Source organism: Lampetra fluviatilis, chromosome 4, assembly GCF_964198595.1.
Source record: "Lampetra fluviatilis chromosome 4, kcLamFluv1.1, whole genome shotgun sequence".
Taxonomy (NCBI): Eukaryota; Metazoa; Chordata; class Hyperoartia; order Petromyzontiformes; family Petromyzontidae; genus Lampetra; species Lampetra fluviatilis.
In genome coordinates, this window is record NC_136278.1 from 6,354,102 (window position 1) to 6,426,190 (window position 72,089).

Below are 72,089 nucleotides of genomic sequence, written 5' to 3' on the forward strand. Positions count from 1 at the left end.
TTAATTAATCAAATCACGACGTTTCGCTCGCAACACAAGCGGTCGTCATCAGTTTGCGATTGAAACGTCGTGATTAGTTTTATTTTATTTTATTTCTAACTACGCAACTTTACCGAAAGAACCAAAGAGTAGCAATACGCTGGTATTTTAACTTGACATTTGTTCAGTAGTTTATACTAGTGGAAGAGCCAATTGTTGTTTTTATTCATGTGCTATGGCGAATACTACAACATCACTGCAGTGCTTCGTTTATATCAACACACACAACCTATAGCAACCGCCAGTTTGTCTTTCACAGGCACCTGGAGGGTCACATGCAGACGTCAACGCAAGAAGAATAGCGCCTTCTGTGAGAACACAGAGCCAATCAAAGCCACTGCACAGCACGTATCTGCATGCGCCTCTCTTTTCGTTTAATAAACAATTACTGCACACGCAGAATGTACCTTCAACAGCTATGCGCTCAGAATATTGCTTATTTGTGGATAATCCCGCAGAAGCCACGGCGGCAAGAAATGAAAGCATAAACCTTCCCACGACATCCTTCAAGCACCCGCTGTCTTACCATACTCTTTCGACTGCGATCTTTTTAGCTGCGTGTGAATGAGTTAATGTGTTGCTCCTACCTGTTGAGTGATTCTTCAATGCTGGGAGATGTAAACTAAATGATCTGTATGCTTTTTCGATTTAAAGCTTTCGTGACTGCAGGGATTCATCTTCTTGGTTCGTTCGGTAAAGTCACGTAGAAGGGAAATAATAAAATAATAAAAATTAAACACAATATAATAATTCTCTCTTTGTGAGAATTATTATTTTATTAAACATAATAAAATAATTCTCACAAAGAGAGAATTATTTTATTGTGTTTCATTTTTATTATTTTATTATTTCCCTTCTACGTGACTTTACCGAAAGAACCAAGAAGATGATCTGTATGCTGTTGTCTTTCTCGCGGTTGTTGTTCTGCTGCTGTGTTGCTCTCCGATGTGCTCTCTGGTTGTAACCGCGTATCGTTGGGCACGATGCCCGACGTTTCGCGCCACCCACTGGGAACTCCTCGGGAACTCGAAGAAGTTCCGAGCACGTGTAGCGAAACGTCGAACCTCATGACCCGAAGAAGCATTGGAGAGATTTGAGTTGAGGACCTCGTTTAAACTCAGCAGGTACTCGCCTGTTATTTGCCAAGTAATGTGACAGCGACGTTGTGAACCCCCCGAACAACGCAACAGCCTCTTGCTAATGACACAGCCTCTTGCCTGTGTAATGCGGGCGAAAGCGACCTTCCGGATGTGACGTCACGAGGAGGCGGAGCCAGGTGACGTGGGTGAAAGGTAGGGGGTCCTTAAGCGGGTAAACCGGAAGGAGAAGGCAGTCGGGGTGTGAATGGAAAGGTGTGGGGCCACGCGGGCGTACGAGCCGAGGGGGCACCGTCAGAAGCGGGAGCCAACCCTGGGAACAGTAGGGAGCTACTGGGAGGTGTAAAGCTGCAGATAGAGATAGGCAGTAAGGCTGTGTGTGAGGAGCAGCGGGGTGGCTGCCGGGAGTCGCAGGAGCGACGAGAAGGCGAGACAGCACGAGGCCGTCAGAGCTGCAGCAGGAACAGCCAAGGGAGCTGTGTGAGAGTACAGCAGCAGAGCTGCTGTGGGGCTGCAAGAGCGACAAGAACAGCAGCAGGGCTGCTGATGTGGACTGGAGTGACATCGGAACCAGCACAGAGAGAATAAGAGAGACAGCCGTGTGGGGACGCAGTACGGACCGAATAAAGGACACTGAGCCAGATATCGTGGTCAAGTCTTTTATTACACTGGGGTCAGAAGTGAAACGGCATGTCTAAGCAAGTAAGGAAGAAAATTCCCCCGGCGCCAGCATCGGCTTCTTCGTCCGACGACGACGAATTCCCTCCGACCACGGATTTTGCTGGGGTGGTGGAGGAGAGCCCTGCTGAGGCGAGCACGGGGACGGGCGTGGAAGATGTCGGCGCGATGGCGGGTCCGTCAACAACATCGGACGCTGAGCAAAGATGGCAACAGGTGGCAGAACAACTGGAGACACTCAAGGACGTCCTGGCGCATCTGTGTCACCTCGTTACGCCAAGGACGACGATGGAACGAGAAGGTGCTCCACGGGCCGCCACGTTGCCTGCCCTGCCGCCGCCATTGGCCACGCGGCAAGAAGACGCCATCTTGCGCGCTCCGCGGCGCCAAACCGCCATCTTGGCCACGCCGCGGGCCGACGCCATTTTGAATTTACCTCCACAACAACCATCATTGGAAGATGGCGTGAAGAGGAGTCGGAGTCGCCACCTTACTACGGTTAAGGAATTCTCTATCGGGGGCGATTGGAGCGCTTTCGCCTGCCGATTTTTGGCGGCGGTTCGTTCAGCAAGATGGACCGATGCGGAGGCCTTGGAAGTGTTGCCGACTCTACTGGACGACGAATCTGTGCGATTTTTCCGTTCCATAACGGCCGATAAGAAGAAGACGTTATGTGGAGTTTTTGAGGAAATGGCCGACGCCTATGAGCCACCTGACGACGCGCATCGGCGATTCGCTCAACGACAACGAGCACCCGAAGAATCGCCCGTGGCGTTCAGGGGTGCGGTGTTGGAGCTGGCCATGGCGGCATATCCTGACACGCCACAGGATCTGCTCGAGCCCCTCATATTGGGAAAAATGCTGGAGCTGTCTCGGGATCTGGGGATCCCCATGCCTGTGTGTGGGCATGAGAAGCTCACGTCCCGGGCGGCAGCAAAGTGTCTGGACGCGCAGTTTAATCTCCGTCGCTGGAAGCAAGTGGCGGCATGGACGGGTGGGCCCGTCAAGGAAGGAGGCGCGATGGGGTGGGACCCCACAAAGGCGATCTATGTGCCGGACGAGCGGGGTCCACAGGAGCTGACGGCTGCCTCCTCTCCATGGCCGGGACGCGGAAGGCCGGGGCCGCGCGCTACGCCATCGGGACGGGGCCGCCGGGACGCAGGACCTGCGCTTCGGCGCAACGAGGCCGATTGCTTCCGCTGCGGCCGTAGGGGCCATTACGCCAGAGATTGCTGGGCCCGCTTCCCGGGTCCGCCGCAGCAGGAGCCCACAACACCGGACAAGCCGACCAAGGAACCTCCGAAACAGGCATGTCGGCACGCACCAGACACTCGGCAAGGCTTTACACCTCACCCACCACCTGTGTTGCGCGATCCTATTGTTGTTGTTAAAGAAAGGCCATCGACGGGGCCTTGTCATTCAGTTACGCAGTGGCGCAAATTGGCACGGAGAGTTGTCGCGGCCGCTACGGGTTCGTCCACTGTACCGGGGTCCATACAAGGTGTGGACGTGCGCATTTTGGTCGACTCGGGAGCGTCTGCGACTATTATATCGGATGTCATTTTCCATCTGTTGGGCATTCCGCCGGGGGCTGTGCGTCCGGTTTATGGGTCTTGCGTCGCTGCAAACGGGGGTAGTATGGGGATTGTGGGCCAGGTGGATGCTAAGATATCTATAGGGGATGTGTCGGCTTCGGGGGTTGTGTTAATATCGAGATCTTTGGCGGTTCCTTGCTTACTAGGCACGGATTTTTTGGCTAAGATGCCCATTTTGATTAAAATCAATGAGAATTGTATTGAATTGCCGGGGGGCCGTCGAATCTCGTTTCTGCCGTCGCCCTGGGGGCGACCTGCTTCGGCCGTACAGGTGCAGGCGCTGTCCGTCGCATCTGTGGACATCCCACCTGGTTCACAGATGCTTATACCCTTGCGGTATCGGAAGCCCCTGCCCGATCGGCTAGGAGCATTAGGGGTCTTGTTGTCACCATCCGCCACGATAACAACGGGATTGGCGTTAGTTGGGGCACAGACCATCGTCCGGCCGGATCAATTACCGGTTTTACAGGTGCTTAATGCGGGGGTGGAAAACATCCGTGTTCCGGCCGGTACGGTTGTGGCACATGCCACTACGACCTTTGCGACGCACGATTGTCCGCATCGCCGAGGAGTGGTCGCTGGTGTTTCCGAGCCAAGGAGTTCGGACAATCGTTGGATCGCTACCTTATGTGACGAAAATTCTTCCCTGTCCGTGGGGCAACGTGATGCGCTGCGTAAATTGTTGCTGACGTATTCGGATGTATTCAGCTCCGACGATTTGGATTTGGGACGCACATCCTTGCTTTCCCATCACATTGAGACGGGCGACGCTGCCCCTATTCGGTTAAATTCGCATCGGATGAGTCCAGCGGAGCGAGAACACGTTCGGGGGGCGGTGGAAGACATGTTGGCTGCGGACATTATATCGCCATCTAACAGCCCATGGGGCGCTCCTGTGGTCTTGGTTAAGAAAAAGGATGGCAACTTGAGATTTTGTGTCGATTTCCGGAAATTGAATAAGATATCGGTGGCAGATGCGTACCCCCTGCCGCGTATGGACGACTCCCTTGACGCATTGTCGGGGGCTAAGTTCTTTTCCACACTGGACCTCTCTTCGGGATTTTGGCAGCTTCCCCTTGACGAGTCCTCACGGGAGAAAACCGCATTCCGTACGCCGCAGGGGTTATTTCAATTCAACTGCCTCCCGATGGGATTGAATGCGGCCCCTGCTACGTTTCAAAGATTGATGGAGCTCGTTTTGACGGGGTTGCAGTGGGAGACATGTCTTATATATTTGGACGATATTATTGTGTTCAGCCGCACATTTGAGGAACATTTAACGCGGCTGGAGACAGTGTTCACGAGGATGCGCTCTGCCAATTTGAAATTCAAACCAAAGAAATGCCACCTACTGCAACGGTCCGTCCGTTATTTGGGGCACATTGTGAGTGCCGAGGGGGTGTCCACGGATCCGGAAAAGACGGCGTGTGTCCGGGATTGGCCGACTCCGGCCTCTGTGGGGGATGTTCGACGGTTTTTGGGATTTGCCTCGTATTACCGAAGATTTGTGCCGGGGTTTGCGACGATTGCGAGGCCCTTGCATCTCCTTACGGGTAAAGGACGGAAATTTGTTTGGGGAGAGCCGGAAGAGGCGGCCTTTCGAAGTCTGCGCGATCTATTGGCTACGGCCCCGACATTGGATTATCCCGATTTTGATCGCCCTTTCATTCTAGATACGGACGCGAGTGACACAGGTATTGGGGCGGTATTATCACAGTCTAAAGGGGGCGTGGAGCGCGTCGTGGCGTATGGTAGCCGAGTCTTGTCGCCTGCGGAAACACGCTACTGTGTCACTCGTAGAGAACTTTTGGCGGTTGTTTTTTTCCTACGGCAATTTCGACCGTACCTTTACGGTCGTTCTTTTATTGTGCGTACGGATCATGCGGCCTTGCAATATGCACTTAAAATGGACCAGCCATCGGGACAGTGGGCACGTTGGTTGGACACGCTGCAGGAGTTTTCCTTCCAAATTCAACATCGGAAGGGAGTGCGCCATGCGAACGCTGACGCACTTTCCAGATTACCAGGGCGCGCCCCTTGTAAATGTGCGTCGGGGACGCATAGGTGTTCGCCGATTCTCAACCCCTCTCAGCCGCTCACGTTGGCCGTCGGGAAGTTGGATACTCCGATGGAACCGGGACCGACTGATGGGGTTTTGAATCTGCCGCGGTCTGTCTGGATTCGGAAACAGATGATGGACGAGTCGTTGTTGTCCATGCGGAAGCGGTCTATGAGGGACAAGGGGAGTCCGAGTTCGGCTGTGGGGCCGCGAACCGCTCTCCGAGATGGTCTGCTTATGTGGCAAGAAAGGTTCCAGGAAAGCTGGCGTGTGGTGGTACCAACGTCCTTGCGATTTGAGTTGATTAGAACTCTCCATTGTGACACACTATTGCATTTAGGGGTGCAGAAGACCTTGTTGACGTTACAACGTCATTATTTTTGGCACGGCATGGCGACAGATGTCGTAGGGCACGTGCGCGCGTGCCCTGAATGCGCCCGGCGTAAGCCGCCTAAACATCCTTACGTGCCGCCTCTCCAGTCGATTCAGGTGTCTCGAGTCAATGAATTGGTGGCTCTGGACATATTGGGACCCTTCCCACCATCGGCGAGGGGAAATAAATATTTGCTGGTAGGGGTCGAGTATCTCTCCCGTTGGCCGATGGCCTGGCCGTTGCCCGATCAGTCGGCCGCGGCCATCACCGACGCCTTTTTGTTTGGGTACATTATGGACAAGGGGGCGCCGGAGAGACTCCTCACGGACCAGGGCCGAAATTTCTCTTCTAAATTGTTGGCTGAAGTGTGCGCAGGCCTTGGGACTAAGAAGATACGGACATCTCCATACCATCCGCAGACGGATGGTATGGTTGAGCGGCTGAACAGGACATTGTCTGCCATGCTTTGCCATACTGTGAGTGAGCAGCAATCGGATTGGGATCTGCACATCCCCGGAGTGCTTTCGGCGTACAGGATGACGCCCCATGCGGCTACAGGGTATTCGCCGTTTTACCTTATGTATGGTCGGGAAAACGTGCCTCCGGTGGATGTGCAATTGGGTACTGGGGTGAAGGGACCTCGTAAACCACTCCCTGAATACATTCAGGACACGGTTCGCCGGGTTACGGAGGCGCGGGAAAACGCCCGCGTGGCTACGGCCAAAGCCCAGGCCCGGAACGAGCGGTATGCTCGGCGGTCTGAGGGGGAGTGCCCCTGGAAGGTGGGAGACCTGGCCTGGCTCCATTGCCCGCAGGTGCGGCCGGGGACCTCTCCTAAATTGCACAAACCTTGGCATGGTCCTGTGCGCCTCATTGAGGTTCCCAATCCACAGTCGGCGCGTGTTCAGTTTGGTTCTCGCCGTTGGTTTGTTCATACGTCGCGGTTGAAACCATATGTTGCTCCCCTACGTGATGCGTCATCTCCCAATGTTGCCTTGCCGGGGTCTGTTGCTGCTGACTCTGACTCTTCCCCGCCTGCGTCCATTGATCTTGCTAGAGCGCCTGTCGTACCTGTTCCAGACAGGCCGACCGTGACACCGCGGGGGAGGAGTGGGCCTGCTCGGAGGGCGCCTGCCAAGGCTGCGGGACCTTCAAGTTCGGCGACCCTTCCGACCCCGCTGCAGGCGCATTCGCCGAATATGACCAAGACTGATTCGTCAGGGACACGAGATGTCGGTGGACTTCCAATCGCAGCAGGGGAATTACCCCCTGTCATTTCTCGTGTTCCATCGCGTCCCCGTTCTACAAGTGGGCCGCCGACCGTCCGGGACGGGCCGGCGACCCGCACTCGTTCCAAATCGCTTACGTTTCGTTGATTGTATGTTGTTATTGTTCTTGTTCTTGCCGTCGTATTTATCGCATGCTTTCGTACGTTCGTCGATGTTACTTGTGTGTTGTTCTTGTTGTTATATTGCATGCTTAGTGTCCTTTAAGGGGGAAGGTTGGTTCACCGCATTACGCTTTGGTGTTGTTCAGCCGAGGTCGGCTGGGTTTTTTCTATGGGGGAGGGTGGTGTAATGCGGGCGAAAGCGACCTTCCGGATGTGACGTCACGAGGAGGCGGAGCCAGGTGACGTGGGTGAAAGGTAGGGGGTCCTTAAGCGGGTAAACCGGAAGGAGAAGGCAGTCGGGGTGTGAATGGAAAGGTGTGGGGCCACGCGGGCGTACGAGCCGAGGGGGCACCGTCAGAAGCGGGAGCCAACCCTGGGAACAGTAGGGAGCTACTGGGAGGTGTAAAGCTGCAGATAGAGATAGGCAGTAAGGCTGTGTGTGAGGAGCAGCGGGGTGGCTGCCGGGAGTCGCAGGAGCGACGAGAAGGCGAGACAGCACGAGGCCGTCAGAGCTGCAGCAGGAACAGCCAAGGGAGCTGTGTGAGAGTACAGCAGCGGAGCTGCTGTGGGGCTGCAAGAGCGACAAGAACAGCAGCGGGGCTGCTGATGTGGACTGGAGTGACATCGGAACCAGCACAGAGAGAATAAGAGAGACAGCCGTGTGGGGACGCAGTACGGACCGAATAAAGGACACTGAGCCAGATATCGTGGTCAAGTCTTTTATTACACCTGCAATAAATATCCGGGTTCTCGGAATGATTATTATTATTATTATATAAACTACTGCAAAGGTTATTATCACATGGTAATGAGTGGATGATGCATCGACAAATATATATATAAAGGTGATACGGAAATTATAACTTACATAGCAATTTACAAGGGCTCTGTTATTATGCAATACTTGATATTGCCTCTCACATGTGCATGCAGAGAACAACCTTTGTTATACCACGGTGCAGGTGCAGAGATTAATGACATAGAGGAGATCATTGTGGTGTGTTTTCGCCTGTCCGTCAATAGCCGTACTTTGCTGTATATTCACACAATCCACCTGCGTTCGATGGACAACGAAAAAAAAAACTTCAGGCTGGAAAACCCACCTGTGGAAAGACACACGCAGCCAACCCGAACCATCTTTGACTCCACGAAACAGATGCACCTCCTGTCCCCCGCCCATCATCGCCATCACCTTCTACTCCGCCTACTCCTCCTCCTACTCTGCTCCTACGCACGAATGGGCAGGGTCATGCATGCGTGCGCGCCTCCGGCTGTGGGATAGTCACAGGGTGCACGGCGAGGGCTGCCTGCTGCCGTATTCGTGACAGGGCGAATTAGCGGTCATCAGTCTTCCCCGTGCGGTGTTGCTGCGTGTTACAACCTCTGGACGTCGTGCTCGCGTTGGAAACTTCTCCATTGCAGCAACTTACTGGCGGTGCGTGATTGTGTCTTTTGTCATTTGACATCACACCTAGTTTTATGTGAATGTACTTTTAACAAATACATTTGTTCGGCGTGTATTATTTCAAAGCACGTCGTGGTTTGCAATTGCAAGTGTTCAATTCAGAGTATGTAAGTAATTGCGCATTTTTTCCCAAAACGTCGTTTCATTATACTTTTAAATATTGTTAATGGGATTAGCCCAGTGGGATGCCATATTAAGTGTAGGCATCACACAAATGCTTACCTAAAGTTAGAATGGCTATATTTATTTGAACAATTTTGGTGCGTTATTATAAGTAAAAATATTGTTTGCAAACAAATACACTTTCACTCGTAGTTGCACATAAACATAAGAGCTTAATGTCAGAGCTAATTAAAACGGTTTAATGTATACCGTTTATATTATGCGAATATATGTTTAGAGTGAATTTACTAAATGTATTCATTCATTTTAATGCTATAATTTGCTTATCCAGGAAAGCTTGAGTCTCATGACTGTTATTTCATGAGATTACTTTCAGGCCAATTATACAAATGTGTTCGGCATGTGGTAGAAAACTAGAGTACCTGGAGACAACCCACGCATATCAGAGGATAACAGTTTGCAAATTGATCTCCGATTAGCATGGTTGGCTATCTCGCAACCCAAGCCTATAACACCTGTTAAATTCCAAGGCAGTCGTCCTACCAAGTAAAAAAAAACAAGACACAACCCTGCTTAGCTTTTGACAAATGACATGATCTGGCACATTTAGAGTGATTTGAATTAGCTATACAATACAGGGTGATAATCTCGTTATACATGCGCCACAAATGTAATAGGGGTAAATTCGAGATAAAGTAACATTTTAATTCAGAGCGTCCACATGTCTCTCACCAATCGCTATTTAAGTATGCCGTCTTCTAACACTCACCCCTGTGAGATACGGAGGTCCATGGCTTCAAAAATATTCGGTCACCTGTTGAGTAGGAAGTAAATCGGTCATTAGAAATCAGTAGTCCCCCCGCTCCCTTACATTGCGGTTTGTGCTCCGTATCGAGCTCCTATTCAAATATAATAAAAACATTTAAAATACATCTGGAGGTTATTTTCCAATTAATTACCCTATATATAAAGTGCAGACATTGCATGCATATCGAGCTGTGAATTGTTCCAAATTAACAAGCCTCCGGTATTGCTTCAGCTTAGATGAGTTGTGACGGCTGCCACTGGTGTAGGTTTTCAAGAGCCGACCTTTGCTGGAAGCAATTTGTTGGATTGACCAAGCTCTGGCTCCTGGGATTTGACCTGGTCTGGTCTGGACCAGAGTACAATGGAGCGTCTTGGCAAGCTCACCTCTCTAGGTCCACTGCAAGAGAGTCGCCGCTCACGCAAGTTCGTTCTGCTCATCGTGTTCGTGGCGCTGCTGCTGGACAACATGCTACTCACCGTCGTTGGTACGTGGGGCGATTCATCGTCATAATACGGAATCCCTCTGTGCACCCAGCTACCTGGAGTTTCATTCGTGGCCACAGCTAGCATCAGTGGCGAGTGGACTGGTCCCGAGTGCCCTTCTTCACCGATCTGCACTGACCAGTGCGGTGAAATATGATCAAATAATCCCCATGATCCACAGAGTGGGGAGGCCATCAATCAGCAGTGGATTGATAAAGGGTTATATATGTGTATGTATGCATGAGATATCATTTCAAGACAAGTTTGATCGTTAACAAGAGCATATATATTGTTGGTGCATCTTGTTTGTAGTTATTCTTGATTAATTGGTACAATTATTCAATAATTAATTGGGGCAATTAATCAAGAATAATGTATTATTGGATCCATACGTCTTACAACTTTATTCATTTAGGTTGAGGCACAGCTACATCACACTGAGCAGATGAGCACAACAAGGTGGTATTGAAAAGACGCGTCACTGTTTTAACGTTCCAAGGCCGAGCTCAGAGCTCACCTGCCCCACGTACACTCAGCGAAAACAATGCGAGCTGCATTGAATCGAGGCGGCATCCATAGTGGCCACTGAAAGAGGCTTTGCGTATGAGCGACTTTACTCCGTAAGAAGTCCAGGGCAAGCTATCCTGTTTCAGCACATTGAGATTCAGTTGCATTTAAAGACGAGATCAATCCAAGTTGTATTGTATTCTTAAAAATAATAATACATCATTATTTTTTTTATTAATTTGTATATGGTACAGATGTTAAAAACGATAAAATGCGTAAAGAGTGAGTTTGTGCCAGTCGTGGCTTTAATAACCAGTCGCCAAGACATATTCCTGAGAGCAAGATGAAGTCCAACAAATAAACTCGCACTCAGGCTGAGTGTCTGAGGCTGTCAGACAAACATTTGAAAACATTGTTAATGAGGAGGAAACTATATTCTTAGGTGTTTTCGGTGAAGTTACGTAGGTAAAAAAATTAAAATTAATAAAAGTAAAATAAAATTAAAATAATTTTAATTTTATTTTACTTTTATTATTTTTTTAAAAAATGTACCTACGTGACTTTACCGAAAAACCCAAGAATATGAATCCTTGCAGTCACGAAAGCTTCAAATCTAGGAGGAAACTACTTTAATATGAGGCACGCTGCTAATGCACTCGCAGCAGGGTTCACGCCAACACCACGACACCACTGCACTGATCTCACCATATCCGACGTGAAACAGTGACAGAACAAATTTCGATTTAAAGCTTTCGTGACTGCAGGGATTCATCTTCTTGGTTCTTTCGGTAAAGTCGTTGTGGCAGAAACGTCGTCAGAATTATTTTTTATTTTTATCATTTTATTACTTCCCTTCTACGTGTCTTTACCGAGATAACCAAGAAGAAAAAGTGACAGAACAATAACAGTTCCCCTCCTCCCTGCGCAGTGCCAATTGTCCCCAGCTACCTGTACGCCATCGAGCATCCAGACGAGCCCCCACGGAACGACAGCGGGCAGCAGCTCGCTCCAATCGCCGCTCCGCACGCGGCCACAGCCACGGACGATGGTGGCCCTAGCCAGGCCCAAGTGGGGGGTCAGGAGGGGTCACAGGAGCCCCAGGAACCCAGCCCGGGTTCCCCGACGCCGGACCCCTGCAGCAGGCGACGCTCCCGGCACCACCGCAGCACGGGGTCGAACCCGGGCGGCAGCGCGTTGGCGGCTCTCAACGACTCGTTGTGCGACACGGACGTGGCGGCGCTGCTCAACGAGAACGTGCGAGTCGGGCTACTCTTCGCCGCCAAGGCCACGGTGCAGCTTCTGGCGAATCCGTTCATCGGCCCCCTGACAAACAGGTGATGCACCAACGACAAAGACGCCAAAGATGAATGTCGCTTCGGTCAATGGTGTGTTTTTTTGCTTAAGGTGCAGCCCTGCAATTTCGTGCCCACGCCACTGCTGGTGGAAGGGCCTCCGATTGAGGGAGATCTAGAGAGGCATCCAGACGACTTATCGAAAAGTGTCTTGGAATAGGTGAGAGTATTCCCACCTTACCCCATTATACATGTCCTGATGATCGAATAACTGTGGTGAGCGCTTGTATATCGTTGGGAGGACAGAGATGCGAGGATTTAAGAAACCTGTAACATTGTATTCTTAGGTTTTTTCGGTAAAGTCACTGCATAACAAAGGATGAGCCTTTGTTATGCAGTCTATTCTTAGTCTTAAGCCTCACCTTACCATATTAATAAAAGTATGCGGCCCTTGCCCCACCACTTTCTCCAACCATTATATAAACGGAGTGGTAGCTCCTGCAATTTCTCATTTACTTGATACAGCTGTCGTGGCTGTGACGGTACCACCTGAAGACGGAAGCTTGTGTTGCCTCCGAAACGTCGTGATTTTTTATTTATTTATTTTACTTTTTAATGTTTTTACCTACGTGACTTTACCGAAAAAACCTAAGAATATGAATCATTGCAGTCACGAAAGCTTCAAATCTAGAATCTGTAACATTGTTTCAACTTCTTTCCCGGGAGATCAATTTGGACGCGCAGAATGCATTGTTGTGCTGTGTTTCTACGCTACCACGTCTCCACTCCCTCATATTCACCAACCTGTACTGATCGACATGGGGAAGTATGGCGTGGGATGACCCTCATCCAGTAGTGGATTGACAACACAAGCTGGACATGTGCATGTTGTAGCTGAAGTGCAGTGGTTAACACACTACACTAGGAATCCCGGAACCTGAGTTCGATTCCCGACCATGGCTGACATCTTGCGCGGAACCCGGCCCCACTTTACCACCACGCATTAACCAGCAAGGTGAAGTATGGTCAAACAACACCCATGTCCATCGTGGCGTGGGGAGGCCTTCATCCAGTAAGCGGTTTACAGAGGGCTGCAATAACGTGCCGTTATTAAGCATCACGTTTCACAAAGGGATTGTGGGTCTAGTACCACCTCGTGTTTGTGCAATGCTAAGTGCTCATATTGGAGTTGACCTGAGGAAGGCTAGGAGAAGTTCGGGTTTCAATTGCCATTGGCGTGCCTGGCCAGGATTTGCATCATGGGTAAAGTGAGACCACTATGCCATTGCATGTAGATTTGAAGCTTTCGTGACTGCAAGGATTCATATTCTTAGGTTTTTTTGGTAAAGTCACGTAGGTAAAACATTAAAACCATTATATAAACGGAGTGGTAGCTCCTGCAATCTCTCATTTACTTGATACAACTGTCGTGGCTGTGACGGTTCCACCTGAAGACGGAAGCTTGTGTTGCCTCCGAAACGTCGTGATTTTTTTTTATTTTTTTATTTTTTTATTTTAATGTTTTACCTACGTGACTTTACCGAAAAAACCTAAGAATATGCCATTGCAGTTTCCATTAACTTTTTATTCCATCACAAATCTAAATGCACTCTGGAACACATGCACACGTTTGCCACTCTATATTTATCCCAAATTACATCCAAGGAGGACTTCAAATGCCCTTTTAAACAAACACAGCTTCCTACGATGTGTGTAAATGTGAGCTTATGAATTGCATCCCATTAAAATCTCAGACCATTTGTTTAAAACATTCATTGCAGTATTTATTATTATTTGAGGGATAATGCTGTGGTGTCATGCCTAGCACACTGAACCTGCCATCAAAAATAATGGGAATCTTCAATCACATAAATCCTTCCATCTCTGTCCAGCCAGCAGTAAAAAATGGGTAGGCCAAAGTTAATTGGTCTGCAGGTCACGTGCGGTGGAGTCAAATGTGGATACTCCCGCCTCTCCCAAGATGTCTGTCCAGTCTGGAGACGTGGGCCAACATACTGGCAAGAACAACGCTTCTTAACCTGGGGTGCACGCACACCCCCACGGGGGTGCACACACGCACACCCCCGTGGGGGTGCGAAACACGGCCAGATTTTATTTAGAAGGTAAATCATCGAAACACAAATTAAGCCCGGGCACGTAAGTACAACTACTTTGTTTCATAAAACCCTGGGTATTTATTTATATTATACATGTTTTAACGATTGGGAACCAAAGGGGTGCAAGTCCTGCAGTAAAGGTTTAAAACCACTGCTCTAGTGGGAGGCCCTTCCATCAGCAGTGGTATAAGTAAAGAAATTGCAGGGCTCCACCTTTACCCTCGCTTTTACACTTGCTCACTTTAAATTCAGCGGTGGCTTGCATCTCCAGGTCGGGTTAAACTCCTAACTCAACCTCGGGGTTTCAAGTCTCAGGCCAAGCGTGGGCCGGTGGAGTAATGGCCCCGAGGATGCGATGGCTGTGACTTCATTGCTCGAGAGGTTTCTCCATCAGACTGGCACATGGAGTCCATGCAGCTTCCCAGGAGAGCTTTGCTCTGCCCAGAGCCCAGCGCTGGTGCATTATTAGGTGTTTGTCTTCGCATCCCAATTGTCAATTAATCCACCTGCACGCTTCACTCGAGACTGGATTACACCGGGTCGAGTTTGTGGCTTTGTCGCTGCGTATAAGCGAAATGCAATATGCCAGAAGCATTTTTTGAATTTTACTTTTGATATAAATGAGTCTATTTAGTTATAGTGTTTGATTATGGAAGGGGTGGTCGGTTACTCAATAGCCATTATTAGAGGTCTATTTGTATGCCTATTTAAAATCTGGTTATTGATGTTTATGTGCCGTGATGAAGGACGACTGCCCGAAACGTCACATATTAAAGTAAATATTTTAAGGCTGTGTTATTGACGAATATATATATTTTTTTCCTTTTAAAACTGATTGCTTTTGCAGTGCTAAATATTCTTATTCATTGGACCAAGGTAAATTGTTTACGAGGTTAAATTAGCGTATTTACTGGGTGTGTTATGAACCGTATGATGTCTATGAGCAAACCAAACTATTCAGAGTTGTTGCTTCAATTGTGCACAATATTTAATTTCCCACAAGATTTAACAGTGTTTTTTAAAATGAAATAATGTACTTTTAACCAAATGCTGCAGTTTGGAAACCTGTGTGATTTATAAAAATGTACAACTACAAATTAACAATGTGCATGAACAATGGTATAAATAAACTCATTCACCATCACATGAAATATCATTACTATAATGTATTTTATTTGTTACATCGGGTTCAGACAGTTTCCTGGCTCTTTTACAAAGGGAGATCCATGGTGCATGAGCAAAGTAGCAAAAAAAACATTTATTCATTTAATAAAAGTACTAGTAGCGAGCACCGATATATTCCGGTACGGCTCATGAGAGAGAAGTGTGGGCAACACCATGCACAGCCGCCTTTGTCTCCCGAACGCTGATGTTTACACACCGCACCAGGTACTCATTTAAGGATGAGTCGACCTAGAGGAGGCCAAGGACTGGTTCAGGTATCACTTGCCACTAATGGGAGCCATCAGCAGGATTTGAACCCAGATGCCCAGGTTCAACGGGCATGCCATTAACCACTACACCACCATAGAAGTACAACACAATGGGGTTTTTTTCCACAGCTCTCTGCCACCCACAAAGTAGTGTTTGTTTATTCCACTGTAGTTACTATTTTGTGTCCTGTAAACGTTAATAATGCAATTTTATTTTCCAGGACAAACAGAGTCCAGACTTTTCAGGAGAGTCCCCTCTGAAATGTTTGGCCAATTTCTTATTCGTAATACTTATATCATCATATATAAAAGTGTTAATATGTTTACAAACTGTTGCATTGTGAACAGTTTTTAAGGCATGCAATAAATAATGTTGATCTCTCGTTAATTTTATTGCATACAGAATCATTTCTGTCACAGAGTTGTTTTTTACATAGGTCAAAACACATACTGTAGGACATTGTAAAAACCATAGGTCTCTGCTTACATTCAGTCAGAATTAGCTGCAAGTATTTCAAATGCATATTATGTAGATACTGCATATTGTTTATAAGAGTTTTGCTTGCAAATTGTGTGGGCTTTTTGTTTGCATGGAGGCATGTGTGTGTGATCGTGGTCAATCACCTGGAAAAACCAACAAATCTCACACCTCGACTGTACCCTGCCCTTGCAGGGTCGGATACCACTCGCCTATGTTTGCTGGCTTCATCATCATGTTCCTGTCAACGATCAGTAAGTGACAGCACAAAGGCACACGATTCAAGCACGGAGCTCACGAGAATCCCGCCCCCCCCCCCAAAAAAAAAACCCCCACACCAATGCATTTATAAATAAACAAACAACCAGTTAATTTCCATTTGGACTGCATCCCCCTTTTTGCCCGCAAGCATCGTCGTCGATGGACATCTCGGCTGCTGGGGGGAATCCGCCATCGCCCTTCTATTCAGCGGACCCCTGTCGGCAATTTTCTCTTTTTTTTGTAGCAGAAAAAAAAGCTGTTTCCGCCCGTTGGCGTTTGTCTGCCACGCAGACACAAAGACATCCGACAGCTTGGCTTTAGTTTGCGCAAATTGGCCCCAATTACGGCGCAGATTATGGTTTAATGTGGGGAAAAATGCTGTGAAAATCATCGACCTTGTTTCAATTATAAGCAACTGGCATCCACCCACGTGACCTTCTCAGCGCATGCACAGCGCAACAAACATTCGGTGTGCGCCTCCACTTTTGTAATTAGATTGTGGTTTCAAATGCTCACAAAGCTTACAATTTATTCCAAGTGTGTGTGTGTGTTTTTTTGTGTGTGTGTGCTCGTTTTGTTGTTGTTGTTGCTCTTCGAGTTATTCAGCCTAGCAAGTGGCTATTGCTCCACCGTTGACACAATGAGGCGCATACATCATGGGACGCTCATGGACATGACCATGCTGATGAGGCAGGCTTTCAAGAAATGTGAAAGTTTTAAGTGTGTTTAATTCTGTAGGATCCTCTCACGACCTTCCACACAGGCATCGAGACTGTATATAAATCATAAACGATGATGACATTGTGGTTTATATCATCATACAATAACATTTTGGAATCCTGTGGGATGCTTCCAAACACGCTCTAAACATCAAATGATTGCAGTCCAAATAGAAGCTATCGGATTTTGTTTCTGTACCGTGAACTTCTCTGACCTCAATTAATCTGAAACGCATCGCCCGCAAAGGAAATGAGATCAGTCTTCTGTTTTCATAGAGCTGGATACGCAATCTCAAGTTGGGTCGATCGTGTCTGTGTCGAGGACAGTGGATGATATCGCGCTGAGCACCCGCAAGCCTCTGGCTGTGTGCGTGTTGTTAAATGCGGCCTGACTCAGGAGGTGGGTTGGGTGGCTGAGAGGTTCAATGCGCTTGAGATGGCACCGATGGAAACCTGGACTCGAATCCAGGCAGCCGCTGCCTGGTATTAAACTGGGTTCTCAAGAGGAGGGAATCGATGGGTTCAGTCTGGTCACTAAATGACTGAACATCATTTTAAAAAAAAACCCCTCCACTTGACATTTGGTTCCGTACTGAATTTGGCTAAATTCCATCTCTGAGAATGAACCACGTTGCTTTGACTCTCTTGCAATGAGCATTGCTGGCAGTGGCAGGTCGGGTGGGAAGGTGCTGCTCCCTATTGTGTGGGCCAGTGGTCACTTAAAGGGATCACTCCTGCAGGCCGTTCTCCTGCTGTTGTGGAGTGACTCATGCAGCCAGCTATGGCTGCAGGGTTTTGGTAGTACATGTTGTTTATGGCATTTATTGTGAAAATTCCGTCACAGTTCCTATGCTTAGTTTTTCATTGCTTTCATGGCTTTATTTTGGTGATTTCGAAAAGTGTATTGGTTTAGCCATGTTTGTTTGTTGTAGTACAGAGTTAGACTGATGGCCTTAATCTAAGTTGTCTTGTGGTTGTTGTTGTTGTTGTTTGACTTGCATCCCACTGGGATTTTTGCACACAGCGTTGGTGTACGGTGTTTTTTTCTGCAATATTTTGCTGGCTTTTCTTGGATTTTCAGTTTGCACTTAGCCACATATTCACTTTAAGATGTTTTTTGTTCGTGTTTTTGTTTTTTGTTTGTTGCGGTTGCACCCGATTCAAGAGCCGAATGGCTCACAGGGCTACACCTAATAAATGAACTTGAACTCTTACACATGTCGTTGCACTTCACTGCGCGAGATTCAAGTGCAAACTGTGTCTCGTGGCGTGAAACCGAAAGCGCAGTCGGAATAAGACAGCACAACAAAATATACCATGACAATAGTGGCCTGATTCACCTCTGATCGTTGTTTGTGTCGCTTCACCCGCGCGTGCAGTGTTTGCGTTCGCTCAGAGCTACCCGCTCTTGTTCGTGGCTCGAGCTCTGCAAGGCATTGGATCCTCCTGCTCCTCCGTGGCCGGTGAGATTCTACGTCCGTGTAAAGTAAAAAAAAACACTAAATCATGCCTTCCCGCGATTTTGCAAGTGGAGATGAGCTCAACTGATGGAAATTGAGAGATTCAGGTGACAAAAAAAACTACCCCCAAAGTATTATTTGAGGTTGCTGCTGGGTTTGTACAACCCAGTGGCCCCACCATGGCTAACATCAGTGAACAGTAATATTTGAATGTATCCTTGACACCTTTCACAAACTCACACTAAATACTGTGATGAAGAAGCATGGTCTAATTACCCTCATGACCGGACAGCATGAAGAGGTTGCGTGGTAGGATAATGGTCATGGGTCCTATTGGAAGGAATGGAATGGGACCCACTGTACAATGTTTGACTCTTCGTAGCCCAGTGCCTCGGCCCCTCTAACTCATAGCCCCGGTGCGGTTGCACCACCTGCACACTCCCGACCAATACCATTGAGATGCCTCCATCCAACAGTGGATTGATACAGGAGTAGAAATTGTCTTCTATTATTATTAAGTAGATATGTGAAAGACCATGACGCGTGGGCAGGTCTGGATATAATTGTATGTTTCTGGGATATTATAGTTTTGGGGGCCCCCTCTTGCATAACTTAACTATTTTCCCACCAATTACAGTATGCCCAATGCCAAAGACTTCATTGTTATTCTAGTTGTTTAAATGTGGTGTACGAATTGTAAAGCTAAAGCTAAATCAAATGTAACAGCACCATTTTAAATTTAGCCCAAAGCTGGTTGGAAATTTGTGGCTTTAAATACTACATTACACTTTAGGATGTATCACCATGCCACACTATTGCATTTCAACAATTAGAACGCAGAGCGCATATATTTTTTGGAAGCCTCTCAAAATTCGAGGCCCTGTGTTGCAGCCCCTAATGCCTCTAAAGCCCCCGTGCCAATGCGACCCTGTGTCTGACTAGCACCGTGTGTGAGAGAGGGGGCATTTGTGTGGAACGCCGGGCAGCTAAAACACAGCAAGTTGGCGCAATAGGGGGCACGGCTGGTGCATCCGCCAGTCATCTTAGTTCGTCAACCCATGGCACCTGGGTCTGTCTGGTGACATGCCAGCGGGCGTTCCACACTTCACGCGGTCTTGAAGTGCACATAGCCTGGCACAAGCGCTGTGGTGACATCACTGTCATTTAGTGGCGAATGGCGGTTGTTGTTAATGTTGTTATTTGTGTTGAGATCGACTCTTTGACCTGCTCGTTTTGCCAGGAATGGGTATGCTGGCCAGCCTGTACCCGGATGACGAGGAGAGAGGCAATGCGATGGGTGTGGCGCTGGGAGGTCTCGCTATGGGAGTACTGGGTAAGCTCAAAGCCTTCTGGATGTTGTTCAGCATTCACAGGCCAAATGCCGTCCTTTAATTGCAATGCAAGGAATCACTATTTATGAATCGCTAATGTGCAGTCATCAGCACCATCCCAGGTTAATAAGTATTGGTAGTGCTGTACTGTAGATCGATAGATAGACCAAAAGATGAAGGTTGATATGAATACATTTCTTTATGGTATTTATTTTATTTGACACACTTTTTTCCCCAAAAGTGGTTCCCCATGGAGAAAATTTCTCAAGCATAAGAATGTGGAACTTCGCATACTCGCTGTGGGCTATCATCAGGAGATAATACACAACCGCATGCTCATCCTTAATTGTTTTGCGTCCGTGCGGAGCTTGGAGTTTTATCCCCTCGTATCCGGTTTCCTCGCACGTGACTACTGCTAAATAAAAGTCTTGAAACTCAGTGAAGCTTTCCTATATTAAGTGAATGTGTTATTTTATTAGTTTATATGTACTACTTGAGCCGTAAACCGCTTTGACATCATTTATGCCATGTCAAGCGCTGTTCTCTCTGTGTACGTATGCTGTACGTGCTGCGTTGGTTCAACTTAATTAACATGGTCACCGTGTTGCAGTGGGACCACCGTTTGGCAGCATCATGTACGACTTTGTGGGAAAGCCTGCCCCGTTCTTGGTGCTTGCTGGCCTGGCCCTCTTTGATGGAGGCAAGCAGACCTCTCTGCACTCACACGAATGCCCCCATGCCACATCGCGGAGCCACTGCACCCAACAGATATGTTGCCGCTAGACATATAATGACTCGCCCAAGTTTCCCTGCGATTCGTGATTCATGGCTGGGATTCGATTAAATAATCAATTGTATTGTGCTCCAATGTTGTACACTTTCCAACTGAAGTTGAAAGTGTCGGTGTATTAGCTTTCTCTATCTGTCCGTCTGTCCATCAGACCATCCATCTCCCCTATCTGTGCCGGGAAGCCACGATAACTCTCATACAGAAAACGTTATGTATGTAAGGGCTCATTATGGAGTTGTGTTGCTATTGAGGACTCTAAAGATTGTCCAAAGTTTTGCCAAAACTTAGCGGAAGAACCTCATCACGAATGACATTGGCATCGTGGCCCATTGCGCTGACGGCACGTGGCCAAGGCTGATGATGTTGAAGGGCTTCTTCCTCCTATCCCGGGGTCACCTTGCACAGAGATGCATTGGGGACTCGATAGAACATCCAGGCAAGGAAGGCTTGGCTCCAGGGGTTCTAGGCCCCTCAAATGCGTTTATATTAAAACTAAATACGTTTTAAACGAGAAGACATCACATGCCATGCATCCCTTCCGATGACATAATGATGTAAGTAATTGTATGCAGTGGTCAGAATGTATGACTTGCAATCAGAAGGTTTTGAATGAAAACTCCTGTCAGGGGTGAAACTGGCTCATAGAGTAGTGCTATGTGTGAAGCCAAGAGTTGTTTGTTTTATCGGTTAAATCGACCCCATCATGCTAATGTGGAATTTCTGCCACTTGCTCAGGGCTTTGAAAACGATATTGCACTGCGTCACTCATCTGAGCACGAAGCATAGCTTGCATGCAATGTGGCCGAATTGCATCCGATTTAACAAATGCATTTATGGGAAAATGTTTCCAGGTTATAATTGTTGGTTTCTTGCAGCATTACAGATGTTGGTGTTGCAACCAAGCAAGTCGGAGCCAGAGGTTTTGTATAAAGTTTTACAAACATTCGTTTGAGAGATACGCATGGGGTGGGACGCGTCCGTGAGGACGTCGCCATGGATATGAGCAATGAGATGGGCCCGTGTGCAGATGCTCGATGTCCTTGTTGCATTGCTGAATCATTAAAGATGTTGGTGGCTTGGGGGGGTGGGTGGGCTGGGGGGCTTAAATCCAGCAGTGAATGATGCATGGCTGATGATGATGACGATGCCCAAGTGTGTGTGTCCTGCAACACTCTCAGTTATAATACCCCCTGTCGAACGGTGCCCTTTAATAACATTTGTATTTGTTAAGCCCACAAGAGAAGTCTTAACAAATGCATGATGCAAAATGTGCTTCTAACTTACATCATCAAATTAGAATGCTGTACTCATGTTGTGTTTTATCTTTTAATGATTACGCCATGCTTAATTTTTTAAAATAATATTGCTTTGAATTTTTTGCATTCCATATGGAGCAAGTGTTTGTTTTTGTGTGCATGCATACACATAGCTGTAGTATACACATCATTGAGTCATCATTGAGGTGTTCCCAATTTTCTTTTATTGGAAAAATGTGAAAATGGGGCCTCGATAATAAATTTGAAAGGACCAGATTTTTGGGGGGGTTCCAAATTGATCCAAAATCATGGTGTCATGAGGAAGTGAGATCACCATCAATACATTTAAAACGAATTTAAATATTGAAAACTCATTTCTTTCGAACTGACTTTTGTGTTTAGTTTGTTGTCCTGTCCCCATACCTCCAATTATCACGGTTGGCTACATAGGCTACTAAAGACGTTTAAGATACATTCTTTCCGTCACGTGCATGCTTTTCCTGCCAAAATACTGTAACAATGGATGATGTACTTTTTATTAGCATGAAGGCACGTCCAATTTTCACGTAATGTAAATGATCAGAAAATCTGAAAACCCCCAAAGAAGAGTTTACAATTCTAGATTTGAAGCTTTCGTGACTGCAATGATTCATATTCTTAGGTTTTTTTTGGTAAAGTCACGTAGGTAAAACATTAAAATTAATGAAAGTAAAATAAAACAAAATAAAAATTAAAATCACGACGTTTCGGAGGCAACACAAGTCTCCGTCATCAGGTGGGACCGTCACAGCCGAATTAGCTGCATCAAGTGAAGCAATGATTCAAGATGTAATCCCTTATAAGCAAGTTGAAGGGAGGTGGAGAGGGGGGGGGTTTGGAGAGCTTATCAGACTGTGGTAGCCAATGAATGGAAACGTATCGGGAGGGGGGGTCCCACCTGATGACGGAGACTTGTGTTGCCTCCGAAACGTCGTGATTTTTATTTTTTTATTTTTATTTTGTTTTATTTTACTTTCATTAATTTTAATGTTTTACCTACGTGACTACCGAAAAAACCTAAGAATAAGAGTTTACAAATTGTCCTTAAAAATCCTAAATGTTTAAATCATTACTGCAACTCTCCCTAAAGCATCATCGCGTGCTTTTCTTTTTGTTTCGAGGAGTAAGGAATGAATGCAAAGTGAGCCAACATTGGGACACTTACAAATGCTTCCCAAAGTAATGTGAGATACATGCCTTCACAGAGCACAGACAGCAAAATGATATGCAGCACGTTTAATGTGAAAATGTGCTGCATTACCAGATCAGTTAAATTGCAATATGATTACTATTAAAATGTAATAGAGTCATAAACACATTTCGAACATGGCAGCATGTGATTATCATTAAGGCTTAAGGCTTTATTGGATTTGAGATTTTTACGACTGAAAATAAAAACGATTTTGAATGAGGTGTAAAAAAAAATTCGTGGCATACCTGTTAAAGTGGCTTCACCTCTTCAAGAGGTTTTAACCCATTTCAGCCTGGGTACAACCCTGATTTGTAGTGTAAATGGTGAACTAGAATTGCTGGAGTCTTATCAGCATCTTTTTCAAAATTAGTACTCTTTGTACACTGTGGGCAAATGATAAATGGTTGCAGCTCGAGACAGATATGGATGCTCAGCTCTGTGAGGTTAGCATGACTAAAATAGGATCTATTCCAGAAACTGAACCGTATTATTGGGTGAAGTAAAAGCAGATAAGACAATTCAATAGCTTTATAATTGCAAAATGGCCATAGTTTTTATTTCATTTTGCTATTTTCTAGCAGCGAAATTATCCTGTATTGTATTATAATTGCAAAATGGCCATAGTTTTTATTTCATTTTGCTATTTTCTAGCTGCGAAATTATCCTGTATTGTATTATAATGATTCCCTCTTGCTCAAATTCCCGAATATGAAAAATGTTTGGAAGGCAATTGGTGAATTAATTAACGACACAATAAAGTAATTAACAAAACAATTAGAATGTATCACGTTGAAATTTGAACCATTAAAAAGTAATGCTTTTACCTGCTTAAAATGAAATGCAAAAAAATAGGCAATCACTTGATTTTAACATATTTCCATATGTAATTCAATCTCGATATATGCCATTCATAGATGCAGTACTTGTAAATATTACCTGTATCATCAGTCCGGCAAGGTGGCAAGCAGATATTTGTGTGTATGTCTTGAGAGTCAGAATCTTGATTTCGACTGGAGGAATCCGATGAGCTATGAAGCTCTTTTTACAGATGTCCAGAGTGGGGGGGGGGGGGGGGGGGGACAGGAGTTGCGGAGAGAGTAGTGGTGCAGTGGTTACCATATGTTGTTTGGCATCGAGGTGGCGAGATGTTATCTCCCTCGCCTGGTATACAGGATGTCGTGAGTTCATTCCTGACCCCTGTACATTTGAGGTCTGCATGATCTCCCAGTGGGTGTGTGCTAACCCAACCCGGCGTCCCTCGTGTTCGATTCCCGGCCATTGATATCGTGGTGACAGTGTTAAATTATCTTCTTGGTTCTTTCGATGAAGTCACGTAGAAGGGAAATAATAAAATAATAAAAATAAAACATAATAAAATACAATTCTCACGACGTTTCGGCCACAACGCAAGCAGCCGTCCTCAGGTGAAGAACAGGGCTGTAGGAAAGACAGCGTCTGAATGAACACCACCAGGCTTGGAAGCGTATATTTAAGCTGGGTTAGAGGAGGAGGGCGCCTTGACAAAGTGTTAAATTAAATCAGAATATGTGCTGGGTATCTCCAAGGTTGACTCAACCTTAATGGGGTGATTGGTGTGGTCTGCAAACATCAACTCGGTAGGAAAAGGCGTTCGCGAGTGGTGCTGGCCACATCACGTTCCGTGCTGGCTTTAACAGGTGCTCACTAACTGGACACTTTATATTGTTGCCTAATGGGGGATGTTTGCCCTTACACTGTGTGTGTTCCCTTTCAGAGCCAAACAGGGACGCCTCTGCTCACGCTGCTCCGAGACCCCTACATACTCATCACAGCAGGTCCGTGCTGCACCATCTCCCAGAGTTAATTGCAGACAGCACCGTGTAGATTGTGCACGTGGGTTTAGTCTCGCCGCACGCGTACATAATTCGCACGATCATACATGTTTAGGTTCACATTGAAAGCGGATAAAATCGTGAAATAATGTTTTATTGATTAATGAAAATTGTCGGATATTGGATCATAAATAATGTCAATCATACTATACATAGGGATTCCGGTAAAATTCAACTGCGATTTCTGAATCATGGTAGGTTGTTGTTGTTGTTGTTGTTTTTAACAATATTTTCGAAATATTAAAGAAAAGCAGGTGCAAAATTCACATCATCTGCTATTGTTACATTTTTGTGTATTAGGGTTATAATTGAAGACAGTGTATATTTCTTATTTATATTGTCCATGACATTGCGAAGATTATCTCTTCATAAATAATCACTGCGTAACATTTATAATCTCCCATTACTCCTCCACCGTGGCTACTTGTATTAAAAATCGTTTTAATAAAAAAACATTGGTAACTTACCAAAATGTTAAGTTACCATGAAACCACCCGTGGCTCACTATGAGAAGGCGATTAGAGTCGAGGATATAATATATGGAAAGATTAAAAGACACGGGAATGAGAAGGATAGAGAATGGGAATTGAGAAGAAAGGATGGAAAAGGAATGGAAAAATGGGACGGCGGTAGAGGAACGGAGGGGGGAGAGGCAACGACCGGGCCAAGACATCGGGGATGAGAGGATGATGAGAGGGGAGGGAAGGGAGGGAGAGAGAATGAAGGAGCCAGCAGAAATAATCCGCTTGGCACATCGTCTGTTTTCACAGGGGGCGGGGAGAAAGGACGGGTTTAGGATGGGGCGGCCACACAGAAGTTCTAGATTTGAAGCTTTCGTGACTGCAAGGATTCATATTCTTAGGTTTTTTCGGTAAAGTCACGTAGGTAAAAAAATGTAAATTAATAAAAGTAAAATAAAAATAAAATAAAAATCACGACGTTTCGGAGGCAACACAAGCTTCCGTCTTCAGGTGGAACCGTCACAGCACGATAGCTGTATCAAGTGAGAGAAATTCTAAGAAAACAGTCCTTGTATATATACTGGTTCAGGGTGGGAGGAGCCAAGGTAGGCCCTGAATATTATTTTTGTGAGGTTCGGTGCGGCTGAAGCACGCTGCTAAGAATGGGCCTTTGTTGTGTAAACTAGGTGCGGATGATGTACAGGTGCGTGTAAATGGGACTGAGCCTTTAGTTATATGTAGAGACGATGCGGCTGAAATCGCTGCCAGAAAATGAGTCTTTGTTGTGTAGAATGGTTGACTGAGCCTTTTGTTATGTAGAGGTGGTGCAGCTGAAATCGCTGCCAAATATGTGTAGTTAAATCTTTTTTGCATGGTTAATAACACAAGTTGCTTGAATTTCGGGAGGCTTGAGCTGGTTTAGATGGGTGTCGTTTATTTATATACTTAACCAATTGCATTGAACTCAAATGGGCTGAGGGTCAGTCAAACGATGGTTTTCTGCACTGCAGCCACCCTTGCCAAATGTCTGCCTCGTGCCTGCTCTGTGTGAGAGAGAATCGATATAATGTAATAACAAAGGGATATGTGTGTTTATATCTGGATGACCACATGTACTTCTTGACGCACATGCAAAACATCACGGTCGCTAGAATGACGTTCCAATGCTTTATTATCCTGTAATGGATATCGTTGTCAAACCAGGGTACAAATTCAAGCCCTTGCCAGGGACAGTGCTGGATCACAGGAATGCACCACCCCCACCATCATGTAAAAAGTGCATTAAGACTCGGTGAGACTTTTATTGATGTGTGTGTTTCTTGTTGTCTGCCGTGATGCAGGATCTATCTGCGTTGCTAACATGGGCATCGCAATGCTGGAACCCGCCCTTCCCATATGGATGATGGAAACCATGTGCTCACCTAAGTGGCAGCTGGGTGCGTTTTTATTAAGCACCGAAGCACATTCAAATGTCATCTCTCATCGTTCGTCTGTGATTACGGCCTTTGTGCAGCGCATATGTCCTCGTCATGAGCACCGTTGGGCAAAGGATAAGATCGTAAGGACGGCACTTGCTCAATAAAGCATGTGGGAAACCTAACGCGTCATACGTCACAGGTCAAATAGGGAGAACGTGGGTTCCGATCCTTTACGTAGCCGCACAAAGCAAATCCCAACGTGGTAGGAGATTATGGCGGTGACAGATGTACTGCTTCAATGAGTGTGAGCCAGCTTAAAGGCGACACGATATTCCAACCCACCATCAGTCGGTCATCATTCATGAGTAGTGTATGACAATGTGTGGGCAGTGATCAGTCTCTTGAATTATAATAGCATGTTTAACTCCTAAGATTGGGTTTTAATTTATATCCCACTTTCACATGTACGGTACGCATGATGTACGCACTACGGGGCTTATTCATCAGGAATTAGGCATGCCATTACGTAAAACTGTATTGCGCCATACATGTTAAGTTTGCCTCCACTGAATACTAGCTCCTTGGCATATGGATCAGACACACGGACAGTGACGCATCGCTGGAAGGGATGATAGCCGATGGATGGGACTGGCGACAGAATGGTAGCTAAAGGACGACACACGGCAGAGAGGACGACCACCATATAGAGATGGAGCGATTAGATCAGCTGGTTTGTGGAAATGAGTTGAATTGTGGCATCAAGTTGTTGTATCGCCCTGGCATGGAAAGGCATGCATCCAGCAGTGGATAGATAATTGCGGATGATGATGATGATGCTGGTGATGATGATGATGATGATGCTGATGATGATGATGCTGATGATGATGCTGGTGATGATGATGATGATGCTGATGATGATGCTGGTGATGATGATGATGATGCTGGTGATGCTGGTGATGATGATGATGATGATGCTGATGATGATGCTGGTGATGATGATGATGATGCTGATGATGATGCTGGTGATGATGATGATGATGCTGGTGATGATGATGATGATGCTGATGATGATGATGATGATGCTGGTGATGAATGCTCCTTTGCCTTAAAGTCTCATTCTGTAATAATTGTCAATGAGTTTAAATCATTGGTGAATTATTTTTCCACTCTGGTTCAGAGCAGGTGGAGCATGCTATGTTAGCAGCGATGTTATGTTAGCAGCTGCATTCAATACAGGGCAGTTGCAAGGGATGGCCGATCCTTGCTGTTGTCTATGCTGATCTTCTAGAGTTGCTCTGGAAACCAAAGGACAGGATAATGAAAACAATTGTGATATTAAAAAAAACTATGCATACGGCACTATTCATATTTCGTGACACTGCACATAAAGTCACGTAGAAGGGAAATAATAAAATAATAAAAATAAAACATAATAAAATACAATTCTCACGACGTTTCGGCCACAACGCAAGCAGCCGTCCTCAGGTGAAGAACAGGTCTGTCGGAAAGACAGCGTCTGCCGCTAATTATTTTATTATTTCCCTTCTACGTGACTTTGCCGAAAGAACCAAGAAGATGAATCCTTGCAGTTACGAAAGCTTTAAATCGAAAAATACACTGCACATACATAGCACGGTTGGTTTAATACAGTGCTAAAGAAGTGCAAAAAATTACAATACTAAATCCTGACTATTTTATACTTTACACGTTTTTCTTTACGAAGTCTAATATTATTTGCTCATAATTATTCGTCTTAATGCGTGGTACTGCTTTGTAAGTGGAGAATTGTTATTGATTCGTAAACATGCTGGTGATAAAACTTAAACTTTTTTACGAGGAATCACGTCTGCATTAACCACAATACTTGTGGCCAGAAAACAAAAAAAAACATACTCTGATAATATATGTATTGTCCTTGAAACTGATTGGTCCACACCAGAGACAGCTTTCTTCGTGGCCTAGTCTCAAATGGAGTTAGACCATTTGAGACTAGGCTCAAAGACAATGCATATATTATTAGAGTATCATCTTGGTACTGGCAAAAGAGGTCCCAGGAGGATGCTGGTGATTTTTTTCCTCCCCAAAATAACAGTTAAAATGTTCAGTGTTGATTAATGTTGTTATTCTAATAAGCTTGATACATTTTTGAGAGACAATCTGTTGCATTTCTTTATTCAGCAACAGTATGTTGCTATCATATTTATACATGTCTGTTTGTGTGTGTGTGCGCTTTTGCAGGAGTTGCTTTCATTCCAGCCAGCATCTCTTACTGGATAGGCACCAACATATTTGGACCTTTGGCTCACAAAATGGGAAGGTAAGGCATTCAAACGATGTGTAAATTTGCCCTGCCTATGACAAAATCACCTGGAATAATCATAATTATCATAGTAATTTCAACATGCAGTGGGTGGAGTCATTGAGGAAGTGTCTGAAACAAGATTTTTATTTTTTAACAAACTTCACTTCACATGCCACACCACAGTACGCCAAAATAACTCCACACGCAATGTATGTTTGTTGTGCTTCTTTAGCACCGTATGTAGCAGAGGTGTGGACTCGAGTCATGCGACTTGGACTCGAGTCAGACTCGAGTCATGATTTTGATGACTTCAGACTCGACTTGGACTTGCCTCATCTTTGACTCGACTTGACTCGGGACTTGAGAGCAAAGACTTGAGACTTACTTGTGACTTGCACAACAATGACTTTGTCCCACCTCTGGTATGTAGCCAACCGTGCTAATTGGAGGTTATTGACACATTCGTCAATAATACTGTGGCCTTAAAAGGAAAAATATATAAAACGTGACGTTTTGGGAAATGCCCCTTCTTCATAACGCCATAAATAGAGAGACCTGAGAGTCAAACAGGGCCTGAGATGACACTTTGTACCATGGGACCTTGATAAGAATTACATTTAATAATTGTTTCCTGATGAACTGATTTTTTTTTATTTTCATAGATATTGAGTAACAGTCATAACCTGCAATAATCTAAAATGTATTACACCATTAATTAATTTGTATTAAAAGTAAAATTATAACATTTGCAAGCATATTGCAGTTTGGGAAAAACTGTTGCAGTGTGGTCTCGAATAATGTACAGAACACATAAATATAATCATTCGTATCATTCACTTAGTGACACGAATGCGAAGTAAGTTATATTAATTATGGTCATGCTTAGATGTTATGACGATTGCTAAACAGTCAAATGAGGATAGAAGCCTTGTGTGTTCGTGCGTGTGTGAACGTGTGAGCGTGTGACCCATCGCTATGTAAACAAACGCACTTAAATTGAATCGACGCTCTCTACCTCAGTGTGAAAAATGTAAGAGAGGGCAAAGTAAGGCAACAGAAGACTTCACGTACATGTAAGACAGAATGATGTTCCGTAAGATATAAAGCCAGACCTCTAACCACGTAGCTTCCCTCCAGCCCAGGGTCACAGAGTAAATTGTTACATAACAAAATGAAAATGCTGCAATTGTGTCATACCAGCTCACATTCTCATCTGAACGGATGCCGCCCGAATGAGGCACACCTTGAGCAGGTCACCAACTTTCGTGGCCCAACCAATTAACTGTCAGAGCTTCCTGTGACGTTCAGTTCCAAACACAACAAACACTTCATCGACCAATGGTATCTTTAAGCTGGCGTGGTCAATTTCTCAGCCCGTGGCTGTCTCTCTCTCTCTCTGCTGCAACAAACCCGGTGGGTTTCATCTCTCGTAAAATTCGTTTAAAACGTCGGAACGATTTGTGTGTGCTTCACAGCTGCCTCCGATGCGGTCTCTATGCTATACCCGCGCGCGTTTGCCTGCCATGTTTATTCAGGAACCGAAGTGAGTGGCTCATTTCGGTTCCTGAAGCAAGCGCACAGCGTGTGGAAGCGAAACGTCGGACGTGATGACGAGCAACACTGCGTCGCGATGTCGGAACCCCATTTGGAGAGCTGAACTGTATAGCGCCACAGCGAAAAAACTACGCGGTACAAATTGTGCTTTTCTGTTGCTGTTTGAACATCTTAAAACAACTGTTTTATTGCCGGAAAGGGTGAAAGCCTTTCCTTATATTTTGATATACTGGCAAGAGAGGTACCTAGATGTAGCTGCTCACCCCGAGCTCTCAATGCCCTGATAGTGGCATTGTCTTTGTGCTGGACGCCTTTTGGCGTCCTCCGGTCTAACACTGTTTGAGACGAGGCTCTAAAGAAAGCTGTCTCTGGTGTGGACCAATCAGTTTCAAAGACAATGCACATACTGTCAAAGCATGTTTTTTGTTTGCACGTTCACCACAAGTACGTGTGGTTAATGCAGACAAGATTCTTTGCAAAAGGTTTCTGTTTGGTGTTTTAACATCTTAACACAACTGTTTTATTGCCAGAAAGGGTAAAATCTACGCGGTAAAAATTGTGCTTTGTTTGCAGGTGGCTGTGTGCACTGATCGGAATGGTCGTAGTAGGAATCTCCATAATCTGTGTAAGTCGTTACCATTCTTTTTGTTTGCTTCAACGTTTGTACGTAGAGTTTATTCAGAGTAAGCGAAGCCTGTTTCTTTAATAGCGTTCGACCTTGCTTCTGCCACTCTGTGTTTCTCTCGCACTGCCGTCAGGTCCCGCTGGGCAAAACAATTTACGGGCTGATTGTGCCAAATTTCGGTGTTGGCTTTGCAATCGGTAAGTTTTTTTTTTAATACAGGAGATCGACAAAATTTTAATGATGATGATGATAATAATAATAACACGGGCACATCAACAACGATAATATCAGCAATGACTCGCGTGACAAAAATACCAGTGAATTGTATAATTAATTCCAAACTTAATATAGCTGGAGTCGCAGGTTTATGTTCATTATGTTCATGCTTAGATGTTATGATGATAATCATGGTGAAGATGATAATGATGATGATGATAATAAGAATGGTGAAGATGATGATGCAGGAATTCATACTCTTTGGGTATTTCGGTAAAGTCACGTAGATAGAAAAATAAAAAAAACATCACGACGTTTCGATCGCAACACAAGCAATCGTCTTCTGCCTCAGCAGTCCGCCAGCTGTAGGGATTCCTATTCTTGGATATTTCGGTAAAGTCACGTAGAAGGGAAATGATAAAATAACACAAATTAAACATAATAAAATTATCACGACGTTTCGGCCACAACGCAAGCAGCCGTCCTCGGGCGAAGAACAGAGCTGTTGGAAAGACAGCATCCTAATGAGGACGGCTGCTTGTGTTGTGGCCGAAACGTCGTGAAAATTTAATTATGTTTAATTTTTATTATTTTATTATTTCCCTTCTACGTGCCTTTACCGAAAGATCCAAGAATAAATATGTCGTGATTTTTTTTTCTACCTTTCGATCTACGTGACTTTACGGAAAGACCCAAAGAGCACAATGATAATGGTGAGAGTGACAGCAGTTGTATTGGTGCTGATCCTTAATTGTGGCTCGCGTGGTCCAGGGATGGTGGACTCCTCCATGATGCCACTCATGGGTTACCTGGTGGACTTGCGTCACGTCTCTGTGTACGGCAGCGTCTATGCCATTGCCGATGTCGCATTCTGCATGGGCTTTGCACTGGGTATGGCTCAGGGATGCTCCCCCACTCGCGTAACCTCAGCCATGCAAACATAACCCTTGTCATGTTCACTCACCGCCTCGGATAGCGCACCTCACCACGGCATAGATTGGTTTGTTGTACTTTTCCCAATTTTTTTTTCTTCTGATTGTGCCATCGGCGTACGATGCATTCAAAACATTGTCATGTTCAAGGCAACATGAATGCACGTAAAAGGTGGCGCTTCGAAAAGGTCACCGTCTCCAAAACACAGAGCGATTGTGGCCACGTAACCCAAGCTATGGACCAGTCTGTGCTCCTTCAGTATGGGAGTAATATCAAAACTACACGAACTCTCTCCCTGAAGCCCCATCGTGGCTAGCGGACCTCGACGTTGGCATTTAGCTCCCGGACATATTGCCATCTTACCCATTGAACAGAATAGCATGTCTTGTTGGATGTATTTCATATTATGGACAGCATAACTCACGAGCCAAATGTTAATCGCGCAGCAATCATCATTGAGGCACTTCTCAGTGTGTGAGCTGAACGTGCGCCGGTGGCTAATCGTGGCATGTCCCTCTCTTTTGTTCGTGGCACTGGGATTACCCTTTTATTTTAGCGAGTGCCACACCACCAAAGCAAAACGTGTGACAGGCGAGTGCACTCACACGTGCCCTGAGAGGTTAAACAATACCTCGGTAAGCCGTGACAAGAGCAATCTATTTCAATAAATTAAAACTGCGACTCATTGTATCTGCCGCACCGATGGAAGGACGCATAGACGCCGATGGTTACTGCTGCGCCCGATTATTTCCGCAATCAGATTTTTATTTAAGTGCCACTACGGAGTCTATGCGATATTCATTGGAACTCTACGCTGTTGCGTGAGAATCACATTATCGGCAAATGCAACATGACCCATTGATACTTAAGTCACCATATATACCACGAGCGGTCTTATGACTTCTTTCCGGAATTCACACATCCATAATCCCGCTGCCGTGTCAACGCATGATAGCCAACGCTCACACAGCAGATCGTCTGTTACACGGCTGACCTGTCTTAATGTCATTGGGCAATAACTTGATGTCACCACGAACACCCTTTAGGTATTCGCCCGTAGATCTGTCATTCATTTGGTGGCACATCCGCATTGGGATGTGGTGTTTGCACTCAGGATTGGGAAGCAAGGGACATGCTGCGTGCTTCTTTACGAATGTACCTCTCATCTTCAGCCTTGATCTAGGCCTCGCCGCCTGTCGACGCAACATTCCATCTAGCATCTGCACACCAGCTGATCTCATTGCTCCATCTCCGTACTGGACGTCCTCTCTGGCGTGTCCCCTCCTTTAGATGCCGCTCAGCTGTTACTCTCTATCCCCTCTGACTTGCCGCCATCCAGAGTGATGTGTCCTGCCCAAGACACCTTCATCCACATTGTGCCTTATTCTCTCTCTCTCGGTTGTAATTTCAAGCATGCATTTTTCTCCACGCTTCGTTGCAAACTTTCCAGCTTTTAATCCCATTTGCATAGTCATTGTCCACGTTTCTTAGCTCATAGACCTTTTTCATAATACACATTGAGTAGACACGTACATACTGTGGGTACTTGTCCCCGCACGTGATTCAGTGTGTGCGCTGCTATTTGTGTGTGTACGTGGGTCGAATGGCATGAAGGTTTGTTTGCCTGTCACTTCAATTCTTGGCTAACGAACGAACACCAGGCTGCAATTGGAATCTGCGCCTGGCTTGAGCATCACCTAGATTGACTCAACTTAAAATGCGTCACTTTTTTAAGACCTCTTAACGTCTTAAATTGGAAGACAAAGGTGGCCCGGGCATGCTGTCACCCAACATTACACCGTCATGTGCCCTACCAGCCTTGACAGGGCCCAACAGTCTGGCAGGCTATCATTGACCACTGTCGGCTTTACAGTCACGCTCCATGAGAAGTAATGTACTTGTTTTACTGATGATGGGAAATATCTTTCATTGTTCAGGGTCAAGCATGAGACTAAAGCCATGTTGAGCTATAGGCTAATCCAGTCATTTGAGTGAAACCAATGAACTTGTCGTCCATAATTTTCGGGTCGACAACATTTGAACATTTAAGTTTTTATATTTGGTTTTAAGTTATAATCATACGATTCAATTTTATCTGTGCCAAAATCCACCTTACTGTGCTTTCTGCAACAGTATGATGATGCTGCATATTCGTGTCTGCGATGTTTCCAGGCCCTTCCGCTGGCGGGGCTATCGCTCGCACCATCGGCTTCCCCTGGCTGATGACCATCATCGGGATAATCGACATCCTCTTTGCTCCGCTGTGCTACTTCCTACGTAGCCCACCCGGCCGCGAGGAGAAGATGGTACGTTCCAAACGGCTCCCCCGTGCACCACTCGAATTGAGCGGTTAGCCAACATTTATCCAAGAACATCAATACCGCCATTTACTCAACACCAAAAACGTCAATAGGCATTTGACCGCAGCATGAATCAGACTTTTAAAGTGTGAAATTTCAAGCTGCCCCTATTTTGTCCAGTCCCCTTTATCTCCAATCGGAAATGTGCAGCGTTGATGTATACGCTGCTCCGTCGGATGTCATTAATGAAAGCAGATAGTCCTACACGTGACACTGTTTTACAGTTATAATATGTAGGCTACTTCCGTTGGGTGTTTAGCTCCAGCATATGGTTTTATAGTAGTATTTGTTTTTCTTTTAGAAATTCCCTCGGCGCAATCGTCTGGTATACAGGAGGACGTGGCTTTGATCACGACCCTGACTCCTGCTGTATATTTGGAGTTTGCGTGTCTCTCTCTCTCCCCTTGATCGCGCTGGATGTTTATCTGGATCCTCCGGGTTTTTCGTTCCACATTTATAAACAACAGCACGCGTTTAGAGTATTTGGCTGCTAATAATTTCCACAAGATAAGCCACTTCGTTGACCTATCATTTGTGACCAGGTCGCTTCCGAAAAATATCTATATAACTCAGTGTGCCTTACCTGATAAAATAAAAAGTTTAGTTTAACAGTTTTAGTTGAGATAGTTACATTTATTAATACAATCCTTTTAATTCCTTTAAAAAAACTAAAAAATAATGCTAAAACACTTGTAATGACTGAAAAAATACCCCAAGCTAATATGCAGCCTAACTGCTGTTTAAAAATTAACAAAGATCTCCGATTGGTAGAAAGATGCCTCCACGGTGATTGGTCGGGAGGCAGACTTTTACATGGATTGGAGGAATAAGGAGGTTTGAACGAGATCGATCGGAAAACAGAGAGAGTATCCGTTAGAGGTGAAGGGCAGGGACTGTCTTAGGGAAAAACAAGGACAAGAAGGTTCGAGAAAGGGGGCTGAGGAATATGGAAGGAATATAAAAGGGGGGAGAGCACGAGGAGTGGGGAAGTTCGGAGGAAGTTACAAGCTGCAAGACAAGCACGAAGCCTCGGGTCCCGTATACTGGTAGGAACCACCTGGTTCCATCAGCCCACAGGGGATTATTGTGTCCGTCCGTCCGTCTTGCATCCAAAAATGGGAGGGGTGGGGCTGGGTGGAGAGGGGAGGGTGGGGAGGGGCTGGGTGGGGAGAGTGGGGCTGGGTGGGGGTGGGAGGGGTGGGGCTGGGTGGGGAGGGGAGCGGCTGGTCACCCCGTGGTGCCCTTATAAAACTCAACGTTTAACCTACTCACGCCGGCTTGTGCCCGCCCTCACAGTCAGCCATATTTGCGGAATACACCACGCCGCCGTTGACCCTGGCCATTGACCGAGCAACCCAACGTTCCTACCAGCTCCCTCCGCAAGAATGTGTTTGTGGCTGTGTCCAAATGAAGTGGCTCTTACTACATCGTCGTCAAAGTCGTTACACATGTAGTAGTCTTACAATTATGGGTGTGTGTTTAGTGTCAATAATGCGAACAGTAGTTGAGCAGGTGAGCTTATTGTTTCACAACAAAACTTAATTAAAGATTTTGACTTAAAACTTTCGTGACTGCAGGAATTCATATTCTCAGTTTTGTTCGGTAAAGTCACGTAGATAGAAAAAAAATGAATAAAAATTATAAAAAATAAAATACGAATAAAAACAAAAAACCACGGCGTTTCGATCGCAACACAAGCGGTCGTCATCAGGAAAAGGGGGGTTAACCTCTAAAGGCAAACTGTTTATAACATTTTATTTTATTCACTTTATTTTTTATTATTTTTCTATCTACGTGACATTACCGAAAGAACCTAGGAATATAAATTTTAAATATCCTCTGGTCGTAAACCTCTGAATATGCCATGCGATGTTGGCTTCTTTAGGGCCTCTTGATTCAGTTCTGTCGAATTGGACAACGTTATTCTCAACGCATCATGCAGACTATTCCCACCGATTGGATTTTGTTTTAATATGATATAGGTTTTTTTTATGGGTTCAGTCAAATCCACAACCGACTAAGGGGCAATGTACGGCGAACAGCAGAGGGCGGTGAAACAAACTGGACAGTCATTCTGCACGACGCTCGCACGCCTATGCTCCCCCCTCGCCATCACCAACCCACACTGGGCAGCATCGTGAATGATGGTCAAATAGTCGCCATGATCTGTACGGCATGGGCAGGTCCTCAGCACGTGAAATGTTGAAGGGCCGTAAATGCGTGTGAACGAGTTCAACTGTCCATAATAGAGGTGTTGTTAGCTTAAATCGTGTTAATATAAATGCGTCGTGAATCCCACTGCCACCCGACACAGCCAATTAGTGAGGTTTGTCACGTAAACAAAACGTGCCAGTTAGTTTCTGGTTCAGCATACCGGTGTGTTAGAGAGTAAACCCACAACAGTTATATGTTCAACTAAGTACCATGCTGTTGTTTCATTCTGGAAGGTGGACTTTTACAATATCAACTTGTTTGTTTCCCGCCCTTCCAATTAGCAAGGTTGGCTACGTACGGTGCAAAAGAAATTCGACATACGTACATACATTTAGACCAAGCCAGAGTTTCTTATAACGTATGCTCACAATCGTTTGTTCGTGTGTCAACGTCACATTGACCCACTTGGGCATCGATGCCAATTCACAATGTGACAGTCGCAAGGGCCACTTTAGCCAACGCACGTGACAGGAGGTCATCGAAGGCATGCGACTCACCGCCACCATTTCTCACCTCGTATTGATATGGAGGTGACCCCATAACAGCCTGGGACTCGCAGGCTTCTAGACCTCCTTGCCATGCTCCCAAGTCCCCTGAATGATTTCATAGTGACAAATAGTCTCTCGCGGTCATAAGATCTGCAACCAGTCCTCCAGACCTCCTGTAATTCCACGGAGGTCCAAGCAGTACCTGCCAGCTCGTGCCACATGAATGACAGCCTCTCCAATCGCCCGGCCCTTCTTCCCCAGTGAGTGTTCAGCCATTCCGTTTGGACAGCCGTGGCAATTGCGCATTGCTGCTGGAGGTTTTCGGATGTTGGGTTGGGGTCGGGAGGGAGGCTTGGTGGAGATCAGTCCCCAGGTTCCACCAAATGGCATTTGATTTATCGTGCATCTCTGTGTGCTCGCACGCAGAGCGGTGGCACGTGTGCTTAGCGCACTATGCTGCGAATCGGGTGACCTTAATTAAATTCCTGGCCACGGCCTTACATCAATGGCAGGCGGCAAAGTGGTATCTGAATCTGTCGCGGACCTCCCACATGATGATTCGACCTTAAATGTGTGCGTTCTGTGCAAATATCAGCACCGGGGAGACAAAGGCGGCCGGGAAATGGTACCGGCCACACCATCGTCTTCTCATGTGTCATGCCGACCTTCATAGAAGGTTGTTAACAGCACTCTGCCGCGACAATATACGCATCTGCGGTGAGATGTTGTTGGTCTCCGTGTATATATATATTTTTAAATCTTTTATATTAAGTTCACTTGCTTGCTTGCTTGCGCGCTTACGACCGTGCAAATTTTTTGGTCGTTTTTTAACCCACTTCCCGTGATCCAATCGAGCTGACATTTTGCACACAGACTCGTTGTGCGTGACAATTTATTTTAGTGAAATTTTGTTTCCAAAATGTTACACTTTTTAGGAAAAAATAAATTATATTTAATTACCAATTGCTTAATGGTGGCAGGCAATCACCTGACCCATAGGTGGCAGCCATCTCAAGCCAGAGGACGAGAGGACTCTTGCTGCCACGCATATAAAGGATTTATAGTGAAAAACGTTGTTTTTACGGGTTAATTTTTTTTACGTGTGTGTTTGTGTGTCGTATTGCGTGCAGTCCATCCTGATGAATGAAGAGTGCCCGGTTCGCACGCGCATGTACACGTCCCAGGGCAGCGTGAGAAGCACGGTGGACGGGGCACAGCCCGCTGGGAACGACGTCGGGGAAGAAGAGGAGGAGAGTGAGGAGTGAACCCGTTGAGTCCAAACGGTGCACACGTAGTCATTAGTTTAAGCGACGCATTCATTGGATCGAACCGGTTTTACACAGCAGGGTAGGAGGATTTCACAAAATTACACCGAAAATTGCACCTCCAATTGGCACGGTTGGCTACGTACGGTGTGAAAGAAGTTCAACAGACATACATAGCCGTGGTTTCCCCCACCCCCTCCCACCGTAAGTTGTTTGCACTTCCTATGCTGCGTTTAAACTTTCTACGATATGTTTTTGTTACAAATGTTCTTTAAAACTCTTTAACAAATGCACTATAAGTCCCAAAAATTGTAAAGCTATCAATGGAACGCCAACGAAAAGGACAATCAATTAAAGTGTAAGAAGTTACGGGGACACCCAGACATAGCCGCGTTTGGCATATATTTTAGCATCGTATCTCTTAAGAATTTTAAAGGACAAGCTGCTGCTGAGATCCACTGTGAATCAGCCAGCCACGATGAAGTTACAAAAATCTCAACACGTTCGTCACTAACACTGCCTTATCAGGAAACATATATACAAGAGGTGACGTTTCAGAGCCTTCTTCAGAGCACATCATTAAATTAAGTTGCCCAGTGTTCGTGTGAACTGATGGTATCAGGCCGTTCACCAATAACTGCACACAAAATATTAATAATAATACGACATGTTACTTTGGAGTTAATTTTGGGAAAAAATTGCTCTGAGAATTATGAAAAACATATATTGTTTGGCCTGTTATACGGTAAACAATATAATGACTGAGTGTATTGCAAACATGTGACCCCTGCCATATGAGGAGTTAAAGGCCACTGGAAGGATACTTTGGGAAAAAAATAATCTCCGCACCCATTCCCTGACACACGGGATACTCTGCTGTGCAAGATTGCCGAACGGATTCTGTGTCTAATGACATGACTCCGAAAGCATAATTAGATTAAATTAGAAAAACTAAAAAAAAATTTGAATTAAGATCATTGCCCCTTTATTAGTATTGTTTTCGATTATTTTCCATAACGTGCATCTGTCTGACAATACTTGGCAAAACCTTTCGCGTTAAATACATTACATCTATGAGCAGACCTCTGCAGTTGAGTGTGCATACCAAAACAACGCTGTATACTATTCATAAGAAGCGCGTATGTGTTTTGTGCAAATGTATATTGGTGCTGCGTAGGTTTGTGCGATTTTGCTTCGTACCTCTCCGATACGTGTTCAGTTTGCGCCGCGTGTTATTTGGCATGACGTCCGACGTTTGAGCTTCGCGCGCTGCGATATTGTACGTGCAACATTTCGCTCGCTTTCACGGCAAATGAGATCGGCAGAAAACGTCGGTCACGAAGAAGCTTGCCAGCAAGCGGAGCATAGTGTTGGACATCATGTCGAATTACACGCGGTGAAATTTGAAAACACATCTTGAGACATTTGATTGGCATAAACATCATTGGGGTTAAAATGCAACCGAAGATTAATCAGCAGCTGGGACAGATAAATGGGTTACTGCATGGAAGGTAATGCGCATTAAGCTCCCGTTTTCATGGGAACTGCTGCTTCTAAATTTCCCTTCGCTTGTGCTGAAGGATATTAAAATGGCCCATGCGCCGGATACGTTGCTACGCGTTCAACGTTGGGCGATTTTATCTCATCGGCCCTATTGGTACGGCGATGGGAGGATATGCTGAACGCGACCCATGCGCACAGGAGGCATGCTGAGAGAATATGGCATTATATAAAAACATAAACTTGATTCTCAAAATTGCGAGCGGTTACTTTTTTTAAATATATATAAATAAAAACTAATAGATGCTGCTTTTTTTCTACAGAATTTATTTAAAATATTTATCGCCAGTGTTTAAAATCCATTCGTCTTTATCTGTTCTTATCGATGTTTAAATGTCATGTCGGCCTGTAGCACAGCAATTTCCTTTCAAATTGTTTACCAGCATTCTCCCCCTGCCTTTTACTCTAAAGACAAAAATCAGCCCCATACCGACACAAAGATTCAAAATTTCAACAACAACAAAACTCTACATTGTAGATAGCGACTTCGCTTCACATTATTCGGCACTTGTGCACTGTTTTTCGTCATGCAATCGATTGTATAATGCTATATTTAATTACTGCAATTAAAAAAAAGACACATGCAGCGAACAAAAATGTTAGCCCCGTGGTTCTGGAAAGAAACGTTAATCATTTTGATGCCATTAGTATTGTAATTTTGTTGTCCTATAGACATGTCTTCTGTGTGCAATTTCACGTAAAGTCTGTAATGCATAAAGCATTGAATGTTGTGCCTTGTATAGCTACAAAAGAAATGTAATCAAAGACAATGTGGAACATACCATACACACTGATTGGTTTACGATAAAACATCCATCCCAAAGCTTTGCGTCTACTGAAGGCAAATCGACTTGAATCGTGTTGGTAATGTATTTCAATTGAACGGCTTCTAATGTTTTATAAACAATGTGTCACGTTTAGGCTGTAACCAGAAGTTGTAAATGAATGGGATGGGTGGGGGCGGGAGAAAGTGAATGAGTGCGTAATTAATGTCAATTATATTGCATATAATAAGTTTCATTTGGTAAACTTTGCTATTTTATAGAAATATATCTCGAACATTTCAAATAATGACGTGTTTAATTGAAGCAATTTTTTGATGAAAACAGGGAGGTTTACGCTTTAAAATGGTCAAAATGCATATTAAACGAGAAGCAAAGTCTTTGACAAGTCACAAATCACAGCAGTCACGTTTTAACGTCGTCATTGTAAACATTTAAGGGCCGCACATTTTAATTAAACTGTCAAGCTGTAGCAAAAACGTGTTCCATTCCTCGTGAATCGCGAACCCCCAGAAATCAAGAAGACAAACATCGTAAGGGGTCTGCCCTTTTGTAAATCCTCTGTTGGCCGACGGCCTCTCCATGCTACGTCAGTCATGGGAGTAGTTTTTGTGGTTTTGTGTCACCACGGTCGTGAGTGCGACTTCGCGAAGAGGAGGGGGACGGGACCCGGTTGAGATATCGCTTGCCACTAATATAAATCAGGGCCAGGGATCGAACCTTCCGACCCAGCATAAGAGTTTAACACGTAGGCTTTCGCGACCAATATTATCCATAATAAATATGGCTGTCCGCCTGATGATTCCAGTTGTAATTGCTGGCGAAACACATCATGGTTTCGCCAGCAAAAATGTTGTGGGTTTACTCTCCAACACACAACCGGTGTGCTGAACTAGTAACGAATTGGCCAAATTCTGTTTACGTGACAAACCTTACTAATGGGCTGTGTCGGGTGGTGGCGGGTTTAACGACACATTTATATTTACGCGATCTAACCCCCCCAAAAAACCTCACAGCACAGTGCCCAAAATCACGGCGCCACTGTTGGGCGCGATTGACTACGTACGGCGCGAAAGAAGTTCAACATGCATACACACAGGGGTCGCGAATTCTGAATGAGGTCGTTGAGACCCGGGCTGAGGTTCTTCATCCACCCGTTCCTCTGTCCAACTGGCACCAAAGAAAAAAGCAAAGCGCAACAAAGCTTACCACTAAAGCCTACCATTGAGCAAACGTGGTTCGATCAGGAAGACCTGAAAAGGAGACCTTCCACCTGGAGCTGCCTCTGCGCTATGAGCCCGGTTCACGTGTTCATGAATTGGCAGACACACATTGCTTTGACCGTTCAGTTGCCCCTTCGTTGATGACGGGCACAATTGATCGCGTTTTAACATCGATTCATATCCAGCAACATCTGAATAGGACCCCACGTGTGCTGCATATGTACACGACGCGTTCGTTTATTTTTGTTTTATTTTGTTCATGACGCTGGTGGTCATACGTGGTCGTAGCATTGTAGAGGACGTTGTACTTATTTTCACATCCAGCACATTTTCATTCATGTTCATTGCAGGTATTGATCGGATTATGAATTTGGAAGAACATCATTCTGTTAATTTGGAGATGTGAAAAGCTGGACCGTTGACAGGTCTTAAGAGCAGGGGGCAATCATTGATGATGCAGTGTTTGTGATGCAGATTTCAAATCTCTTAACCTGTAGCTTAAAGGAAAACATGTGGCTTGATTTAAATATGAAAGAACACAATCTACACATCAATGAAGGAGGTGGGCAGGCTTGAAACGCTGGCTTGGATTTCAGAACGTTGACAACTTGAGTTATATTGAAGGCAGGTAATTCACCTTGATGTTCCATATAATTACAATATTTTGGAAGCCCATTATTTGCAAGCTTACATAGACTTTCTGGACTGCGTAGACTGATTAAAATAATTGAATCAATTCCACGTTAGTATTACAAGCTAAATTTAATGTGAGCAAATATCTGGAGCAATGTCAATGTACAAAGCTGAAATTATGATAAATATTCGCTTGACCAGAGGAAACAAACAGGGCACAGTTTTAATTTTATATTCATCTCGGCGCTCTTTACTTTTGCACTATACCATATTTTCCACATTAAACGAATTTCTGGGAAGACACTCCAAATATTTTAATTTAAACACAAGGGGAAATGCATGTTGTATTGTGGAGAATGTGATACGACGTTAAATAAATGGACGATCACGTGGGAAAATGAGCATTTCTAGTGTTCATATATAATTTGCAAATTATGAGTCATTGGAATGTCTTCAAATAAAATAAAAATAATCACTGGAAATAAATCCATACAAAAGTTAAACGTTCATTACATTAGTTAGCGGTACACATTTCACATCCTTAACATTATTTGCAAGATAAAACTGCAGATCATGAAAATGTATCTCCTTGGTGTGCAGATTGTTTCTCTGATTCGTAGCCAATGATGACTTGCAGGGGTCCGTGGTCTGGTTCTGTGTATGTGTTGACGTGCAATGTCATTCCATACAACTGTGGAACAGTTTGGATGCGTTCTTTGATGTGTATTTTTGATGGTTGATTGAGTTGTTGCTGCTTTGTTATAATAAACCGATCTATGTCCACACTGTAATCGAAAAACTCATCATGCAGTGGAACAAATGGTTATGGGTAATGTTCGCATCAATGTCATTCAGTGATGCACAATGATCGAGACCCATTACAATAGCTAAAGGTGCAGCTCTGCAATTGTTTCCTCACACCACTGCTGGTCAGAGTCTCTAATGGACCCCCAATAGAGGCTATGTTGGCCTACTCTTCCATCCTGGGCAGACAACTTGGAAGAGATGGGAGTATCCACACTCTACCCCACTATCACACGCAACCCGCCGATCGACCAACTTTGGTGCCACCATTTATATTTCAACAGCGTGTGGCCATTAAAATATATCTATTTATTAATTAAATGTGAAGTAAACAAAACAAGGTGCAATTTTCATTGCATCATTCGGTGTTGTTTTGTGGAGATGAACCACTGTGCAAATCCTTTTCAGTGTTTGAGCATTTTTATCTTCGTGCGTCGCATACAGGCATATTGTCTTATTTTAAATGGTCCAGCAGATGATATGCACTCGAGGGGAAAGATAATGAAAGCGGGTTATATTGTAAGCCCCATGAGCGTGAGCCTTTACAAGCTGTGGAACCAAACAGCGCGGCCACAATTGGCTTAAACCTTTCAACACGTGCACACGGCGCTAGAGAGACGGAGGCGAAGATCCCTCCCCCCCCCGTGTCATCGACGCAGGCTGTTTGGGTGAAAGTGCTGCCAGCGAGCACCTGTGAAGGCGAGCACGCGGCACAAACGGGGGTTGTGGTGTGGCCAGAACAACATCAGGCCCGCCTGTCATCGCCCCAACCGCTGATGTTGAAACACACCAGGAAGTAATTTGAGGCTGAATCGACCAAGGGGAAGGCCAGGATCGGTTCAAACCAATCGCTGCTGCTATTCGTCCTGACGGGGAAGAGAATTCAGGGTGGCTGGTTCACAGCGCGGCGCGCTAACCACCACGAGAGCGGTCGTCCCCCATCGCTTTGCCGGGGAAACACGAACACACCGGCCGACGGCAGATTCAGACGGGGTCTCGGACATTGGGCACTGATGTGCTATTTTTCGAAATGTTTTTTTTGGGGGGTTTTGAAATGTTACACAGCATGCGACATTTCACACCACGTGCTGTTTTTTGTTCCGTAAAATTTTTATCGGTATTTTGTTCTAACCGCGTGCTTTGTGGAAACATATCCTATGAAGGGTACAAGAAGTATTTTCAAATAATTTTAGCCCGGTTTTTATTCTTGATGGCCTTTTTCGAGATGATTTTTTTTTCAACCCGACACGTCAAATGTGTTTTGCCTTCATATAGTATCCACTCCATATAGTATCCACTCCATATAGTATCCTTTATATAGTATCCACTCCATATAGTATCCACTTTATATAGTGTCCTTTATATAGCATACACTCCATATAGTGTCCACTATATAGTATCCAATCCATATAGTATCCACTCCATATAGCATCCACTCCATATAGTATCCTTTATATAGTATCCACTCCAGATAGTATCCACTTTATATAGTATCCACTATATAGTATACACTCCATATAGTATCCACTCCATATAGTACCCATATATATAGGATCCTGTATGTAGTATCCACTCCATATAGTATCCTTTATATAGTATTCACTACAAATTTGTATTTGTCGCAAAACCGAGAGAGTCCCAGGGTGTTTGGCAACATCTCAATCGGAGGCGTTTGAAACAAATGGCCGTTCCAGATGCTTTGTGATGCGTGCTGTTGAAGATCGCCCAAGCCTGCTGGTTTTAAAACCTTCAGCAGAGGAATAACAAAACACTCCAAAAACACGGCCCTAAAATTTAAAACGATACAACAGGCGAGCTCGTGAGTAGTGGGGTATTTATTATGTCACACCGAGTGGTCCTCTCTCGCCCCTTGGCGTGGGCCCACAGATAATAACAAGGGCCCTCTCGGATATCTCTTAGCTATGAAGAAGGTCCATTGCCCGAAACGTTGCCTACGGTGTACTTTTCCTTTTAGGGCAGTGTTATTGCCGAACGCATAGAGTTGTTGTTGTGTGTGCACCACTGCCAATGCACAATCGCCAAATAATTAGTTTCATATATGGAATACGTTACCGACATTTCAACCGCAACGTTCAAACTGCTGCCTGGTTATAGGATACTTTTAAGAGCACCATGTGTGCAAATGCTGTCTAACCAGGGCTCATGCATTGAGTAAGATCATAAATTTTCATAGTTCATGCTCCTGAAATACTTATTTAGTGGGCAAGTTTCTGCACCGCACTCATAATCTCTGGAGAAAAACAGGAGGTACTATGCATTGTAATTTGTATTACGTTTTAAATGCATGAAACATATACGGATGTCTGTAGAACTTATTTCGTACTGTACGCAGCAAACCGCGCTAATCGAATGTGTGGGAAAGGAACAGCAAACTCAACACAAAACACATTCCCATGTCACCGACTTTCGTTCATCTATGCCTATTTATTTAAAGACCTCTGTGTGTTTGACAACGGGGTTAGATGTCAGCACACGGCAAGTGACATTTAAGAACTCGTCTCTGGGTGACCGAACCCTCTTGCCGGCAATGCCGCGCACGAGATCAGGGGGGGGAGGAATCAAATTGCTGTCCCGTGCCGAGCGGCTTTCGTGGGGAGGCAGGTCGCGTGGAAGAAATTCACAGGGGGGGGGGGGTGTGGGGGGGGGGCGGTGTTCTCTCCGATGCCTCTCGCGGGGCGAGGAGCGGGCGTTCAGGCGGGCGGGCAGCCGAGCAAATGAGCTGGAGCGCAATCCCAATAGCTGCTATCGACGTGCTTGGAGTCCCCGTAGCGGAGCGTGCGAAGCTGCGCGCATCTCTGGCGAGTAGGCTGCTGCCTGGTCTGCTCGCTCAGAGGGCAGGCGCCACTTGACGACTCCCAGAGATTGAGAACGAATTTTATTTCCTGCCTCCTGCAGCATCGGGAAATGAGATCTATTTGGAAAAACGCGCGCCCCTTTTTCTTCAGCTTCGTATCGCAAAAAGCAAGAACTAAATTACTTGTTCGCTGGCAGAGTTTATTTATGAATGTGCAAAGCCAACGGGCGTGCTATTCTGCGCACGCCATTGAGTGGTGATATTTTTTTCTTGTGAGGATAATTGGTCGGCAAATATGCGAATTTGCTAAGTGAAACTGATCAACACTTTTCACCAAAAAAATGTATTTGGTGATACCGCGTTGGCAGTGGGCGCAGAGGCACCAAAAAGCACAAACTCAACACAATTGTCAGTAGCACCGCCCTATAGAAGAACAAATGCGTTGCCTTCACCCGCACCTCCGATTAGCCTATGTACGGTACGAAAGAAGTTCAACAAACGTACTTACAGGTGACGTTTCTGGCAATGGCCCTTCTTTAAGCAGCAAATCAAGGCTCACCTCTTGATGATCTCATCTGTTGAGGCTCTCACCGGTCTAGGCTCTTACCTGTTCAAGTAGGTGTATGATGGACTTTGAGCTCTGGCTCTGTGCCTCTGAGTTCTCAATTGAGCATTGCCTTCGATTCGCAAAATATGCTCGCAGTAATGAATTGCCCTCATAATTATTATTCATAGTTCAGAGATATTTCGGCTACGAAGAAGGCTATGAAGGCTATAAAGACGGGCCCATGTCATTGATGCTGCCATTGTATATTATTCCCACTTTAGAGCAGTGTTATTGATGATTGTATTCAACAACTACATTTGGCGTTCTCAAAAACAACAACAAAGCAACGCTTATAACTCGGCTGTAAACATGCACAGCAATTTTTCCTACCCTGGTGCCTGGGGCTGGAGGTCCTTTTGCTCGGGCGAGCATGACATTTCGTGCTCGTAACAGAATATCCGGCCAAAGAGTAGTGGCTTTCCTCCACTGACCGCGCATATGACGGAGGCTCAATTCATTAAATGTCAACCAGGCCCTGCGGTTGTTACCCCGTGACCTCTGTCATGTGGTTCTGGCTGCATGGCTGATCATTAGATTTGGCGTGACCTCCTCCAACAAAACGACGCACGGTTCACCATCAGGTTCAAGCACGCAAGTTCCACTAAATCACTGTCGTGGTTTGTAAACGGTCAGCGCACTGGACTTACAATCCACAGGTCGCCGGCTCGATTCGATGTCCAGGCGTGGCAAGTGAAATGAAAACCATGGTGCCAGATTCATGAATCTCCCCGCCTATGCCCACCCAGTAGTATAGATGGGTGCGCCAGAGAGAAGCAATCGGTAGGTCGTGGAGGGTGGGTACTCAAATCTCTCCCAAGGCATCTGGCAAATGTGGAAGAATAGGCCAAATGCTTTGTAAAGGAGCTCTGTCAAGCTCCCTCGAGTGGAGGCCCTTCCGCCAGAAGTGGTTTGAGCAAGGAATTGCAGGGCTGCACTATTACCTTGTTGTACCAGGTTACTTTTATTTGCATAAGTATATATCTAAAACTTATCTACAAATTTAAATAATTAACCATTTGTAGGACATTTGGGAGCACAGAATTGCTATGTTATAGAGTGCTTGTAAAAGAAAATAAGTTTAACACCACCCACACTTTTAGATTCTACTAAAATGATTCATCTGGAAAAAATGAAAATATGCATGTTAAAATGTATGTGTCAAATGCATTATAGCACGAATGTATGTTTTTAAAAGCTATCATCATCATCCGCGTCTGTCCATTCTGTCAGCTCGCAATGGGGATGAACACATTTCCACCACGTGTCTTTATTCAGCCGGGAGCACCGCTTCACTCAATCATAATTCCTCCTTCTTATATATATTTTACCACCGCATTAGTCCACCTGGGTTTCTGTCTTCCCCTCCTCGCTTTTCCTTTCCCATCAAGTTGTATTAAGCGTTACATATTTTGCCAAAGGAAAAATCTAAACTATGGAAATAAATGGTCATCGGGAATTCAGTTAATTTGTATTGTACTTCTATGGCGTTCACAAAAAAAATGTATGGCCATTACTTGCTTTTTTCATTCCTCAAAACATGAGAAGAGTGATGTAGTAGTGCTCTTAAAACTGTCAACCTCACCAAAGAGGACAGTTGACACGTGGCGGCGGCGTTGATGCTAAAGCCCACTGGACCTCCAACTTGTTATTACAACCAAAGCTTAATTTCACCTGGGCCTGTCCGGCTCACCGACCCAATACCTGGGCACACCACATTCGGAATAGAGTCCCCCTCGCCATGGCTGTGGCTACTCGTCACGTGCTACGTTCGAGTCTACCGCCAACATCGGTGGTGGTCAATCGCCGGCTGGATAACGGCTTCCCCAAGCGAATGCCATCTCTCACCATTCCGCGGTGCAATACATCCACCGAGCACAATGCGCGCCAGATGATTTCATCGCGTTCCGTCTTCCCGACGGACGTACTCTCGGAGACTTTCCATTCCAAGGCTTTTCCTTTCACGGATCAAAGATTCAGGACATTTTCAACCCTGACCGACGACACGGCGCATGTCATTAACATCCCTTTTCATTCACCACCCTCGATGCCCTCCCTCCCGATTCCTCCTCCAAAGCACTCTGCGGGACTGCGTCAGCACCGCTGCTTATCCAGCCTCTCTGAGCCGAGCATCGATTGCCCCCTAATAGTGTGGCGGTGGTACTCGAGTCTGTGTTTGCGCACACTCGAGCCTTTCGCAGCCCCCTTTCTCTGCCTCCGATGAGCATGCGCGACGGAGCAACGACGCCATGGCAACCGCAGAATGTGAGAGCGCAAAACAAAATAAATAAACCCCCACACAGATTTCTGTCATATCCAATGCCGTATCGTAAGCACACATTCACTGCGCTTTTGTTGGTAAACGTTTTAGCGCAACATTTGTGCGCGCGCGTGTGTGTGTGTGTGCGTATGTCTCTCTACCCATCTATTTATTCATGCAATTAATTAACTGAAAGTTTGGAGTAAAAAAATAAAAAAATAAAACTTTTACGTTGTGTTGTATACAATGCCCTCGTAAAGATAGTTCAAGTAAAACCTTGAATTTTCACGTGTTTTTTTATACGCTCACAGTGTAGTTAATTCTTAAATTCGACTTACATTGACCGTCCAGTTAGGGTTATATCAGCCACACTGATGCGTTCAGTATTCACATCACAATTGACACATACATGGCCATTTTCTTCAGACGTCTGATGGACACAGTGTCGTGATAATGCTTGAAATGGTGTAGTGTACTCACGTTCCTAAATGGCGTGACATTTACTCGGCTTTCAGTAACTAAAGGTGCAATTTCATCCATGTGCCTGTGATTTCCTTCAAAGGTTCAAAGGCACCGGTCGCCAAGTCTGATTTGCTGCGTTAAAACGTCAGATAAGTCAACTTTTAAGCTGCATCATTAATTTGGAAACGAGCCTCTGATGCTCTTTTCCAATGATTAAAATATTTATGAAGTCAGTTCAATTGTGGTATTGCAAGGAGAATTTCCTGCTTTGCTTATTTCTTTTTTATTCCGTAGATAAGATGTTCACTTGCGAAATATTGCATCCAAATCCAGACAAATTAAAACATAAAAAGGTTTCAATGGAATGTCAGCGTCGGATCCGAAGAAAATATCAAGTGCATTTAAATCCCCTAACTGAAAGTTTATTTGATAAACGTTTCATGAATCACTCCCGTACGCCGCTGTCTTACCAAGGCTGCAGTGACCCGCACAGGAGTCGTGAGCCGTGAAGCACGCGGACTCTTGACTTTTCAACTGCTCCATCAAGCTGGCACGGAGCCGAGGCAGTTGAAAATGGATGCGGTTAACCGACGGAACATATTGCCTCTCCGAAAACAAGTCAAACGTAAGACAGCTTTACAGGGTGTACGGACATAGGAAGATGACATTTGGGGGGAATCAGCCACTTTACCGGTGCCTCCAATCTATCTGCTGGCTTTTTTTTCATGAAAAAAAACCAGCAGAAAGATTTCATTAAAAAAAAAAGTTGCTCATCAACTTTATTAGTTGGATTCCCTTGTGTAATAAAAATAATAATACGCTATGGACTTCATTTCAATTACATTTCAATTCAAAACAAAAACAAACAAATTAAACACATCTGACTTACAGGAAGACCGGTTACCACCTCCGAAGTAGAACAATCCGGAACATATCATGGGAAGCATCATATCTCATGATACCTGAACATAGGAGAACTGCATGCGAATGCATTGCCTTTGCGTTGTGCTTCCTTAAACAATTGACGAAAGCCTGGGACTTTTAATGTTCCGGGAAGAATTATACATTCTCTGGGAGAATTGCCTCCAAAAATAAGTCGATCCTGGGGAGAAAAAAAACACCAATAGAGTATCTTCTTGGTTCTTTCGGTAAAGTCACGTAGAAGGGAAATAATAAAATAATAAAAATAAAACATAATACAGTAATACAATTTTTTTTTTCTAGATTTGAAGCTTTCGTGACTGCAATGATTCATATTCTCAGGTTTTTTCGGTAAAGTCACGTAGGTAAAAACATTAAAATTAATGAAAGTAAAATAAAACAAAACAAAATAAAATTCACGACGTTTCGGAGGCAACACAAGTCTCCGTCATCAGGTGGGACCGTCACAGCCGAATTAGCTGCATCAAGTGAAGCAATGATTCAAGATGTAATCCCTTATAAGCAAGTTGAAGGGAGGTGGAGAGGGGGGGGGAGAGCTTATCAGGCTGTGGTAGCCAATGAATGGAAACGTATCGGGAGGGAGGAGGAGCGGTGATCAAAGACTGCACGCAGTGCTCAACACAATGAATGGAGACGTGTCGGGACGGAGGGCGAGCGGCGATCAAAGACTGCACGCAGTGCTCAACACAATGAATGGAGACGCGCCGGGACGGAGGGCGAGCGGTGATCAAAGACATCACGTAGTGCTCAACACAATGAATGGAAACGTGGCGAGCGGTGATCAAAGAACAATGAAGAGATTACTGTTAAACACTGTGGATGTTAACACTCGGTGAAGTAAATTAAAATAGTGCCTGTCAGATAAGATGGTCCAAAAAGTGTAATTAAGTCTTTTTTGCGTGGTTAATAACATCTTTCCAGTGATTACTGAGTTTGTACCCATCATCACGGTTGAAATTATGTCTGTGTTTGTATATTTGTATGGCTTCGTGTACAAACCTTTGATGGTAGCCCGGAGGTTTGCAGAGAACCTTGGTCTCGGAAAAGACAATTTCATGAGAGCCCGCCGAGTTGTAGCAATGATCGGCAACGGCCGAAGAATCAGTTCTGCCGTGTCAGATCTGAAACACGGCAGAACTGATTCTTCGGCCGTTGCCGATCATTGCTACAACTCGGCGGGCTCTCATGAAATTGTCTTTTCCGAGACCAAGGTTCTCTGCAAACCTCCGGGCTACCATCAAAGGTTTGTACACGAAGCCATACAAATATACAAACACAGACATAATTTCAACCGTGATGATGGGTACAAACTCAGTAATCACTGGAAAGATGTTATTAACCACGCAAAAAAGACTTAATTACACTTTTTGGACCATCTTATCTGACAGGCACTATTTTAATTTACTTCACCGAGTGTTAACATCCACAGTGTTTAACAGTAATCTCTTCATTGTTCTTTGATCACCGCTCGCCACGTTTCCATTCATTGTGTTGAGCACTACGTGATGTCTTTGATCACCGCTCGCCCTCCGTCCCGGCGCGTCTCCATTCATTGTGTTGAGCACTGCGTGCAGTCTTTGATCGCCGCTCGCCCTCCGTCCCGACACGTCTCCATTCATTGTGTTGAGCACTGCGTGCAGTCTTTGATCACCGCTCCTCCTCCCTCCCGATACGTTTCCATTCATTGGCTACCACAGCCTGATAAGCCCCCCCCCCTCTCCACCTCCCTTCAACTTGCTTATAAGGGATTACATCTTGAATCATTGCTTCACTTGATGCAGCTAATTCGGCTGTGACGGTCCCACCTGATGACGGAGACTTGTGTTGCCTCCGAAACGTCGTGAATTTTATTTTGTTTTGTTTTATTTTACTTTCATTAATTTTAATGTTTTTACCTACGTGACTTTACCGAAAAAACCTGAGAATAGTAATACAATTCTCACGGCGTTTCGGCCACAACGCAAGCAGCCGTCCTCAAGTGAAGAACAGGTCTGTCGGAAAGACAGAGTCTGAATGAAACACCCCAGGCTTGGAGCGTATATTTAAGCTGGGTTGGAGGGGGAAGAGCGCCTTGACAAAAGAATTTGCATATCAAGAGGAATTTAGCATATTTATGGGAAATGCAGATATGGGATTAGTCACTACTTGTGAAATGCAATAGAGTAAATAAAATAAATATTAGTAAAATAATACAATGAAAATAACTAAATTAAATTACGACGTTTCGGAGGCAACACAAGCTTCCGTCATCAGGTGGAACAGCCACCGCAAAATTACTGTCGTGAGTAGGAACCAAAGCGTATGGATCCTTGCAGTCACGAAAATTTCAAATCTAGAAGTAAATTTTCAAACGTCAGAAGAGGGCATGGCAGCGAATCAATTTCCGTACTCTACAATGCCCCAACATCTATGCTCCAATGCCATCAACCCGCACTGACCAGCGTGGTAAGGTCTGCTAAAATAACCGAGTGGATGCCAGCATCATCCAGCAGTAAACTACTGAATGGGCTGTCGTGTGACATGTACACACATTAAATTTCGATTTAAAGCTTTCGTGACTGCAGGGATTAATCTTCATGGTTCTTTCGGTAAAGTCACGTAGAAGAGAAATAATAAAATAATACAAATAAAACAATGAAATAATTCTCACGACGTTTCGGCCACAACGCAAGCAGCCGTCCTCATGTGAACGGCTGCTTGCGTTGTGGCCGAAACGTCGTGTGATTTATTTTATTACGTTTTATTTTTATTATTTTATTATTTCCCTTCTACGTGACTTTACCGAAAGAACCAACAAGATGTACACTAATTGTAAAGGTCAGGTAACCGGAGACCATAAACACAATATGTGAGTACCGTACGTCCCCCGGGGAGATGGAGTGCTCAACTCACTGTTCATTCCCTTGGTAAACTTTGCAGCAAATTATGATATGCTATACAGTATCTTAATGTAAATTAATATACGTGTGTTTTGTTGAACTTCTTTTCGCAGCCAACCGTGATAATTGGGGGTGCGGGATACACATACCGACTATGATCACCCAGGAGTGTCTGTCCTTAACGCTCGTGACGTCGCTCCACATCGACCAGCCCCACCTCATTAATATTCATGAGCAGGTGACGTCCTCCAAATGGACACCCACCCCCCATTCATAATAATTAGCGGCAGACGTCACTCCACATGGGGGGGGGGGGCCGAGGCGCCTCCTCCCACCTCCTCGGCGTCAACTTACAACCCTCACTACAAAGGCAGAACCCTCACGTCACGTGATCTCCGTAGCGCTCTTGAGACCTCAAAGTAAAAAGGACGTCGTGATGAACAAGGGATTATAACCTTAAAATGAAATAAGTCTGTGTCACGGCGCCCTTCCAAATTGCACACGAATTGATGCGATGAATATCACGTCGCGGTCTGCTTTTCGCTTGCAAGTTTCAGATTTACTGCAATACACCCGTCCTTGGACGGGCAAAAGGCTAGTATAGTATAACCTTGTGGTTTTAAAGCGTTTGATAATAATCTACTTATGAAAACAACTTTTGTCTTTTTTAAATCCTTTATATTAAGCTCACTTGCTTGCTTGCTTGCGCGCTTACGACCGTGCAAATCTTTCGGTCGTTTTTAACCCACTTCCCGTGATCCAATCGAGCTGACATTTTGCACACAGACTCGTTGTGCGTGACAATTTATTTTTGTGAAACTTTTTTTCCAAAATGTTCCACTTTTTAGGAAAAATTTTTTTTCATATTTTATTTAAAATACCAATGTGATAAAAATGAAACTCTTACTCAAGAAAAACAGAAATGAATAATAAAATAAAACCGATGCCACGCATATAAATGATTTATAGTGAAAAACTTTGTTTTTACGGGTTAATTTTTTAATGTCTCGGTTTTCTCAGGGTTTCGCAGCATCAAGTGCATTCTACAGCTTTCCCAACGTCGCGTGTTTACTGGGCACTGCAGTAGGTCAGCCAATACATACCTTGCCATTTCTGAAGGGCCATTGCTCAGAATTTGACAGCCTCCTCTCTATACATATATTGTTTTTGAGTGGCAACGGAAAATGTCGTGAGTTATAGTCCACACAGCCCTTTGTCAATACACCACTTGATTAGAGCATTCCCCGACGCCTTGCGGGCCGTGAGAGATAATTGGCCATACTTCACCACGCTGGTCAGTGCTGTGTGTTAAATATAAACATGGGGGTGGACATCACAGGAATGGGTATTTCTGCACCCTCTACTGCCCCGTGACCTCATTGTGCCCGTCTGTTGCCCGTGGTGGTCAACCATCCGAAAACTATCCAAGCTCAACACCTTACTTAGCTTCTGAGATCTGACAAATATCGGGCCTATTCCGAGGTGATTTGTACATTCAAAAGAAGCAATCTATACGTCGAGTATAAGCTTCGATAATTTTTTGTTGTTGCAATTTTGCAAGCACCGTTTAGCATAGGCCATTGACTTTGTGCCAACTCTAATGCGATCAGCTGGACGCAATTACAGCGTGCGTGCCGACGAATCTACAACAAATGATGCCGTTTATGGAGGCTAATGTAGTTACGGTTGATTTAATAGCATCAGTTTTGATTAAGCCGATGACCAGTTATCCCTCTCCGCGTGCTCTGCCCGAGATATCCGCGCTGCCTGGCCGCTCTATTGCATTTTGGACCACTAGCCATGTTTTTTTTACTTTCAAGGGTAGTTGTGGTCTGTCTAATAATGTCAGGGGGGTTTTTTTGTTGCTGATGATTTATCGGACCTTCCCATTCAGTTGACAAAGAAACATGCATCGTGTTTGTGGGCCGCTTACAGGACTCCCTCTTTCATTAGTAACATCTACAGGGTGGAAACAGTTCAGGGTCAGACTCCTTCATTTCGGTAAGTTCATTTTAATGTTGGTGTTGGAGCCTCTGCCATGTGCACTGAGTTGTAAGGCTCTTAAACATGGTCCAATCTAAATTAGGAAACTTTCTGGGATCCAGAGTTCTAAAATACACTGGTTTGGAAGGTGTTTTTTTTTTTACTACAAATTATTAATTGTAGTATTACACTGGTCAACAAAAAAAAATTCTGGCCTGCACTTTTGCAGCTGTTTTAGACTAATTTCAGGGTGCTGATTCCAAATCTGATCTCAGATTTGCTCTATCACATCTTATTTTTTTGCTATCGGCATACCCCATTTTCATTGATTTTACCCGAAATTAACTCTGTCACTTATGATTGCAAGTTGTTGCGAGTCAGTGACTGCTTTAGTGTTAAAATATGGTGCTGTATTTTTAGGATAGTGTGTTTATAATATCATTTTATGTAGATATCCACATTTATTTCACATTTTTCTTCTGCAGTTTTTATTGAAAATGCAATATTTGATATCTCAAAAACCTGATGTGATAGACAAAAACTGATGCCAGATTTGGAATCAGCACCCCAAAATGACCTTAAAGCCGTTGGAATACCTTATGCGAGAAAAAGTGTGTTGACCAGTGTTATTCACGTGCTTGTGTCTTGGCAGACAACTGCATGCACTGTTTTTCTGATTCACGGATCTCCTGTTAATTGCTTTCATTATGTGCCGGCAGATACTCATCATTTCAGCTTTTGCGTAAGATGGGAAATTTTAAATGGCAATTCAGAATTTCCATATGTCACAACTGGAGATCAGAAGCCTGCCTGCATTGTATACCAACCTAATATTTTATAGATAATGAGTGTATCGAAAAATGAAGGGGATACAGAGAAATACGATGCAAACAAATATGTATGCAGGTTGAACTTATTTCGCACGGTACGTAGCCACCGGTGCTAAGCGGGGGAGGGACAATGAACTAACCACACATATAATATGAGTATCTTCCTGTTACAGAAACCCATCTAGGCAACATATCTCTTTTACAATTACACCAACACAACACAAAAGGCTCACTGGTGTTGCATGCCTATTTCCCCACCACGTGGGTATTCCAAAATATGACGTAACATATCCTTAAGCTTTCATCATCAGCGTCATAATTTGTATTCGCCTTGAGATGGCTGCCACCTATGAGTCAGATGATTGCCTGCCACCATTAAGCAATTGGTAATTAAATATATATATTTTTTTCCTAAAAAGTGTAAAATAAATTGTCACGCACAACGAGGCTGTGTGCAAAATGTCAGCTCGATTGGATCACGGGAAGTGGGTCAAAAAACGACCGAAAGATTTGCACGGTCGTAAGCGCGCAAGCAAGCAAGTGAACTTAATATAAAGGATTTAAAAATGAATCGCATTTACGAGTGCCAACAAGTGTGAGATGTTCAAATCTGCCGTTCGTTGATGAATGTCGCGAATGTAGCTCTCAACGCTCATAATTTATAAATCATATTTCTAGGTGTAATTATGAATACAATTGAGTCGAGAGCATTCCCAGTGTTGTGAATAGGTGATCGCTCGCACCACGACTGGTGCCCATCTTGGAATAAATACAAAGGGCTTCCTTTAAACAGCGTGAGTCACCTTTTGTTCACATGCAAATCTCGGGAGTGATTATATTAGACGCGAAATGTTGGATGCACGGTACCTCGAAGCAAAGGTGCGGTGTCAGCGTGCACAGTGGCGTTTCCTGAGATGAATTTATGCGACTATTCATTGATATTGATTCTTGGAGATCATACCACACGCATCTTGTCCGTCATTGCGATTCCAAGCATGTACATATCCACTCTTCTTTGCACACTGCTCAGCTGATGTTCCACTTTCTTTGTCAACGTCCATATTGACACATTGGTAGTGTGTGTGTGTTGCTTTGATGTTTAACACGTAGGCTTTCGCGACCAATATTGTTCATAATCAACGATTTTTGGGTTTAGATCGCGTTATTTATAAATGTGTCGTAACCCTCCACCACCCGACACGGCCAATCAGTAAAAAAAGTGTCACGTTGACAAAAGACAAATAGTTCACTGCTTTAGCCCACCGGTGTGTTGAAGCGTGAAACCACAACATTTACAATTTGAGTACGACGTTTCGCTGGTAATTGCATCCAGCATCATCGGGCAATTCGCCAGAATGGTGAGGCTCTGCTGTGTCTATATAAGAACGGGAGACACAGCAGAGCCTCACCATTCTGGCGAATTGCCCGATGATGCTGGATGCAATTACCAGCGAAACGTCGTACTCAAATTGTAAATGTTGTGGTTTCACGCTTCAACACACCGGTGGGCTAAAGCAGTGAACTATTTGTCTTTTGTCAACGTGACACTTTTTTTACTGATTGGCCGTGTCGGGTGGTGGAGGGTTACGACACATTTATAAATAACGCGATCTAAACCCAAAAATCGTTGATTTTGCTTTGATGTGTTACAATGCGGTATTGCTTTTTCGATAAGAGTAAAAAAACGGCGTGGAATGGATTTGGTAAAACACTACAGACAGCTTCCCTTGCATCATCATCATCGTCGCCGCATGAGAGGCGAACACTTTAAAAGATGGGCCCTCTTTGTATGCAGACATCTTTGTGACCTTATTGACTGTGTTTCCAATAACAAACATACATGGGTTCAGGTGATGACGTCATCCTGCTGCTCTATTTAAGGCCGGAAGCAGGTGGATGGCTTCACTATCCTGGCAATTCGCCCGATGATGCTGGATGTAATTATCAGAGGTGTGGACTCGAGTCATGTGACTTGGACTCGAGTCAGACTCGAGTCATGAATTTGATGACTTCAGACTCGACTTGGACTTGCATAACAATGACTTTGTCCCACCTATGAGATGTGGACTCGAGTCATGTGACTTGGACTCGAGTCAGACTCGAGTCATGAATTTGATGACTTGCGACTCGACTTGGACTTGCATAACAATGACTTTGTCCCACCTATGAGATGTGGACTCGAGTCATGTGACTTGGACTCGAGTCAGACTCGAGTCATGAATTTGATGACTTGCGACTCGACTTGGACTTGCATAACAATGACTTTGTCCCACCTATGAGATGTGGACTCGAGTCATGTGACTTGGACTCGAGTCAGACTCGAGTCATGAATTTGATGACTTGCGACTCGACTTGGACTTGCATAACAATGACTTTGTCCCACCTCTGGTAATTATCAGCGAAACGTCGTACTACTCAAATTGAAAATGTTGTGGATTTACTCTCCAACACACCGGTGGGCTGAAGTAGTATACTACACTATACACTACACCCTAATATACACTACACTATACACTACACTATACACTACACTATACACTACACTACTGTACACTACCCGATACACTACTAGTAACTAATTGGCGCGTTGTTTACGTGACAAACCTTACTGGCTGTGTCGGTTGGTGGAGGGCTACGACACATTTATACTTACGCGATATAACCCAAAACCCTTTATTGTGAATAATATTAGTCACGAAAGCCTCCTGCGTGTTAAACTGATACATATACAGCTTGCGGATACTTCTCAAGCTCAAATTGTCCCAGGGAATTTCGAATTAAAGCTTTCGTGACTGCAGGGATTCATCTTCTTGGTTCGTTCGGTAAAGTCACGTAGAAGGGAAATAATAAAATAATAACAATAAAACATAATAAAATAATTCAGACGCTGTCTTCCCGACAGACCTGTTCTTCACCTGAGGACGGCTGCTTGCGTTGTGGCCGAAACGTCGTGAGAATTATTTTATTATGTTTTATTTTTATTATTTTATTATTTCCCTTCTACGTGACTTTACCGAAAGAACCAAGAAGATGTCCCAGGGAATACACATTGGCGCCTTGCGTGTGTTTAAGGGGCCGTGCGTTGACAGCGATCAATAAACACCAACTTGCTTGTGCTCTTGCTATACAATCGTATTGCATATGGCTACCCATATAGCCACCACGACCCAGTTACGACACTTTTCAATGATACGTTGAAACGCAGTTGGAAAGGATGGAGTGTGTGTGTGTATTCTGAATGTGAATATTCGCTTGGAATCCCCACCATCACCATCACGAGCCGTGATCGAGCCGCTGATGGATGAAGGCCTGCCATCTCTCGCGATGCGGCAAGGTAATCATCCACGGAGCAGAGGGGTTGGCAGTGCATCTGGATACGAGACGGTGGTGGTCCTCAATAAACGACCCCGTGACCCCTAGCACCGACAGACGAGTCGATTGTATCTCTCCATTGCATTTGGATGTCCTCTAGGGTGTGTTCCATTTCATTGGCTGCCAACTCCTGCATTTGTTTATTCTTGACCATCGGCACATCTTCTTGGTTCTTTCGGTAAAGTCACGTAGAAGGGAAGTAATAAAATAATAAAAATAAAACATAATAAAGTAATTCTCACGACGTGTCGGCCACAACGCAAGCAGCCGTCCTCAGGTGAAGAATGCAACACCACCAAGCTTGGAGCGTGTATTTAAGCTCTTCTTCCCCCCTCCAACCCAGCTTAAATATATACACGCTCCAAGCTTGGTGGTGTTTCATTCTTCACCTGAGGACGGCTGCTTGCGTTGTGGCCGAAACGTCGTGAGAATTATTTTATTATGTTTTATTTTTATTATTTTATTACTTCCCTTCTACGTGACTTTACCGAAAGAACCAAGACGATGAATCCCTGCAGTCACGAAAGCTTTAAATCAAAACATCGGCACATCGTCTCTTTCAGCCACGTGTGTCCTGCCCAAGTCCACTTACTCTTCTTCTTCTTAACCACGTGTGATCAAGGCATGCACACGTGCTCGTTCTCTTATTCACGCGTTCCCCCTTTTCTGTCTCTCAATGTAACTCCAAACGTGCATCTCTCCACGCTTCATTATTCACGTTCCAGTTTATGTTTAAAAAAAAATCACTCAGCTCTTTCATGATTACGAGGCATTTCCACTCAATCAGCAGATGACGCGTTTAAAACAATAAATGCTGATAAATGGAAGCTCTATACGGAGACTTTGGCTTAAATTGTCATCTGATTCAACTGTCAAAATAAACATTATATATTGTTTGTGCTGTCCGAGCTATGTTTTACTTCATGTTGTTCTGCCATTTAAAACATGTGGCTATAAAGCAACAGGCGAGTTGCGATAAGACGTTGAACCGCGCACACAGAATTGGATTCAATCTCTACTCCAAATGCCTCTCTGTGTTGATAGGAGCATTATCTGCCTTGGCTAATCCCAGAATTAAAATTGCAATTTTAAAGGCGCATTTTCTCTAAATGCCAAATCCAGCACTCGAGAATCAGATTAACGTTGGAAGAGCGATACGCATCATAAGGATTCCAGCTCTTTAACCCAATGGCGAAGCTGCAAACAGCAAATTGCATGCAGGGAGAAAAAAAAGTAGAACCTATTCAAGTACACCTATCCTTTTTAATCCTGCACTGATAGTCGTAATTACACCGTAAACTGCATTGTGTCACTGTGCTCTGTTTCTCTTGTCATGGCAACTTGGTCTGTGGAGCAACAGGATATTACATTTTTTTTTTGCAATAACTCAAGATTTGTTTTGACCAGAAACAGATAGAAAACGTAGCAAATCGGAGCGCAGAAAGGCACAGCTGAGATGCGATAAAATGTGTTAATAAGTCACGGCACAATGTGTGAGGACTCACTGATAATAAGCGACGATTGTGTCTGGGGACAGGGGGAAAATGTTCACCAAAAAACAGCTGGCATAGCTTAAACCAACATCCAGCAGCAGAAACAAGAACCATTTAATAAAAGAATCAGATTGAAACAGAATAGTGTTTTTTTTCTCGTAAATATTTTTAATGGGCTTATACACGAGGATGCATTCTATCAGAGTAATATATTTAGCGTTCTGTGGCATAAAAATGACATCTCTACCACAGTCATCATTATCAGCCAAGGTCGATGCATTGTTGGATGAAAGCTTTCCCAAGGCGCAGTATTGTAGCTCCGATTAGTGCGGTGCAAAAGAAGTTCAACATACATACGTAGCTCAATATAAAATACATATTGTATATCGCTGTGAATATAAACGGGATGAAACAAATATGCAGTGGGCATTATTGGCCTAATGTAATATTGAAAGGATCATCTTAGTATCGAACCCTTAATGCAGACACAAGGCGGTGCAGGTGTACACTCATGTAAGAGTGACAAAACACGCATAGTGAATGGCGAATTTAATTAAAACCAGACACGTGTTGTTTCAGCCAGCTGTGCCCCATTTGTAAACTAAATATTGCTTTATGGAAAATCAACAGCTGTAATTATAATAAAAAATGACATTTAAAAACCTTAAAATATCAAATATAACAGCTGAATGAATTACATTAGGTACAATATTCAGTTGGAGATGTGTTTTCCTTTTAAAACAAATTTGATAATAATTGTTAACATGGCTCGGATGTGATCATACTTATGTCATGCAATATCTTGAACAACATATTATCACCATATTTGCATGTTCCTGAATTTAGTTGTATTTATATTTTAATGAGCGATTGAGAGGATTTTACGTTGAGATGCACCGTTGGCAAGCTGAATGGAAGCCTTGCAGGCCAGTATCCGCGGACAATTATTTGCAATTCTAACGAAGACATCAATATCTCAAAATTCAGAGTGCAAAATAACGGCGATGAAATATTCCGCGCGGTGGCTGAAAGGTCACCTTTGCTTGCGTCACCTCTTGCATTTAAGACACTCTTCACGGACGCACCGCGTGCACCTCGAATGAGGAGTGTTTTGCTTTTGGTCTCGACAATGTGACGGTGACAACCCGCCACGGTGCACCTCTTCGTCCGTCTCCCACCTCTCCCTCCTCGATCTTTCTCCCTTCTGCCACTACCGCGCTCTCTCTCTCTATCTTGCCTCCATCAAGTTCGGAACGCCCGATTGAGTGGGCAGCACTGGATGGAATATAATAGTGCAGAAACAGGGCTCGGGGAAGCCGAGGAGACTTGGCGAGATGAAAGGATGGGGGGCTTTTGTGCACGGAAGATGTGTTTTATTTTTTTTACGAAACGGGGCAACGAAGTTAAATTAAAGTGCTTTCTTTATTCGCTGTCACGGATCAATATGCTCCCTCTATTTTACAGGGGGGGGGGGTGTAGGCGCGAATGACCTTGAAAGAAAAAAAATCCCAAAAAGGTCCTAAAGGAAATCGAAGCAAATTCCTTTCGTGACAACAGACTCGCACGATCTGAAAGCGATGCTAAATTCAGGTGAAATCCATTGATACGTGTTGTTGTTGTTGTTGTTGCATTTAACGAGGCTAAGTATAGAGCATTCGTTGCACTTTTAATCGAATGCTGTATGTGCTGTGTTGTCCAATCGCGTGTGTTTTGAAGATTTGCAGAATTTGTAGCACTGACAAACTTACGCGCAAACACTTTTTTTTTTGATGAAACGGTTTTAAAATGTCAGTTTCATGCAAAACGGGTCCTATTTTTTCCACAGCTATCGCGGGAAAATGTTAATCCCTAAGTTGTAAACAACGAGCAAATGTGAAGTGTGCTGATAAAATATATCTCTTTTTTGTTTCAGAGAGCGTGGATTTTGCTATAAAATACCAAAGCCCTATACACATGAAATCTGTGCAAACCCTTACTCGACGAATAGACAACTTTCACAGGCTAAACGGCACATTGCATAACACATGTTGCGTATGGCTCGCACTATTTCAGATGCCATCTTTTAGTCTCAACTGATGGGCTGATATCCAAGATGAATGAATAAATAAGCAACTGTAACTGACTTCACTGAATGAGAACCACCAACACATGTTTACGTACACGCACGCACATAACAATTAAAAAACATGTTCTTACGCTCAACAATCGAGAGATAACAACATTGAACTCGTTTTCTTGGTTCTTTCGGTAAAGTCACGTAGAAGGGAAGTAATAAAATAATAAAAATAAAACATAATAAAATATTATCGTTTTATTTTTATTTTTACTATTTCATTACTTCCCTTCTACGTGACTTTACCGAAAGAACCAAAATATTATTGTTTTATTTTTATTATTTCATTACTTCCCTTCTACGTGACTTTACCGAAAGAATCAAGAAGATGAATCCCTGCAGTGACGAAAGCTTTAAATCGAAATTGAACTCGTTGTTTGGCTGCAATGTGAACTGGCACGTAAAGTCACATCGCATCTTGTCAGCACCGGGAAGGTTTCAGATATAGAGTAAAAAATATCTATCAACCGTATTTGATGCCCTTTTTTTGGAACGCCCTAACTCTGCAACTCACGCACAAACTGCCCACCGGTAGTGCATGGGACGCTGCACTTTGACCCGTCTCGTTTTTTTCCCTCCAAACACACGATATGAAAGGAGACACATGCGGGCAGTGACGCTTCTCAATGCCCTGTAGCTGGGTACCAAAGTCCTGGTTTTTCCTTTCTTTGATGTCAACATCAAGGTAGCAGAGATAACCATAATTTAAAACACACTTGAATTACAATGCAGGCACTTTCAACTTAAAATAAAAGGGTAACAACAACAAAAATGGATCGTCAGAATCGGCTCGTCATCTACTAACAGCAAGCAGCAATGTATGTATGTTGAACTTCTTTCGCGCCGTACGTAACCAACGGTGCTCATCGGAGGTGCGGGGGGAGGGAAACAAACAGAAAACACATTTCTAAAGAAACGAGTTTTCAATGTAGATGTTTTTTCAAACGCGCACAGCCTCCAGCGGCGTCCTAATATCGGAAGGAAGAGCGTTCCAGACGGCCCCAACGCACGCGACGCGGGGACTGTCTTCGTTCAATGGCTAGCCAAAAACCTCTGCGAGGATGACCGGAGTTCGAACGATGGTTTATGACTTCTCGGGTTAGTGCACCGGCTGGAGCCATTAATGTAAGTTTATTTATCATCACCACCTTCATTAGCAGCAGCAGCAGCAGCAGCCACGCTCTGTGCACTGCTGGATGCAACGATCCATATATCTCCTACACACGGGCTCATCTCACAGCTCCTCCGTGGTGTTCACAGCCCAACTGATCCCTCCATTGGCTGCCACTCCTTCCGTAGGCTTGGCCGGCTGCTATCGTCCCTTCTCACCGCGAGGTGTCCTTCCCAAGCCCCGCTGACTTTGATGACGTCCATAACCTGCGTTTGGTCATCCGCGTGTTCTTCTTTCAGTCTCAATACACATATATACATCATACACCTCCGATTAGCATGGTTGGCTTTGTACGGTGCGAAAGAAGTTCAGCATACATACATTGAAATTCCGAGCGTGGACCTCTCCGTGTGTGTTTTTGTTGTTGTTTTGTAAATGTTGTGCCTTTCGTAGCAAGTTTCCTCATTCAAATAACGAGCAAAAAACCTCATGGGAGTTGTCGTGACCATCAGCAGCAGCAGCCGTGATCTGAATGAAGGGCTTCCCCAAGCCGTCACCATCCATCATGACCCCACGGTGCAGCAATCCGCGTAGCTCCTGCATGCGAGCCGATCTCTGCAATAAAAAATAAAATTTGATGTAAATTCATGTAAAATGAATTTCACAAACTGGATAAAATAGTTTAAAGTGGCTGGTTTGCAGAGGTGTGGACTCGAGTCATGTGACTTGGACTCGAGTCAGACTCGAGTCATGAATTTGATGACTTGCGACTCGACTTGGACTTGCATAACAATGACTTTGTCCCACCTATGAGATGTGGACTCGAGTCATGTGACTTGGACTCGAGTCAGACTCGAGTCATGAATTTGATGACTTGCGACTCGACTTGGACTTGCATAACAATGACTTTGTCCCACCTCTGCTGGTTTGTAGCTGAAGGACGAGGCTGCCACGTGGCTCTGTGGCTACGTGGGCTCTTTCTTCTTTCGTGTGCGGCTGATGTAGACCAGAGGTCGCAAACGGGTTTTGATTCCTTACCCGTACCCGGCCGCACCAGGGTCGCAAACGGGTACCCCTACCCGTACCCGGCCGGGTACGGGTAGGGTACGGGTATCGGGTACCTGATTGCGACCTCTGGGATGAAGCCATGTTGCAGGCGCGGGTGGGTTGATTCTAGGAACTTGAATTGTGAGAAGAGACAAGACGTTGGGAAATGAGTGACAAACAGTTAATCACCAGTGACTCACGGTCTACCCGTACCCGTACCCGGCCGCACCAGGGTCGCAAACGGCTACCCGTACCCGGCCGGGTACGGGTAGCCAGGTATCGGGTAGGGTACGGGTATCGGGTACCCGGTTGCGACCTCTGATGTAGACGCAGAGCTACAACATAACATTCACTTTCAGGTGGTCAAGCCCCACAACCGCGTCAGAAGTAGCGGAGTTTGTCGCTGTGATGTCTCCATCGTATTTGTGGATCGGGGCATTACGTCGTTACATGCTGTAGGGGTCTGATCTGGACGACCACGTTCGCACACTTGGAGAGTTTTCCATTTTGTGCATCAGGACATCCGTATCTTCCATGGGTTGTACGGGCTGACGTCCACTCACAGACCATTGACGTACATACTTATTTAATTGCCTATTAACATTATGTACCTGGTGTTCTGTGCGAAAGTCAGGTGTAAAATTATTCGGTAAAGAAAAAAAACACTAAATGAAATAATATTCTTAGGTTTTTCGGTAAAGTCACGTAGGTAAAAAAATAAAATTAATAAAAGTAAAATAAAATAATATAATAAATTAATATTATTTTTATTTAACTTTTTTAAATTTTCATTTTTTACCTACGTGACTTTACCGAAAAAACCTAAGAATATGAATCCTTGCAGTCACGAAAGCTTCAAATCTAGAATTAAATGAAATAAATTGTGACGATCGGTGACATTACGACAGTGGTTTGTAAACTCCAGTCTGCTGACTCTTTTCTCCGCTGATGTTCCACGTGTGTAAATCAAATGGCACACATTGCGAATATTAAATGCCCCTTCCTCCACACGTTAATGGTTCACAAACAACAATCGGTTTAAAGACACCACCTTGGTGAAATGGTGATCACACTGAACTTCAAATAAAATAATTTACGGCCCCCTTGTCAATCCACTGTTGGATGAAGGCCTCCCCATGTTGTCTCGGTCACAGGAGTTGTTTGTTCAGACCTCATCGCGATTGTAAGTGCGGGTCGGTTATGGCACGGGCCGGGGACCGGTTAAAATCCAAAACAATCACATGTTAAAACCAATTATTCGTACGCACAGTTCGGTGCATGTATCGTGAGCCTGAAGAACAAGCATTTTTGATTAATCCGTGCATTTTTAAATGCCTCATGGTAAATGACATCTGTGCTTGGGGGTAAAACCCCCAGTGATGACATTAACGGACAGCAGAACATGAACAAATCTGCATGGTCTGTACCAGGACACACTATAACGCTTGGCTAATGTCCTCTTATTGTACAGAACCTCGCGTGTTTGCGCTCACGCTCTAAGTAGCGCAACACAAAGCGTAGCACGAGTGATAAACATGCAATTAATTCAGTAGGCGAAAGAGTGAGCATTTGGATCGTTTTAAGTGATTATTTCCTTAATAGAGTTTTTTTGGGTTAGATGGCGTAAATATATGAATGTGTCGTGAGACCCGCCACCACCCGACACAGCGAACCAACAGAACGTGACATTTCGTCACGAGTACAGCACGCCGGTTATGATTAAAGATATTGATTACTGGCCGTGTAAAGATTCGCCCCCTTGGTATTGTATGAATCGCTGCAATTCAGCGTTGAAATTTGATTGAATAAATGTTTTTATTGGGGTGAATAGTAGGGCCTCTAGTGGCTGCATGTGTCACGTGAACTCATGACACAACGTAGAGCACGAATTGAAAAACACCTATTCTATACTCTTGCACGTGTGATGTAATGGTTCTATGCTGAACTTAATTGGAATTGATAAATTAATCTATGCATCGTTAGACTTATACTTATGTCGCCATGAGTTGTTATTTTGAATTTAGCATTTTTTACGCACAGTTCTCAAATAATAATATTAGAAGAAAAAAACATTAATATGCGGATTGCGTTGGCCGACTCTGGGTTCTGTCCATGCCACTTTGTTTACTAATCCAGCGTCCACAAATGTAATATGGGGCTTCATGATTAATGGGAAAGGTGAACATCAAAGACATTTACATGTAAATGGCCTTGAATAATGTAATCATTATGATTTGTTTGAGAGAGGACGAAGGATGGAACCCTGGTAATAAAAAAAATTCACAAAAACACTGCCGTAATTTTTGACACGGCTCAGAGATTTTTCTTTTTATCAGATGACAGTAAACCCATAAGTAACCATTTTTAGCATAGCCTGCGGTCAAATAATGTCACTACAAAATAAAACTATTTTGTTGGACTGTTACTGGTAGGAAGCTTCTGGTTACACCAGCCCACAGGGGATTATTGTGTCCGTCGTGCAGGGAGGGGCTGGGTGGGGAGGGAGGGGCTCGGTGGAGAGGGTAGGGAGGGGCTGGGTGGGGAGGGTGGGGCTGGGTGGGGGTGGGAGGGGTGGGGGTGGGTGGGGAGGGGCTGGTCACCCCGTGGTGCCCTTAAAAAACTCAACGTTTAACCTACTCACGCCGGCTTGTGCCCGCCCTCACAGTCGGGCATATTTGCGGAATACACCACGCCGCCGTTGACCCTGGCCATTGACCGAGCAACCCAACGTTCCTACCAGCTCCCTCCGCAGGAATGTGTTTTAGTGGAATGCTGCAATGGACGCATCAGTTTGCAGACTGGACTTGTAATCCAGAGGTCATCGGTTTGATTTGATCTCCTGGAGCGGCAGTATAAAGAACGGTGCAATCTTTAAAAATTCCTCCGTGTCAATCCACCCAGTCGTCAAAACTAAAATACCACAGTTAGTCGAATAATAGATTGTGTACAGTAGTTTAAAGTGCGTATACTCCCACATTTGCCCAGTTGTGTTGCCGTATGGAAGTGTAGGCCAAACACCCTCTAGAGGGGCTCTCTAGCGCGCATGTGCAAAAAAATTACTTTCATTTAAGTGCAAAATTACAACAAGCAATATAATAGACACAAATGTAAATTGGAACACGCTCTGTTGCACTTCATATTTGTATATAAAAAGTTTATGCAGTACATTTTTAAATGCCTATTCTGTATATGTAGTAAACTATATGGCTATGAAATTACACTTTTAATTTGATATAGGCTTTACAGTACTCCCAGGTGGAAGATCTTTGAGAACTGGCTTCCTAAGCGCCCACAACAGTTTTTTATAAAAGCATATTTATTACCAATTAAAAAACACCGACCTTGGTGCAGAGGTCGCAAACGGGTTTTGATTCCTTACCCGTACCCGGCCGCACCAGGGTCGCAAACGGGTACCCGTACCCGGCCGTACCCGTACCCGGCCGGGTACGGGTAGGGTACGGGTATCGGGTACCTGATTGCGACCTCTGGGATAAAGCCATGTTGCAGGCGCGGGTGGATTGATTCTAGGAACTTGAATTTTGAGGAGACAAGACGTTGGGAAATGAGTGACAAACGGTTACTCACCAGTGACTCACGGCCTACCCGTACCCGTACCCGGCCGCACCAGGGTCGCAAACCCGGCTACCCGTACACGGCCGGGTACGGGTAGCCGGGTATCGGGTAGGGTACGGGTATCGGGTACCCGGTTGCGACCTCTGCCTTGGTGTGTTTGCACACTCGAGAATCATTGCAATGCCAGCAAATGCCTGCCTCCTACTGGACACGACACTACATGTGTGTGTGTACAGAAGCATTGGCCTGTATAAAGTACTTTACTTTAGTTCGTGCACAGTTTCACTTCAGTTACATCGGCGATAGAAATACATGGCAAAGGATGGTGGTTGGCAGAATTTCCAGATCGGGTGTGTGACATTCACTCGACTTCCGAGTTCATTTGCCAAATATCCCTGAATTGCACTTATTTGAGAACGAGCCTTTTGCCCGTCCAAGGACGGCGGGTGTATTGCAGTAAATCTGAACCTTGCAAGCGAAAGCAGACCGCGACGTGATCTTCATTGCATCATTTCGTGTGCGATTTGGAAGGGCGCGGTGACACGGACTTATTTCATTTAAGGTTATAATCCCTTGTTCATCATGACGTCCTTTTTACTTTGATGTGTCAACAGCGTGACGGAGATCGCGTGACGTGAGGGTTCTGCCTTTGTTAGTGAGGGTTGTAAATTGACGCCGAGGAGGGAGAAGGAGGCGCCTTGGCCCCCCATGTGGAGTGACGTCACCTGCTCATGATTATTAATGAGGGGGGCTGTTCGATGTGGAGTGACGTCACTTGCGCATGATTATTAGTGAGGGGGGTGGAGTACTCTATTTTGAGTGATGTCACCCACTCATGATTATGAATGAGGAGAGGTGTGGGGGGGTCCATTTGGAGGACGTCACCTGCTCATGAATATTAATGAGGGGGGGCTGGTCGATGTGGTGTGACGTCACGAGCATTAAGGATAGACATTTCTGGGTGATTATAGTTGGTATGCCCTAACGATGAACTCATTATCCGTCGTCATGGCATTTGCTCAGAAAGATCAATAAGTATATTAGGTGAAGATTTTCCTGAACATCCATTCCAGGCACACACACCCGTTCAATTCCCTACCGCTTTCACCCACTCTTGCCCACTCTCAATCTGCCCTATACAATGCGGTTTTAATCGCTTTTTAGAACCCAAATGAGTGCACCAATGCAACCCTGCGGAATGACCTCATCTCAAGGGCGGGCGAACAACTCAGGGGGGCGACACGACACAGTCAACGTAGAGCCAACTTCAAAGGCACGTTGAACACTAAACAGAATGTATACATGGTCAACCCCATGTGTTTTAAATCAGAGAGACTCCCCCCCCACCCCGCCTCTACTGAAAAGCCTTTGCAAACCCCCGAGAAGCTGAGTCAGAAAGCCCCAAGAAACTGAGGCACAGGACCATTTAACTGTCACGCAGACATGAGCGGGTCTACTGTTGCTGAACTAATACTACACTTGGATGGGTTTGATTGGTTTCTTGATTATACATTTTTTTCTCTCTCTCATAGAAAGGCTGTTAAGCAGTAAAAACAAACGCTTGGAGCTGACCCTTGGATACGGCCTGAACCATCGATAGCTGCGGCAGAGAATCAAATAGGGCTGAGTGGGTTATTTGCAGGTAAACAACAACAACCGCAACAAAAAGACGTGAGAACACTGTGTAACAAAAATTTATATTTTTTGTCCTTGGGTAGTAAGTGTTATTTTTTAATTGCTTATGCCTCAAAAGTACAGAAAATGGCTATTATTCCCCACAAACTTTTCTTTTGTGACCACGACACAAAAGCAAAGTTAATAATCCACTGCATTAATAACACTGTGGAACAATTTGTTTGTTCCTAGGTAGTAAGTGCATTTCCAAATTGCTTATGCCTCAAAAATACAGAAAATGGCTATTATTCCCCACAAACTTTGCTTTTGTGACCAGGACAGTGATATTTTGAAATTTACCTATTTTAAATGAGAAAACGTGATGTGCATCCGTGTCATTCCTTCATATAAAGTCCTGGTCATAAAAGCAAAGTTTGTGGGGAATCGTATCAATTTTCGATACTTTTTAGGCACAAGCAATTAAAAAATATCACTTAGGACCCAGAGACAAAAATGTGTGTTACGTAGTGGAATCCATTGCACGGCCGCAAGACGACATCGTGGAGTGGGAAAAAAACCGTGGGGTTACTCCTGTTTCGTTTGTCGGGCTCTCTGCTGTCTCTCCCGCGTGCAGTGAATGTCCTTGCCACGAGTAACGGCCGTGACAACCCATCGCTTAATTGTGCCAACATTTTTTTTTGTCTCTAAGATTTTAGCAGTGGGAGGGAGAGAAGGAGGGAGCAAAATGGGTTTTTAACAACTCAAAGAAACGAATCTTCTGAGATCCCTAAACATCCGTGCCTCCCACTCACATTCTGACCTCCAGAGCACCAGATGGCCCATTACGGCTGAGAGAAGACATTCATGATCCATTCGTGGTCGACGTTTTACCCGAGCCCCAATGCACTGCTATCTCCAACAGCTCTACAAGAAACTAGACGTACTCTATCACGAAAAAAAATCGATGTTTACAGGGATTATTTATAAAAGGCATAACAACTCAAAAAAACACCATTGCTGAGAGTGTTTTTTTGATATGGATGGTGGCAATAGTATGTTTTATATTTTTGTTAAATATGCTCGTGTCATATAAAGAGACAATGTACACGTACATCTGTTTTGTGAATTCGCTGCTGGATGAGGACGTCCCAATCGATGTTGCTACACCTCCTTCTGCTACAGACAACATAAGGACCGTAACACAACCTTGATGAAACGATATCTGGGGGGGAGGGAAGAAATAGCTGGTTATGTAATTTAAATAAATGTAGCTTACATGATGTGGCAGCGTATTAAAT

At 44.6% G+C, this 72,089-nt stretch overlaps 1 protein-coding gene across 1 annotated transcript; it reads left to right on the plus strand.

Moving 5' to 3' along the window:
• The first annotated feature begins 9,908 nt into the window (after window positions 1-9,908).
• Window positions 9,909-38,890, plus strand: LOC144931268 (synaptic vesicular amine transporter-like). Its single transcript, XM_078855078.1, has 15 exons — window positions 9,909-10,111; window positions 11,545-11,950; window positions 16,132-16,190; window positions 18,296-18,379; window positions 19,617-19,709; window positions 20,318-20,407; window positions 21,373-21,416; window positions 24,738-24,798; window positions 26,657-26,752; window positions 28,973-29,051; window positions 31,164-31,215; window positions 31,349-31,412; window positions 32,203-32,322; window positions 34,537-34,670; window positions 38,557-38,890. The coding sequence occupies exons 1-15, from the start codon at window positions 9,988-9,990 to the stop codon at window positions 38,689-38,691; spliced, it is 1,641 nt and encodes a 546-aa protein (XP_078711204.1). The 5' UTR covers window positions 9,909-9,987; the 3' UTR covers window positions 38,692-38,890.
• Window positions 38,891-72,089: the final 33,199 nt, after the last annotated feature.

Coding starts and splice junctions, on each gene's coding strand:
- LOC144931268 (XM_078855078.1), top strand. CDS start 9,988: ATGGAGCGTCTTGGCAAGCTCACCTCTCTAGGTCCACTGCAAGAGAGT. Junction 26,753..28,972: donor CTCACCTAAGTGGCAGCTGG/GTGCGTTTTTAT, acceptor GCGCTTTTGCAG/GAGTTGCTTTCATTCCAGCC. Junction 29,052..31,163: donor TTGGCTCACAAAATGGGAAG/GTAAGGCATTCA, acceptor CTTTGTTTGCAG/GTGGCTGTGTGCACTGATCG.